This window comes from Sminthopsis crassicaudata, chromosome 1 (assembly GCF_048593235.1).
Source record: "Sminthopsis crassicaudata isolate SCR6 chromosome 1, ASM4859323v1, whole genome shotgun sequence".
Lineage (NCBI taxonomy): Eukaryota > Metazoa > Chordata > Mammalia > Dasyuromorphia > Dasyuridae > Sminthopsis > Sminthopsis crassicaudata.
The window spans coordinates 384518123-384590211 of NC_133617.1; the positions used below are offsets into that span (position 1 = coordinate 384518123).

The 72089-nt window shown below is 35.8% G+C and overlaps 1 protein-coding gene across 1 annotated transcript; it reads left to right on the forward strand.

The window, feature by feature from the left end:
• The first annotated feature begins 30372 nt into the window (after positions 1-30372).
• Positions 30373-50247, forward strand: GRP (gastrin releasing peptide). The gene is made up of 3 exons (XM_074286230.1): positions 30373-30666; positions 43907-44160; positions 49876-50247. Exons 1-3 carry the CDS (start codon positions 30525-30527, stop codon positions 49927-49929), a joined length of 450 nt encoding a protein of 149 aa, XP_074142331.1. The 5' UTR covers positions 30373-30524; the 3' UTR covers positions 49930-50247.
• Positions 50248-72089: the final 21842 nt, after the last annotated feature.

The window sequence follows — 72089 nt, forward strand, 5'->3', positions numbered from 1 at the left end:
GCAATCATGTAAAACTTATTTTCACATTAGTCATGTTGTGAAAAAAGAAAGAGACCAAAAGAAAAAAAAATTGAAAAAAAGTTAAAATAGTATGCTTGAGTCTATATTCACTCTTCATCAGTTCTCTCTCTGGAGATGGATAGCATTTTTCATCATGAGTCCTTTGAAATTGTCTTGGATCATTGTATTGCTGAGAATGCTAAATTATTCACAGTTGATCATTGAACAATGTTGCTGTTTCTACATACCATAGTCTTCTGCTTCTGTTCACTTCATTTTTCACCAGTTCAAGTCTTTCCAATTTTTTTTTTCTTGCCGAAATCTTCCTGCCCAAACTTTTTTTTTAGTATTCCATTACATTCATATACTACAACTTGTTAAACCATTTTCCAACTGATGAGTTTGAGAGTTAATGGATTCCTGAATTGAATACTGGATGACCAATGGGAGAAGGGAAGGAAGAAGGAAAAGGAAAGGAAAAAAAAAAGGAGATGGAGGAGAGAGAGCCGATTTCTCCCTGCTCTCCATCTTAGGACTCACACCTGAGTCCATGTAAGCCCAGAGCAGAAGTCCTTGTGTGATAAGTTGATCTTTGGACTGTGGGTCACATTAGGAAAATTTTCCTTACATCAAGCCTTGCAATTTCTACCCATTACTGATCTGATCTTAAGGCTAAACAGAATAGGTCTAATCCTTTTTTTTTTAGGTGACAGACTTCATCTATCTAAGAGACTGTTTTGTTATGAGCCCCTACCTAAGTTCTTCTCCAAGTTAAAGCTCTCAAGTTTTTATATATAATTTTTCTATGCCATGTTTTTGAGGTCCTTCTTCAGCCTAGTTGCTCTCCCCGGTTACTCTCTAAATATCCATATTAAAATACAGTGGATCTAGGGTCAAAGACAGCTAAGGTATATACCATGAGAAAAAGGGAGTGAGGTGGTGAACAGTGAAGAACAATATACAAGTGAAGTGGTTAACCATAGACAGTGATATGTTGGCAAATATTTAACAACAGGCTCTTCCCAAAAAAGTTTACTTATACTTCTAAACTTAATCTGAACTACCAGCAATTTTTTCATCACTTTCTTAAGTCTAGACAATCAACAATATGATAAATCAAGCCTTAATTTACAGCAGTTGCTGATTTCTGAGATTAAAAATGCTCGCACTAAAAATTTAACAATCAGCTTCATCATACTCAAGAACAGGGTTAAGATTACAATGGGAGGAAAGTGAGACCAGAGTAGAGATGATAACTTGAGATCACAGAGAAGGAGATAACTGGAAGTTTCAGTAGATGAATAAAAGTTTTCAGAGGAGTGAGAAAAATAGAAAGATGGTAGTACAGGAGTTTGTTATACTCAAACATGGGGATTTCAGGATCTGAGATCATGGAGGTAGGTTACAACTAATAGTGCAATCTTGGGCCATGAGCATAACCGTGCACAGAGTGCCCATACATTGTAGAAGGAGCATTCCCACTGGATCTCTTTCTGCTAAGAACTAAGGCTAATGGGAATGTTCCCTCCAGTTGGAGTGGGACCCAGAACATGCTATTATACACATGACTATGGATATAACCAATCATCAAGCTATTTTACTTCATTCACTATTATATTTGGCATGTACAGACATATCCAGATTGCCATTTAGCAACTGTTTCTAATATGTTCAAACTTTTTCAAGGCTGTGTTTTTGAAACAGATGCAGTTACTATGTCATGATCCAGTCATAAACTAAATGATGACAAAGACTGAACATTTAAATCTTTTGTTCTTGTTATGTCTATATATACTACTTTAATGACAAAACAACAAGATTACAGGAATTAAAACCTTTAATGTCTTCCTGCTCCTTGACTCATTCTTGATTCATTTTGCCTGAGGTTGAAGATAAAGAGTAAGAAGTATTATATCTCAAATAAATCAGAATGTGTATTTGAAAAAAAGAAAAAAGAAAAAGATTTGTTTTACCTAGACTCTTAAAGACAGAGATTATTAAAGTAATGCTATTTCATCAATATAAAATTAAGTATTTCCTTTTGATAAATTGAATGATTAATGCAATATGATTGGTATTGGTTTGTTTACTTGTACTTAGGCCACTGAATTCAAATCAGAGCTGTAACTAGGGTGAGCCATCGGGAGTTTGCCTCAGGACATCAAAATTTAGAGGGCCCTGACAACATGGAGCCTAGAAATAACAGATCTAAAAATAATTAGTTAAAATAGTAAATTACCAAATAGCAACTTATTCTACTACTGGCTCTTACCCCAAAGAACTCTTCCCCAGATATCCAAGCACAAAAATTATTAGTCATGGATGTTCTTCTAACTACTAAACCTTAGAAAATTAATTAATATTTAGGCTTAATTAAGGGTGGCTTATGGGCTTAAAATCAAGATTATAATTGAACGTCAGTTTTAAAAACATAGAATGTCCTTAATAGAAATGAGTTTACATTCAGAACCAGTTCAGTCAGATTATGTTCATGGAGTTGAAAAAGACCTTAGAGGTCATCCAGTTCAACCTCTTCCTTTTATACAGGCTTATAAAAGCTAACAGTCTTGTCCCAGGTCATATACGTGACGAGTAGCAAAGCCGGCTTTTGAACCTGTTTTCTGACTTAAAATCCAACACTCTTTTCACTGACTAATGCTGACTTAAATATCAAAATAAAATAAAACTGAGACACTTTGAACCAATCTATATGCAATAATGGTTTTGTCCACTGAATTCAATTGATCAGGTGCTAGCTGATTGTTAGCTTGATATGAGAAATTGATGACTAGGAATGATTAGCTATTTCAGTCAAAAAACTAGAGTGTTTGGATTTTCATTTCCAGAAATTCATTATAAAGTATATCTTTTGAACCAAAGGCCAGCTGTTTATTTTATGTCTGGACTTATTATTTCATGAGTATAACAGGCAATGCTGAATTCCTTCCAGCAAGATACACCAGCAGCTCCTCTCTCGCCTACAATTTAAAAGGGTTGCCTTAGGGCAGAGAAAGGTTTCAAGGTAGTACTTGAATCTGGGTCTTCCTGTCTTCAAATCCAGTCCTGGATTATGTTACCATGTTGCTTCTCCTTTTGCTAAAAGGTGATAATTCTTGCTATAGTAGTAGGATGATGGTGATCATAAACAAGATATTCTATCTGAAGCTACCAAAAAAAAAAGATAGTCAATAATTGTCTTTATATAGCTGTTTCAGGTTTCTTCAGGTTTCTGGGACACCACAGTGGTTTTCCCTTCACTGTAAGAGAAAAATTGACTTCAGTTGATTTATTGCAAAATGTTGGCCAAAATGTTGGTTTTGTGAAGCTGGTGATAATGTCCTCTTTGGTCAAGTGGACTCAGGAGGAGAGATCGCTAGTTCATATTCCCATATTGGGTAGAGATGGGGAGCTCCTTGATCTTGGAATACATAAGCAATATTTCTTGTGCTTGTACACTTAACATTCCCTATGTAAAATCAGCAGGAGAGGGATGATACAAACAAATAAAATTGATAGAAATTTAACCTGAAATTTGAAATAACTTGTTCAAGTTAACATGGTAAATTAGTAGCAGAGCACATGTTTCTTACTTTTTTGATTGGTGGTGTTTCTATTGTAACATATTGACTTTTATTATTTTCTTTAGGAATCTGGATGTGGGAGGGGTTGTAGAAAGTGATATCCTTGGGAATAATAAATGATAAATGGAGCCAGCAGGTTGAAATTAAATGCAGCTTGCTGGCTTTGGAATCTGAACACGTGTTAGAATCTCAACTTTGCCCCCCTCCTCCTTACTGCCTGGGTCACCTGGATAAGTTATAGACCTATCTGGATTTTAATTTCCTCATCTGTAAAAAGAGAGGCTTATATTAGACAACCTCAAGTTTTAAATCTATGATTCTGTTGACTGACATTAAAAAACAATATTCCAAGTCTAATCCTCAAGCCAAAATTGGGGTTTTGTTGGGAATTCAGAAGGAAGAAATGGATAAATCTTTGGAATCTTAGAAACTGGCAGGGTCCCAAATTTCAGAAGCAAAGGAATATTCATCAAGCTGATGATTCAGGAAATGAATGTTCTGTTGTTCTGTCATCCCAGGTAAGAGTCTAAGAATTTTAATAAGAAAATTGATCTCTATGCACATGGTGTAGAAAAATCTAATGAACACCAAGCAGCCTAGATTCACAAAGCACAAATTATGCTTCCAAATCCCAGATGAAACATTTTTGAACATAATTATGGACTAGAGACCCACAGGGGAATGTAAGGAAAAGAATGTATACATTGATATGATGTGAAATCTCTGACCTAAGTAGCATGGTCTGTATGATGTGACGGGGGAATGGATTTGGGCTTTGCTGACAAATGGCCAATACAGGTAATAATTAATGTTATTTTAAATTAAATCTGGATGAGGAGAAGATTCAAATGGGATCCCATAAGGCTCAATACAGGAAACTGAATTATTCAATATACAGAATTCATTAATGACCTGAAGGATAAAGTAAATTTGACACAGATTCAATTTATGGATGATACAGAATGAGTAGGAAATGACCAACGCCAAAGATAGATTAAAATGAAAATTGCCAAAGGATCTGGACATTTGAGAATCCTAGTCAGAACCAAATAAATTGAAAAGGGAAATATTAACATAGTTAGAGACAAAGACAGATACAAATGAAGACATTGCTCTTCAGCTAACCCAGACAAAAAAGAGATAACAAAGTGAAATTGAGCTTTCTTTGCAGCATGGTAGGATAAAAGATAACAAGGTATGGACTGCATGGTTCACTTTGGCAGATTGGCTTGTGAACCTGTCAACTATGCTGGCGTATGGCATACTTTATGGCAGGGTGCAGGAGTTGGGCTCCATGTCGGCTGCCCTGCTACTATATAGACAAATGAGGTGATGTCACCTTCCTCCCAGGACATAGCATTCAGAAGTGCAGAACTCAGTGCAAATGTACTATGCTGCCAAGAGATTTGCTGACATCCATACTTTGGTATCTTATGAAAAAAAAATACAAAGTAAACAGCCCAGAGTAAGGAAGTTTTCAAAGAATCCAGAAGAATTCTAGAAAAGGTGAAGGGATTGGGGAAGGAATCTTTTTGTAAAACATGGTAGCAAATCATTTAACTTGTTTTCTTCAGTTGCCTCAACTGCAAAATGTGGATGATAATACCTGCCTCAAAGGATTGTTGTTAATGCCGGTTTTATAACTACTATTATTGCTTCTGAGCAGGCACACCAACCACCTTGACAATGAATTAAGTGACACTACTCCCAAGTGAATAGATATGTATTTTTGAGACTGATCCTTTCATTCTATTGTTAAACTTTTTTGGTCAAATATTAGATGATTTATGAATGTTTCATTTTACTCTAATCCTTTTTAAAATGTTTCACTAACATAATTAAACTTTATTTCCTATTTATTAATGGGATTATTTTTGATGCTGAATACATATTAAGATTGCTTTAACATATGATTTAAGAAAAGCATTACTTTTCTCCACTGGATGGGTTGAGAAGGGATGTAAAACTTAAAAAAAAAAACAGAACACATTTTATTCTAATCCTAAATCAGGATTCTAACCTGCCTGAATCATGTCTGACCCAGAGCACAGTCCTATCCTTTGGTTGCTAAATATTACCATTGTTGCCCATACAGGATCTCTCACATCTGGCCCTATCCATCCTTTCAATCCTGCCATTTCCACTGCATCCAAAATGATCTTTCCTTCTAATGCACTCATATAACATACAGCATAGGAGAGAACCAGAATATAACTTCTCTATTCAAAATCTTCTGTGACTTCCAATCACCTGGGATGAAATTGGACTTAGGAATTTGTTGAAAAACTTCCTTTACTAACCAAGATCAGTACCTGCTATGTAATTTACAATCTTATTAGAACTCTGGGAAGTTAGGTGACTTCCCTGGGGTCACAAAGCCAATAAGCCAAAGGTGGAACTTGAGTTCAGGTCTTCCTGACTTAAGGCTGATTATCTTTCTTCTGTATCACACTCCCCCAAAATCTTTTGAATAATAGTATAGCTCCTGAGCCTTTGCATTCAAGACATTTCACTGCAATATGGCTCTATCCAGTGTACTTCTTCATCCACAAAGTGTACTACTCTCTTTTCCATACCCCACATTTTAGCCAAAATGAACTATTCATTAATTGCTCTTGTCCTGTCCTCTACATGCCTCATCTATCTCTAATTGTTGAGGTCCCTCTCTAAGACCCAACTTAGGTGCCATTTTTTCCAACAAATATTCCTTACCTCCTTTCCACACCTTAGGTAGTGTTGCTGCTCTTAATTTATTCATCTGTCCATCCATCCATCCATCCATTCATTAAATCATTCACATTATCTTTGTACTCTCCTTTGTTTCAGGGTCATTTCTATACAAGTCTTTTTTTCTCAAACCTACACAATGCCTTGTATGAAGCAGGCTTTTCATAAAGGGTTATTGATTTTTTTTGTTAAAAATGAAAATGGTACTAGAAATCTGAATATTTTTTCCCAATGGACAAATAAAATTTTAATTTTTCTTTAACAAGTATATTGTTTCTGCAAAGGTTTTATGGAGATTATCTAAATAGTTTGCCACTTTCTACTAGGTAATGGAATGGTTAGATGACCTAGAGGAAACCTGACAGTGCAAAAAAAAAAAAAAAAAAAAGACTCAGGCTTCAATCCAAGTTCTAATAATAACTAGCTGTGTGAACTTGGTCAAGTCATTTAACTTCTCTAGGCCCATTTTTTTTTTTATTTTGCAGAGCTCTGCAAAATTATGGTATTAGACTGTATCATTTCCCACATGTATATGGAATGCTGTTGTTCTGTGCCAGCAGGGAATCTATGAGAAAATTTTAATATCACTAGTATTTTCCTTCCTAAAATATTAAATATGAAGTTATAAATATATAAAAGTTGCCTATGATGTATTGCAATATTTTGATATGAAAATTATCTTGATTTCTTTTATTTCCTCTAAAAAAATTTAATTCCAAGGGTATCGTATATCTATAAAGCAAGAGACCAGCAATACATTTCAAGCCCAGTTGTGTTGTTTGACTTAGCTAGTTTGAGACACAGTGTCCCAAATAATCTCAGCTCCATCAATCAACCAAGCAACAAATATTTATTAAGTATCTACTATGTTCAGGCACAATTTGTGGTTACTAGCAATGTGAGCTCCTTGGAGGTAATGACTATATATTTGCCTTTTTTTCTTTTGTATGTTAAGCACTTAGCACAGTTTTTTTTAAGTACATCTATTGTTGTCATTCAGTCGTTTCACCCCTTTTGGGGGTTTTCTTGGCAAAAATACTGGAATGATTTGAAATTTCTTTCTCCAGTTCATTTTACAAGTGAGGAAACTGAGACAAACAGAGTTAAATCATTTATCTAGAGTCACACAACTAATAGGACCTTAGACTGGTTTGAATTCAGGTCTTTCTGACTGCGGACCTGGCACTTTAGAGATCAAAGACAAAATCAAAAGAATTCTTGTCTTCAAGAGACTTTCATTTTTAACATTTGTTTTCAAAATTAATTTTTAATGAGCAAGTTAATTGTTTAACAAGTTCATCCTTGAACTCCTCACTTGCATACTTGTCATATTTAATCAACCAGTAAATCTGGTTGCTCTCTCCACAATATTTCTCCAAGCAGTTATCCTTCTATTTCAGGCCCTCATCAGCTCTCACTGGCACTGTTGCAATAGCCTTCTAATTGGTCTCCCTGCCTCAAATCTTCCCACATCCCAATACATTCCCTACTTAGCTACCAAAATGATTTTTTTATTGTACAGGTTTGACTATATCCTCCCTCTCCCACCACATTGTTCAATGATCTCCAATGACTCTATTATTTTTAATTGTTTTATTTTATTTTTAAATTATAAAACAAGCATTTTCACAATGTAATATAATTTTAAATGGATAGGAAACTACGAATCTATTGTGTACAACTTGCTATTCCTTTAAATATATAACAAATTTATTGTGTAAATTTTCCCCTTTTTTTCTTCTTCCTCCTCCCCCCCAGACATGGCTATCTTTATCTTTATCTTTATATACATATACATATATATATATATATATATATATATATATATATTTCTGTTAATCAGTTCTTTTTCTAGATGCAGATAGCATCTTCTTTCACATGTCATTTGCAATTAATTTAGATAGCTATAAGAGTCAAAATGACACTCCCTCAAAGTTGTTCTTAGAACCATATCATGTTACTGTATGCAATATTCTCTTGGTTCTGGTCATTTCACTTTCATTATTTTCAAGATCAAATATAAACCCCTCTGCTAAACCGTGGAAGCTCTTTATAACCTTGACTCATCCTAATTTCTAGTCTTCTGTACACTTTATTATTCTCCACACACTCCATGGTTCAGTGCCTGGGGCCTAACTATAATCCCACAAACATGACACTCCATCTCTGAATGCCTTGGAAGTGGTTTGCCTCCTTGACTGGAATATTTTTCCCCTTTCTGCCTCCTAGCTTTCCTGACTTTCTTTAAGACTCAGCTCAATTCCATCTTTTATAGAAGACATTACCAGGTCTCCTCCTGATGCTAACGCCTTCCTTTTGAGATTACCTCCCATTTCTTCTGTATATTTATGTATTTATATACACCTTGTATAAATAAGTCCATAGAATTAAGCTTTATTTGATTGTAAGCTCCTTGAAGACCCTGTCTGTTTTTGACTCTTTGTTTATTAGCCTAGTGCTTGACAGCACATAACAAGAGCTTAATAAATGCCTTTTGATTGACTTATTGAAAGTTCCATATGTGAATATAATTATCATTATTACCATTATTTTCTTTTTTCCTTGTTGCCACCATAGTTGTTGGATCCCTACTAATTGGACTGGGAAGTAAACACTATTAAATAGTTAACTCTAAAGAGACTTCCCAACAGGATAAATGGATTTTTATTTCATTTGTCAGTGTGAGGTCAATAAACAACAATAAATTCTTATTGAAAAGACTAACAGTCTCACCATGCTCCACAGGCAGAATACAACTCTTATCTCTCTATCTCTCTCTGTCTAGATCTCAGTTTCTCTCTCCCTTCTTATCTTTCTCTCCTCTCTGTCTCTCTTTCCTTTCTCTCTCCTTCATTCCTTCTTTTTCCTCTTCCCTCTCTCGCTTTCTCCCTCCCTCCTCCTTCTTTCTCTGTCTCTTCCAAATCTTCTTAGGGTCTTAGAGGAAAACTCCACCTCTACCTGACCTTCCCAGATACCTCTTTTCCGCTCTAATTTAATATACTGGTCTGAATGCTGAGGTGCTACAGTGATAGGCGCCATTAAAATGAGTAGAGAGCAATGGAGAGATGTATCTTTATTTGATAAGTCAAATCAGATTAAGCTAATGACATTCAGAGATTTTCTGAATATATATTTTTTTTCTCTAGAAGACTTTTATAATAAGATTGATTGCCACTTGCCAGGATAGAATAAGGAACCTCTGACCAGCAAAGCCTGGTGTCCAAGAGATGATATTATTGTTGTTGTTATCATTATTAGTAATAATACTATATATTACTTTCATAAATTTACATGATATGTAACATAAAAGCAGTGGCTCTGAAATCAGAGGACCTAGGTTCAAATTCTGATGCTGATACATAGTACCTATCTGACCCTGAGCATTGTCTGTCAGACAATCAACAAATATTTATTGAGCAAATCACTTTACCTTCCTGGGTATTTTTTTTAATCTGTAAAATGATGGTCTTTGACTAGACGAGAGGGTTTCTGAGAGCCCTTTCAAATCAAAATGTATGAAAACCTGGGGGAAAGGTGGGAAAGCCCCAAGTTATGAAGGGCTGTAAATGACAAATAAGTTTATATTTGACCCTGGAGGTAATGGGGAGCCACCAGCTTTCACTGGAGAGTAAGAGAAGAAGGGAATAAATGATTGTATTTCTTACTATGTACCAGACATTGTGCTAAACAATTTTTTTTACCAATATCTCATTTGACCCTTACAGCTGAGGAAATACAGAAATAAAGTGACTTACTAAAGGTTACGCAGATGGCAAGTATCTGAGGCTAGATTTAACTCAGTTCTTTTTTCTTGGGCCTATTTCTTTAGCCATTATACTACTTAATTGCCTCTACCTGGAGGGGTGACATGCTCAGATACATGCTTTAGGAAAATCATTTTGGCAGAACAATGAAAATGAAATGGAGTGAACTTGGAAAACATGAAACAAAGAGGATAAATAGTAAACTATATGTAAATTATTGCTTCAGGTATCCACATTCTAAGAAACTTCTTGTGGCAAAAACAAAATGACCCAAAATATCATAACCAAAAGAAATCTTTTTTCAAATATTACTGCAGCTTAATAGGAAACCTGAGGGTAGCAGAGATAAAGCATAAAAGTGCTTTTCTTTTTAAGAAAGGTAATGTCATAGAAAGGAACATATCAGGTGAATTGGAAAAAAAAAGATTTTCAGAAATTGAAGGAATAAAGGGCGAAGAGGAAGTGATTGAAGAAAAGGGGAAGAAATAGAGAGCTAAAATTATAGATTAATTTAGTAATCTCTTTTTGCTAATTTATTAATTTTTGGTTCTACCTTGTTAAGTGCTGAATGTTCTGTCAGATTTTATTTGTTAATTTTTGGTTTTTGTTATGTATGTATACATGCTACTATGTATATGTGTATATAGTATCTATAGATACTATACATGAATGTGACTATATATAGACACAAACAATTGTGTATGGAATTTGTATCTTTTAAAGAAGAGAATAAAGAATGAGAGAGATCTCAGGATAGGTGATAGACATTGGAGGGATTCCTTAGGTTGCTATGTGCCTAGAACAGATGGAGGCTAATTCAGAGAATTTTTGTAGGCTGACTCCCAGAAGACCCTAGTGAATTATGGTTAAAGTGTCTGGCAGAAGAACAGTTTTGATGTGAAATTAAGGGTTGAATAAGAGATACAAAAGAGACGTTACTTCCTGAGAGACCAATACACTGAAAAAAAATTAATTGTGGCCTTACTTTAGAGGGAGGAAGCAGGGTGAACTTGCTCCCAGAACAGTGATCTGCTTGCTGTGGGTTAGGGTTGGATTAGAAATTGGATTAGAATTGGAAAGAAAACAAAACAGAAAGACTGAAAGTGATAAATCAATGCTTTAAACTTCTACTTAGTTTTATGAGTAATGGGTGACTCATAATATTATATGTGTGTGTGTGTGAATATATATATGTATAATATTATAAGTGTGTGCATATTTATCCATTATTCATATGTGTGTATGTACTTTTTAAACAAGGTAACCTGGGTACAGCTTGTTTTCCCAAATTCTCTTGAGCTAGGCACTTTAAAACAACTTGATAGCAGGTGCTGTGCCATAATGGACACTGTCAGGAAAGGTATGAGAGAGAACAAGGAAAGATCAAGAAACCTAATCCCTAGAGGAAAGTTTCACTCCTTTCAGTAATGACAACACAAACAGAACAAAAGAGAAGCAATGGCAGCTATCCATTTCCTAGAGGAAATATCTTTGTCTAGGATAAGAGCTCATCTTTGACAATACCTATTCACTAATGCCATTGGGGTTTTTTTTCATTAATTTTTTTTGGTAATTTCTGTTTTGTATATTTATATATTAGTGTAATAAATAGAAAAATTAGAAGATATTATTCTTACTCCAATACTTTCTTTTTAAAACCTCTTTTACAAAGATAAATTTGCTTCAAAAATGCAGGAAGAATAAATGTCCAAACATTTTCCTCACAATCTCAGAAGCACAATCTCCCCTACAACATTTTTTCCCACTTAATGGTATTTAATTTTTTCCAATTACATATAAAGTTATCAACATTTACTTTTATAACATTTTGATTTCCATTTTTTTCTTCTCTGACTCCCTTCCCCCTTCCCCAAGCCAGCAAGGTTATACATGTTCAATAATATTAAAAATATTTCCACATTTCACTAATGCCATTCTTAACCATTCACTAAGACCTTTTGGACCCTGAAAATGCCTTCTTCTTCTGATTTTCCTGGACTTGGTCTTTTAACTGCCCTACCATTAAAAACTAAAAGATGTGACTAGCCAGCCTTGCCTTAACACTCAATAGCTACATAATACTAAAACAAGGATTAAGTTGTTGTTTTTTTTTTTTTAAACAGCTGGCTGAATATGGCTAGACGTTTTAGCACTAAGGAGGTTATGCTCAGACAGCTAGGTGGCATAGTAAATAGAGCACTAAATTTGAACTGGGAAGACTCATCTTCGGGAGTTCAATCCAGCCTCAGACACTTACTCAAAGTGACTCTGGGCAAGTCACTTAACCCTGTTTGCCTCAGTTCCCTCATCTATAAAATGAGCTAGAGAAGGAAATAGCAAACCACTTTAGTATCTTTGCCAAGAAAACTCCCAAATAAAGTCACAAAGTTGGACGTGGCTAAATGACAACAGCAGTAACAACAACAAAGCTAATGGTTTCCATGTAATCAATCAATACTTTTAAAAACAGATATGTATATCTCTGTGTGTGTGCTTATATACAACATAGTATAGTAGAGAAAGAGGTTTGGCTTTAGAATCAGAAAGAACTGGGCTTATATTTTGCCTCCAACATACAGTGGTTATGTGACTCTTGGCAAATCATTTAATTTCTCAATATTCTCTAAAGTGAAGAGCAGGTGCCAGCCTGCATTGCTAGAGAAGCTTCCTCATCTGGAAGATCTCCTTGCCAATGAACTTGTTTGTTAATCTCTCTAGATGTACAAATATATTTTAAATATTTCATAGATACTTTTCATTTTTAAACCACAGTCATTTTCTGATATATTTCATTCCTAATTAAACCTACAAAACCAATCAGCATAATCTCATCTGATAGCACAGTCAACTTTTACTACCTGTACAATCTCCCACCTACTTCTCTCTTTTCTATAGAGCCAGTTTATCCGCCACATTTATTGGGCATCTCCAATTCTGGGAAACAGCAACAAGACACGCATGAATCCAAAAAAAAAAAAAAAAAAAAGATAATTCACCTCTCTATCTCTTGGCTCCATTTTCTTCATCTGTAAAATGAAGAAGTCAGACTCTGATCTCAGAGATCTCTTTGTGCTCCAAATCTATGATTCTCTACATACTGATAAAACAATGTAGAGAGGTGTACAGATAAATAACATGAGGCAGGAAAACTTCCCTAAGTCAAGTATCCAAGTATCTCTCTGAAGATTCTGCTTAATAGTTATCTATATGTAGGTTTATTCATCTGATAAAATGTGTAACACAGGAATGGATGGTCTGAGTAAAACAGAGATTTATAGACAGATTTGAAATGCCCCTCTCCCCATCTCAAGAGACTAGCATTCATTTTTATGAGTGATCCTTCCTTTTATCCTGTGTAATTGGGGGTAGAATTATACTGATATACCAGACATTAAATTTTCAAGTCTAACTATATAATTGTTTTGGGGGGTTCCAGAGACAAAAAAAACCCAGGAGAATAGTTCCACCCCAGATCTAGAAGATAATATATTAATCTCAAGCAATTAAATTGTACCTAGACTAAAGGGAGCTGTGTGATCCAGGGTTGAGATGAAATCTCAACTTAACTGGAAAAAATGATTTCACTGGAATAATCCAATATTAGCTATCTCTGTAGGTGTAGGTACTGGGAATCAGTGAGCATGTTGGGGTACTGACTTTCTTTTATTTGTTCATGGCTTTGAGAGAAGTCAAATTCAACTCCATTCAAAGTCCATATTTCCCTTTCTCTTCTTGGCCATTGTTTCTTAGATTATCAGGAGTCATCTCTCCATAAACATGCACAGCATCCCAGGGCTGTTCAGGGAGCTGCCAAGCCTGCCTGAGTATAATGCTACATGTAGTACAAAGCCCCTACAATGGTGGTTTTCTGAGTATCTGTGTCCATGTGGCCCTTTAGTAGTCTCTCCCTTGGTAGGTAATATGTTATAGGTACAACTGGAATGAAACATTATTATCATAAATAATAAATATAAAAACTTTAGAGAAATGTGGTGAGATTTATATGAATTGATTAAGGTAAAATAAACAGAACCAAGAGAACTATATGAACAATAACTACAGTAATATAAAAGAAAAGAACATCAAAATGGAGTTGGATTTTGAGTAATGGAATAATCAATTAAAGATCCTGGAAAAGAGAAGTGAACAAATCATATCTTCTACTTCACAGCAGACAGGATGGGGGTGGAAGGGAAGTAAGGGGGTACTGCTAAGACAGACGATTACCTATGTTTTTAGACAAGGTTTCTGGATCAGATATTTTTGCCTACTTGATTTTCTTTGTCACAAAGGATAGCTCTCTTTTAGCAAGAGAGGAATGGAAAAGGTAATTACTATGTTAAAACAAAAAATACTGATAAAATGAGGATTTTCAAAACTGCATTTGAATAACATACACAAAGCAAAGTAAGCAAATCTTCATGACCACAGGCTACCAGGCAATTCCCAGGAACTCAGTCCCCACTTCTCCCCCTCTGTGCCTTGAAAAGTGTAAAATGACAGGTTAGCTCATAGGCCACTTAGACAAATGGCTTGTTGTTCCCTCAGGGGAATCCAGCCAAATTTGTTCCCTGCTGTATAATCTCTGACCTTTTGTCTAGTCTGTCTCAAATCTGTTTCTATGAAGAATGTTGCTCTGAATAATAAGAAATGCTCTGAATCTCTCTAATTCTAATAAGACTTATATGTGAGTTGACATCTTGTTCAGGCAACGTGGGCTCTGTTATGGGACTCTGGTCATCTCTGTTGCAGACCAAACTATGAGGCCTTTATTCTCCAGAAAGGCAAATTTAGGCATTCCCACCATTTCCACCCATTTTCATGCCCTGGCTGAGCCTACATATATGAGTTCAGAGTAGGTGTTTGGTGGAGGCTGAGAATAGGGAGACCAGATATGCTGAAAACAAGCCAACATGGTGCAAAGAGAGAGAGAGCTTTGTTTCATCTCTGATGTTAGGCACTTCCTTCTGTTCATTCTCTAGGTTAGTTGGCTTACTTAAGCCTCAGAAAACGTTTGAAATTCTATAACCATAAAAATAAAATCATTTTCACTAGACTCCTGTGTCTCAGATCTATATCACCATTATCTTCATTATTGTCATACATTTAGGATCACAGCATCTCACCATGATGCCATAAATCATGGACAGAGAACTGGTCATGGAATCAAGAAGAACGGAATTAATATCCCACCTCAGATCCTTGGCAAGTCACATCACTTTTGCTCTCTTTAGTTTTCTCAACTGAAGCATCATAATAACATCTATTTTCCAGAGTGGTTGTGAAGATCAAATGAGGTAATATTTGTAAAGCACTTAGCACATAATATGTCACTTCTCTTTTCTAGGCCTCAGTTTCTCTCTCTTTAAAATGAAGAGATGGAATTAGATGATTTATGAGGTCCTTTCTAACCCTAACTTGTTTGATAATAGTTTTTTTTAAATATATGCAAAGGTAGTTTTGAACATTCATCCTTGTAAAACCTTGTGTTCCAAATTTTTCTCTCTCTCTTTCTCCCATCCACTCCCCTAGACAGCAAGTAATCCAATATAGGTAAGACATGTGCAATTCTTCTAAACATATTTCCACAATTCTCATGGTGTATAAGAAAAATCAGATCAAAAAGGGGGGAAAAGAGAAAGAAAGAAAAGCAAGCAAACCAACAACAATAAAAAAATGAAAATACTACATTGTAATCCACATTCAGTCCCCACATTCATCTCTCTGAATGCAGATGATTCTCTCCATCACAAGTCTATTGGAATTGACCTGAATCACCTCATTGTTGAAAAGAGCTACGTCCATCACAATTGATCATCAAACAATCTTTTTGTTGCTGTATACAATATTCTCTTGCTAACCCATATTCTACAATATACAACTCAAATTCTAAAGTCCATGGATCTTCTCATGGTTTAGATGAAGGCCCAACTCTTTATATAGTGAAGGGCAGAATTTACAAAAGCTTCAGTTCTCAGCTTGTCCTGTGAGAGTCTTTTTCAAGTCTTTTTTGGGACTACCCAAGCTCAGCTTTCAGCTTCAAGAGAAAAAAATAGAAGAAACAAATCATCCTTCAGGTTGCTGAAGGACATTAATCTAGGAAGTCATGAAAAGAGGGGTAGTCTTCATCACAACCCTAGTCCCAGCTTGCTGCCCTAAGACTTTTGGCGGGTTTCCTTTTGAGTCACTTGAAATCTAGGACACTTCATCTTTTTAAAATATTTTAATAGTTTTTATTTACCAGATATATGCATGGGTAATTTTACAACATTGACAATTGCCAAACCCTTTGTTCTAATTTTTCCCCTCTTTCCCCCCCCCTGCAGATGGCAGGTTGACCAATACATGTTAAATATGTTAGAGTATAAATTAAATACAATATATATATACATATATATATATTTATATACATGTAAGACACTTTATCTTGAGCTGAGTTATCTCTTTCCTAATGGGAGAGCTTCTTCATTCTGTATTGTCTAGCATATTCTTCAGTATATGTATATCTTCTTTCATTTATAGGTTATGTTTTGGATAAATGGGTTTATTTGCTATTGATGAGTTATGTTCATTGTGTAATTGTTATTAGTTGAGAGAGTGCAAGCTTTAGATATAGAGCCTGATGTCCCTCTTCCTCCCAGAAACAACAAGTGATCAAAAGTTAGATGAAACCTGATTATAACTCCTAGACTAATGATATTTAAAGGAGCAGATAGATATACTTCTGCCTCAGTTACTCCTCTCTCTGAGATAAAGTGTTGGCCTGAAGGAGCATATTCCTGTTTTCCCTTCTAATATAAATGAAAGTTTTCCACTTGCCACAAAAATAAAGTCAGATTTAAATAATTGGAAAGACATTCAGTGCTCTTGGATAGGCCGAGTGAATATAATAAAGATGACAATACTCCCCAAACTAATCTATTTATTTAATGCTATACCAATCAGACTCCCAAGAAACTACTTTAATGACCTAGAAAAAATAACAACAAAATTCATATGGAAGAATAAAAGGTCGAGAATTGCAAGGGAACTAATGAAAAAAAAGTCAGATGAAGGTGGTCTAAGTGTACCTGATCTAAAGCTATATTATAAAGCAGCAGTCACCAAAACCATTTAGTATTGGCTAAGAAATAGACCAGTCGATCAGTGGAACAGATTAGGTACAAAGAACAAAAAAAGGGTACATCTATAGCAACCTAATCTTTGACAAACCCAAAGATACCAACATTTGGGATAAAAATTTATTATTTGAAAAAAACTGTTGGGAAAACTGGAAATTAGTATGGCAGAAATTAAATATGGATCCACACTTAACACCATATACCAAGATAAGATCAAAATGGGTCCATGATTTAGGCATAAAGAATGAGATCATAGATTAGAGGAACAGAGGATAGTCTACCTCTCAGACCTGTGGAGGAGGAAGGAATTTATGACCAGAGGAGAATTAGAGATCATTATTGATCACAAAATAGAAGATTTTGATTACATCAAACTAAAAAGTTTCTGTACAAACAATACTAATGCAAACGAGATTAGAAGGGAAGTAACAAATTGGGAAAATATTTTTACAGTTAAAGGTTATGATAAAGGTCTCATTTCCAAAATGTATAGAGAACTGACCTTAATTTATAAGAAATCAAACCTTTCTCAATTGATAAATGGTCAAAGGATATGAACAGACAATTCTCAGATGATGAAATTGAAACTATGTCCACTCATATGAAAGAGTGTTCCAAATCACTATTGATCAGAGAAATGCAAATTAAGACAACTCTGAGATACCACTATACACCTGTCAGATTGGCTAAGATGACAGGAACAAATAATGATGAATGTTGGAGGGGATGTGGGAAAACTGGGACACTGATGCATTGTTTGTGGAGTTGTGAAAGAATCCAGCCATTCTGGAGAGCAATTTGGAACTATGCCCAAAAGGTTATCAAACTGTGCATACCCTTTGACTCAGCCATACTACTACTGGGCTTATATCCCAAAGAAATACTAAAGAGGGGAAAGGGACCTGTATGTGCCAAAATGTTTGTGGCAGCTCTTTTTGTTGTAGCTAGAAACTGGAAGATGAATGGATGTCCATCAATTGGAGAATGGTTGGGTAAATTATGGTATATGAAGGTTATGGAATACTAATGACCAGCAGGATGAATACAGAAAGGTTTGGAGAGACTTACATGAACTGATGCTGAGTGAAATGAATAGAAGCAGAAGATCACTATACACTTCAACAACAATGCTGTATGAAGATGTATTCTGATGGAAGTGGATATCTTCAACATAAAGAAGGGGATCAATGATGGACAGAAACAACTACACCCAGAGAAGGAACACTGGGAATTGAATGTAAACTGTTAGCACTAATGTCTGTCTGCCCAGGTTACATGTACCTTCGGAATCTAATGCTTAATGTGCAACAAGAAAATTGGATTTTCACACATGTATTGTATCTAGGTTATATTGTAACACATGTAAAATGTATGGGATTGCCTGTCATTGAGGGGAGGGAATGTAGGGAGAGGGGGGATAATTTGGAAAAATGAATATGAGGGATAATGTTATAAAAAAAATTACTCATGCATATATACTGTCAAAAAAATTTTATAATTATAAAATTAATTTTTAAAAGGGTAGGTTCTAAATACAACTATTAATAATATATAATAGTTTATTATATATTATAATTAATATATCATTATTAGACATGCATTTATAATATAATAATATATTGACTATTTTGTAATGATATATTGCTATTAATTATGACTATTAGAATCATAATAATACAATATAACATTACTATTAATAACATTAATTTATTGATGTTTGTATATAATATGTTGACTATTGTATAATATATAAACAGTGTACTAATATATTGTAACATATTGTAATATATGTATTATATAATAAATATAGCCTATACTATGTTGCTATTAAGAATATATTTACTATTATATAATATATTTCATATATAATAATCATATAATATATGCAATAATATAGCAATATGTTATATGATATATAATACTTTATAATAATATATGGCTAGGAATAATATTGACTGTTACATGTAATATATGATATATGATGATACATGATCATTACTAATATATTAACATGATATATGATTGTTAATAATATATTGGCTTTTAAATATATTATAATAATATAACATCACTATTAATAACATTAATTTATCGATGATTACATATAATATATCATATAAACAGTATATTCTATATAATATAACATGGTATATATTACATAATAAAAATAGTATATAATATATTAAGGTATATTGGTTGTTATACATAATAATATTGACTATTATATAATATATAGTACATATGATATAATGCCTACAGTAATACAATACAATGTTATGTTATATATTATGCAATGATATATAATATATGGCTAGTAATAATACTGTTATATGCATGACCATTAATATATGATTATTAATAATATATTGACTATGATATATCATGCATAACTATTAATACACTCACTATTACATAATATATCTGTTGTTGTTTAATTGCTTTTGAACCATGTCCAATACTTTGTGACCCTATTCAAGATTTTCTTGGCAAACATTTTAGAGTGATTTGCCAATTTCTTCCCCAGCTCATTTTGCAGAAGAATTAACTGAGACAAGCAGGGTTACACAGCTAGTTAGGATGATCAGTGTTCCTGATTCCAAGCTCAGTGCTCTAACTATTGTGCCCTCTAGCTGCCATATGTGATTATTAACAATATAATAATAATGACCAATAATAAAATAAATAATATTCTAACCTCTTTCTAGTCCCTTTATCTAGGCTCTTCCTTCTCCAATTCCTCTTCCTCATATCTGCCAAAATGATAGCAATTCCTGAAGCTTAGGCTGGTCAGATTCTTAATGAAGGATTCCCTCTCACATCCAGGATAAAATATAAACTCCTTTGTTTAAAACCTTTCCAACTGGACTCCAGCCATTCCTTCCAGTCTGGTGGCATCTTCCCCTCACACACACTCCATTTTGACCAAACTGACATGCTTGCCATTAATCATATACTCTTTTCCTCTTGCCACGTCTTTGCATAGTCCTTACTTTGCCTGGAACGTTCCCTTTTTTTCATTTCTTCTTGGAACCCTTAATTCCTTCCAGGCTAAGTTCTAGTGTTCTCTGCTATAAGAGGCCTTTCCTGGTTTCTCCAGTTTTTGATGCTTTCCCTCTCCCCCAATTAAATTAATTTGTATTGCTCCTGTATATGGTGTTTATTTAATTATGAACATGTTCTCTCCCTATGAGAATTTAAGTTATTTAAGGGAAATGCCTTCCATTTTTGATTTTTAATCCTCAATGCCTTGGCAGAGTGCCTTGCACATAGGAGGTTACTCAAAAATTAATTCTTATAAGTGCAATAATAGTCAATAATATGATAGATTTGATTGACCCAAGGAAAGCCCCCTACAACCAACCTCCTTCCTCCACATACTACAGTGTCTGAAATTTAATGAACCACTTCCTTAGCCCTTTTTTCCTACTCCCCATTATTAGAAAGCAATTTTCCTCTGGAAGCAGCAACATAGTCACCTCTCTATGAATTATTTTGTTACTTGACTTTCTTCAGTGACTGTATTGGAAAAAAAAAAGAGCAATGAATGTGTGTGTGTGTTGGGGGGGGGTATGGGTGTTTGGGTAAATGTGTTGTACTAGGAGATACCTAAGGGCTGGGGAGAAGGGATAACAATAAGGAAGGGGAGCGTGGATCACAAACTAATTGTGAGTTGTCCACTCATAACTTTGCCTAGATTGACCCTTAATTTATACATAAGTAAGGAACATTTTGATCAGATTCATAATTTAGTTTAGCATTTTCACATTCATTTCAACAAACATTGATTAAGTGGTCCACTAATGCCATGACTCATCTAGATTTTCAAAACCTTTCCTGTGAGCAAGCCCATTTATGAATAATACTTGGACTTTAAATGACAGGTTATGTGTGCATGTGTGTGTGTGTTCTTGGGCATCAGTGGACTAGCTGCATATGGATTTTAGAAAACCCTTGGTCCCTAAGTAGCACCTGACTATGATTACTCCTCATTTTTGTCTCTTTTCATGACAGGACTTCCTATGAGATGTAAGTGATCCCCCAACGCTGCCTGCTGTCTGTGCTGAACTCACAGCCAGGCTGGTGATTGGGAAGTGCAAAAATATGCTGGAGAGGATGCCCAATGCCTGAGCAATGCACTTCCTTCCTTTCTCTTCCTGGTCTTCCGACTCCAGATTTAGAAGGGCTTTAGGATCTCTTAACTAGATAGCAAAAAGTAACAGTGATGATTTTGGGGGTCAGAGAAGGAGGGGAAAGGGAGAATAATCAGTGAAGCAGGGTTCTGATTGGGGTTAGCATTAAAAGTAGAGGATATTTACTTTATATCTAAGACAGATTTTTCCCTCCTCCTGAACTTAAAGGGAAGGAAGAAAGTGTCAGTAAAGATGGAGAGAAATCCTGAGGTTTTAAGAAAGGGAAGTTGAAGCAAGGTCATTCAGGCCAGTTCCAATGGATTTGTGATGAGAGAGCAATCTGCACCCAGAAAGAACTGTGGGGACAGAGTATGGATCACAACATAGTATTTTCATTTTTTTGTTGTTGTTAGCTTGTTTTTGTTTTCTTTCTCATTTTTTTTTTCCTTTTTGATCTGCTTTTTCTTGTATAGCATGGTAACTGTGGAAACAGGTATAGAAGAATTGCACATATTTAACATATATTGGATTGCTTGTTGTCTAAGGAAGAGGATGGGGGGAAGACAGGGAGAAAAAAATTGTAACAAGGTTTTGCAAGAGTGAATGTTAAAAATGATGCTTATATTTTGAAAATAAAATGTTTAAAAAAGAAAAAGAAATGTTAGCTTTAGCAATAGAAGAAGAAAAATATAAAGGAATTAGAGTAAGTAATAAATAAAAAAGGGAAGTTGAAGATAGGAATGTATTTCTAATATATCAGATGGAGGCCATAGGTCTTGAGCTTGAATAGACCTCAGAAGCCATCTAATATGATCCCTTTATTTTACAGGGAAATTTAGTGATGTTTCCAAGGTCATAGAGGTAGCAAGTAAGATTTGAAAACAGGTTCTTAGACTCTACTGTAGTATCATGATACCCTTGATGCTAATATCAGACCACACAATTGTTATAAGACAAGAGAAGAAAAATATCTTCAAGAAGCTGTAAGTCTTTAAACGGTTGAGAAAGCAATGAGGAAAACTACCATTCTGACTATGATTCTGACCCATAACTAGAAATAGGTTGCTGAAATGGAAAACATGGAGAATATGTGATCTTGTCATCATAGAATTCATATTAGTCAAAGCAGGAAAAGCTGAGAATGGTCTGACATATAGTCTAGGTCCAAGGAGAGTACATTTCATAAAATGCTGAGATTCCTTGTCTAAAATTCTACTGGAGACAGATAACTCTCAGGAATGAAATTCTCATGCACAAAAAGTCAAATCATCAAGTATTTATTAAGCACTTACTATGTGCCAAATACTCTGCTAAGTACTGAAAATATAAAGAAAGGAAAAAAAAACCAAGGTTTCTGCCCTCAAGGAGCTCTCATTTTAATAAGGAAAATGGCATCTAAATAATTAAGTACATGTAGATTTGTACAGAATAGATTGAAGGGAACAGAAGGTATTAGTAGCTGGAGGAATGATGAAAAAATTCTTGTAGAAAGTAGGAAAGAAGGGATGGAACAAGAATTTTTATTATTTTTTACAAATACTTATTTTTATCAATTACATATAAATATTTAGAAATTTTTCATCTTTAAAAATTTTGAGTTCTGGGCAGTTAATTAGTATAGTGGATAGAGCACCAGCCCTGAAGTTAGGAGGACCTGAGTTCAAATCTGGCCTCAGACACTTAACATTTCCTGGCTGTGTGACCCTAGGCAAGTCACTTAACTCCAATTGCCTCAGCAAAAAAAAAAAATTGAGTTCTAAATTACCCTCCTCCTCCCATTTGTCTTCTCCTTGAGAAAGTAAGCAATTTGATATAGATTATATATGTGCAGTCATGAAAAACATGTTCACATTAGCCTTGTTGGTAAACACACACACACACACACACACACACACACACACACACACACACACACACACTGAAAAATAGTATCCTTTGATCTGCACTTAGATTCCTTCCATTAGTTATTTCTCTGGAGATGGATAACACTTTTCATTATAAATCCTTCAGAACTGTCTAGGATTATTGTTTTGTTGAGAATAATAATGAGAATAATTGATAATCACACATTATTGCTGTAACTTGTATATAGTTTTCTTGGTTCTGCTCATTTAATTTTGCATCAGTTCATGTAAGTCTTTAAAGGTTTTTATGAAACTATTTTCTTCCTTATTTCTTATTGCATAATGGTATTCCATCATGTACCACATTTTGGAACAAGCATTTATTAAGCCTCTGTAATTTATCTCATTCAATCTACTTAACAACATTGTATTTTTATTATCTCCATTAAGCTGAGAAAACTGAGGCATAGTTTAAGTGACTTGTCCAAGGTTACACAGTTAAGATCTGTGGCCAGCTGTTCCAAGGATCTTGTGATAAAGAGAGCCATCTACTCCCACAGAGAGGACTGTGGGAACTGAAGGTGAATCAAAACATAGCGTTTTCTCTCTTTTTATTGTTTTTTGCCTGCATTTTATTTTCTTTCTCACTTTGCATCTGATTTTTCTTATGAAGCAAGATAATTGTATAATATATATGCATATGTTGGATTTAACATATGTTTTAACATGTTTAACATATATTGGATTACTTGCCATCTAGAGAAAGGGATGGGAAGAAGGGGGGGTTGGAATACAAGTTTTGCAAGGGTTAAAATTGAAAAATAATCCATCATATGTTTTAAAAATAAAAAGCTTTAATAAAAAAAAAAAAGATCTGGGGCCAGATTTGAAGTCAAGTATTTCTGACATCAGTTCTAGCACGCTAATAAAGTAGGAAAACTAAGAATCAGAGATGAAGAAGGGAAAATATTTTAGATAAAGTGAAAGACTATGCAAAGGCATGAAGATGGAAAATAGAATGTCATGTGCAAGTAAACCAATATGATTATATAGCAGAGTATGGGGAAGAATATAAAGTACAAGAAACCTGGAAAGATAGCATAACGCTAGGTTTTAAAGAGCTTTAAATGCAAAATAGAGTTGAAGCCCAAGTAGAATGGGGATATTTTAAGACAGGGTGTAGCAGGCTTCTCAATAAGCTCAAGACTTTCATGTATACATATATTGTATTTAATTATCCTCTAACATATTTAACATGTATTGGTCAACCTGCCATCTGGGGTGGGGGGAAGGAGGGGAAAAATTAGAACAAAAGGTTTAGCAATTGTCAATGTGTAAAATTACCCATGCATATATCTGGTAAATAAAAACTATTAAAATAATAAAAAAATAAGCTCAAGACTTAAACCACTCTGTACAGAAAATGTAGATTACTAGTGTGTCAGAGCTCTACAAGAAATAGAGGGTATGATTATTGAGCCATTGTTGGTAATATAAAAAAAAAAATCATGGTGAATGAGAAAAGCTTTGTAGGATTAACTAGATGTTGTCCCATTGGATAAAAAAGGAAAGTTTTAGAGTCTTCTAATGATAGGTCAAAAGCAGAGTCAGATTTGAAGTCAATAAGAATCATCTTTCTGAGTTTAAATCTGGCTTTAGACACATTGGCTGTATGACTCTGGGCAAGTCACTTTATTCTGTTTGCTTCAGTTTCCTCATCTGTAAAATGAGCTGGAGAAGGAAATGGCAAACTACTCCAATGTCTTTGCCAAGAAAACCCCAAATGGAGTCACAGAAAGTTGGGCATGATTGAAATGTTTGAAGTCTCAAAGAGCTCACAGTTGAATGGAGCAGAGTATATGCAAACAACTATATACAAACAAGACAAATGAAAGATAAATTGGAAATAACCAGAGAGAAGACAGTTAGCATTATGGAAGAACAGGAAAGGCTTCTTGTAAAATGTTGGATTTTACCTGGAAACTTAAAGGAATCTAAGGAAGTAGAGGAAGGGAATCAGAATTTATATAGCACCTATATTGTTCCAGGCACTGTGCTAAGGGCTTTATTAGTTTTTATTTCATTTAATCTTCACAACACTCTGGAAAGTAGATGCTGCTATTATTTCTATCTTACAGTTAAGGAAACTGAGGCAAGCAGAGGTTAAGGGTCACATAGCTATTAAGTGTCTGAAAGCTGATCTTCTTGATTTCACACCCACTACTCTATTCATTGCATCACTGACTGCCTATAGGTAGCCAGGAGAAGGAGGGAAATTGAGAAATTTCCAAATAGGAGGGACAGATAGTGAAAATGTCTGATGTTGGGACATAGGATGTTATGTGTGAAGAACAAGGAGGTTATTGATAATAGAAGAAAGAATACATGGAGTGAGGTGTGAGTAAACTGGAAAATGAGGAAGGAACCAGGTTATGAAAAGCTTTAAAAACAAACAAAAAAGGAAAGTATATAATGTAAGGAAAGAATTATAGGTAAGGAGAACAAGTGTGGTAAGAAGTGGTCCTCATGTGGCTTGAAGGAAGGCAGAGTAGACTGTTTTATTTTTTGTTCTCCTCCCTTCTCTAAATGAGACTTTCATTCCTGCCAAGAGGAGAAGCAGGAGGTTAGGTTTGAAGGCCATCACTCTGACCTCCTAAGAGAAAGGGACTAGTGGGCTAGAAGTATAGTGCAAGCAAAGAGATCCCTGTAATCTTCTTCTGATTTAGCTGTTCAATCCCCTTCCTCTCTGTGGGCTAAGATCTCTGAAGATAATGGCAACTGATTCAGAGGCTCCCAAGACCTGCTTCTGATTTGCTGGGGCGCAAAATGTGCTGGCTTGGCCTGCCCTAGACTTTTTTATCCCCCTCTCCCTACAACCTTTCTTGCTAATCTTCTATGTTATTTTTGGTGTCACTGGATTGAGAGGTTTGGAAACCACCATTGTTGCCACTAATTCAGAGGTCCCAAGGACTTCTGGTTTGTGGGGGTAGTCATTGTACTCCACTTTACCCTAGTACAGTAGGCCCTTCCTACTGATCTATGTTGTCTTCAGCTGGCAAATTGCTTCACACCATCCTTTTGTGGGATCTGATGTGCTACAATTTGTTTAGTCATTATTTAGAGGCATTTGGATGAGTTTGGGGAAGAGTTCAGACAAGTTCCTACCTTTACTCCACCATCTTGGCTTCATGTGCTTTTTTTAGATCTTCTGAAAGGGTTTCAGAAACCCCCAGAATTCTTTGAACTGCACTTTGAGAACTATTGTTTTAGGGAATATAATTGGATTCCATCTAACTTCTGATTGTTTTGTTACTTTGGGCAGAAAGGGGGACTCCAGGTTGATCACTTCCTCACCTAATACCAGTTCCATAGTAAACATACATAGAGAAGAGTAAAGAAGTCCATTTATCCAAATCATAGCAGAACAGAAATCAAAGAAAGCATACATAAAATAATATATGCTCAGGAAAATAGAAGGAAGAAGCTCTTCCATTGGGAGTGGATGACTTCAATGTCAACCAAGACAAAATGTCATGAATCTCACCCCAGGGGAAACTCCCTAAACTCTCCAATTTAGCAAAATGGGAATAAGGACATGATGCAGACTACCAACTTTAACCATGTCTTACCAGAGACTTTTCCTTCAACAATATGATATAGAATCAGCTCTTCCATCTACTCTCTTGAAGTTAGAAGCTGACAACATTTAAAGAAAACTTGAAGATTAATCAGCCTGAAAGGCGACACTGTTAAGAAATGAATACCTCCCTCACTAACTCCAACTTACTCCTCATATGAGGCAGGGCCTTCATATCCACTAAAAAAAAAAAAAAAAGAAAGAAAGAAAGAAAGAGTTCTATAATAACTGCTGTCAAGGGTTTTTATAATAATTGTTTGCTTATGGAAATCAGAACTTGAAGCAATGTGTTCAAACTGTAACAAGGCAGATTTTAATTTGACTTAAGAAAAAATTCTTCAAAATTATCCCAATATGGAATGGATTGCTTTAGGAAAATTTTTTTCATCATATAATAATAATAATAATAATTAGAAGCTATTGGGCAAATACTTATTATAGAGATAATAGGGGGTTACTGTTCTGATTTGAGTTGGACTAGATGTTCACTAGGTCATGAATGAAATTTTGTGGTTCTTTTTGAATGTTGTTCTATGTAGAATAATAGTCCTTTCTTTTTATTTCACAAGAAGGAACATGGTCCCAGTTAAGCATGTAGGAACTCAAAAGATTTGGCCAGAGTGACACTTCCATATGGTTATATATATTGTGGATTTTTATTTTTTCCTCTGGCTCAAAACAGCCAATTATATTATTGTGCTAAGGGCTATTAGCGAAGTTTTTTATTCAAGTGTTTCCAAGAGAAGGAAGTTGACCAAAAGGAGAATTTGGGAGAAATAAACACATAGGAGCTAAAACTAAGACTTTGAGTCAGGGTTCCCTAAGAAAGACTGAATCAAAAAAAAAAAGGAAAATAGGACCTAAGTGTTCCCTAAGGTAGGCCAATATATCAAAACTATGTCATTTAGAATCAGTTTAGTGTCCTGGATTCTATTTGTAATTTTTTAAATCTTAGTTTCTTAATAAAGGTATTTTAAAAGAAAAATCACACACACACACACACACACACACACACACACACACAATCCTCCATCTCTTCTCTCAGGTAAATTCAGAAAAAAAGAACTCTCCTCTATTTTAGAGAGTAGGTAGAAGAACCCATTCATCAGATCTGGGTCAAGGGATTATGGGTAGGAAGATGTTAGCTAGACTTGTCTTAAAACCTGAAGCAGGCCTTCCCAAATTTAAGACAATAACAATGAAAGTTAGAACACAGGAAAAAAAAGTCAAAGCCCATTGTGATTGACAAAGAATGTGATTTATGTGAAAACAATTTGAGGGACCCAGTTTCCATTACCAGTTCTACCATTTACAAAATGTGTGATATTAGGAAAGTCCCTTCATTTTTCTTGGGCCTCAGTTTCCCCATCTGTAAAATATGGATTAGGAAAAAATTGAGGTCTTTTTCAACCTAACACAAATGACCATGTGACATTACCTGTTTCTTTTCTAGAACAGAGAATCATAAATGTAGAGCTGGGAAGAAAGTCTAAATACTGTGTAGTTCAAGCTCCTTCTGTTACAAATGAGTTCATCATTTTTTAGGTTCACCAAGATGAAGTGACTTCCCCAGAGTCACAATCTAGTAAATAGTAGAGAAGAAGAGCAGGAATTTGAATTCAAGGACTCTCACTACAAAACTAGGGATCTTTTCACATTCCATTTCTAATGTTCCATTCTCATTTCCAAATGTTAATGATGATGCAAACTGATCATTTTTCTCTTTTGTACTAATTCCCATATCCTGAAATGTGCTGTTAAATAGGTGTCAAATAGTGGATAGAGCATTGGATCTATAGTTAAGAAGACAAAGTCAAGAGTTCAAATTCTGCCTCAGATACTAGCTGGGAAAGTCACTTAGCCCCTATATGTCTCAGTTTCCTCAACTGTAAAATGGAAATAACAGTAATAACTACTTCCAAGATTGTTGTGAGGATAAAATGAGATAAAATGCCTGGCACACAGTAGGTACTTTTAAATGCTTGTTCCCTTTCCCCTACTCCTCAGTCCAAGAATATTCAGACATTCAGAAGGTTCACTTGTCCAGTGCATACAAAGAATGGAATGCCCAAGCTCAAAGTGCTAGATAAATACAAAGAAACACATCCAGGTAGCAGGTTATCTTTAAGAATACCAATCATTTCTTTAGTCTACTATGAGACCCAACATAGACAGAGTCAACTTTCAGGAAAAAACAGTTCCACAGTGAGAAGCATGCCCATCTAAGTATTCAAATACAATTACTGGCTCTTTCAGCCAACACGTAGGCAATAGAAGCCTACCTATTTCTATTTATTCATGCATTTCTATGGTGCCTATCACCATAGTATCTATGGCACTTAGAACCTCAGGACTCAGGCAGGTGACCAGTCTGATTGTCCTTGGTTTACAGATTTTAAAAAGTATGAGAATGAGGTTAAGTGGCAACCTAGATAACATGGGAATAGCAGAGCTGGGGTCCTACCCTCCTGCTCCCACTTTCTTTGTCCATGTGCCTTCTGTTTGATAGCACCTTAATAGACAAAGTTTAGGATAATAGAGAGATGTAAACTCATACACTGTAGCTAAATGCCTTTCCATAAAAATAGTCTATTCATGTATTGTCTAGAATCCATATATGTATGAAAAGGATGGTGTGTACAATGAAACTAGTATTAGCAGATGTATTATCAGAACACAGTTCTCCTTTTCTAGTCAGTATTATTTAGCCATACAGAAACACAGGGACACACCTGAGAAGTGAAAAGATGTGTGTATGTTCTGTGTTCAGTACTGAGAATAGACTATCAGGATGATTCAAAAAACCTGGCTGGGATTTATCAAGCAAATAGACTGTACTTCAACTCAACAAGCACTTATTACGCACCTACTATGTGCCTATGTTTTACTGAATTAGGAATAAAGAATGCAAGGATGGAAATGAAGGTAGTTCTTACCCACCTGTGAATTGTGACCCATGGGAAAGACTGGCTGTATTTGCCACTGGATCACATCCCTCTCTGGCTTAAGGAACAGGGGACCATGGCTTGGAAATTGGGAAGAAAGGTGGGACAGTGTTGGAGAGTTAGAAAAGTCGCTCAGAGGTAGACAGCTCTAGTTACCAAACCCCAGCTAACAAAGCTTCTAGGTTTTTCTTTACTGGGGAATCTTGGAGGTTGGAGATGGGGATTAGGAGAACCCCCGGGGGTAGAGGGATGAGGATTGCTTTGTGAAGGGCCAAGAAGAGGAGTGGGATGAACCGAAATGAAAGTGAAGGGTCTGAGTACCCGATCTAACCCAAACTCAAGGGGAATAGGGGGAAGGAACAATGAGAAGAGGACTGGGGCGGGGTACAGGGGGCTGACAGGCGGGTGTGCGTCGTGGGTAATGAATCGCATACACAGTCTCATCATTGAATTGGTGATGTTCGGAGATCATAGCGGTAGCCCCCGCCTACACTACAGAGAGACGTCAGTCTGCTGAAGTTGGTAGTATAATAGCACCCCCACCCATTTCACGCCCCCCCCCTCCCCGATTTCCATATAAATTCAGGTTACTAGCAGCCAGAGCAGCTAGCGGCAGAGGCTGTAGTAGCAGCTCCTCCTCCTCTAGTCATCCTCCTTTTCTCCTACCCCAGCCTCTGGAGGTAACCGAGTACAGAATTCGAACTTGGCACCCGGACTCACCGCATCGAACAGGTTCCAGATCTCTCCATCCCGGGGACCAGACAGAGGCGCTATCATGCGAGGCTGCGAGATCTCCCTGGTCCTTTTGGTCCTGGTCCTCTGCGAGACGCCCTGGGGGACCGCGGCTCCCTTGCAATCAGTTAGCGTGGAGAACCTGATGGCCAAGTTATACCCGAGGGGGAACCACTGGGCCGTAGGTAAGTGTCCCAGCGCTGCACCAGCTCTCTTTTCCTCCGGGGGACTTCCACACTAGATCTGTTTTACTTAGCTTGCCCTGTGAGTCCTCTCTCTCTCTCTCTCTCTCTCTCTCTCTCTCTCTCTCTCTCTCTCTCTCTCTCTCTCTCTCTCTCTCTCTCTCTCTCTCTCTCTCTCTCTCTCTCTCTCTCTCTCTCTCTCTCTCTCTCTCTCTCTCTCTCTCTCTCTCTCTCTCTCTCTCCCTTATTCCGCGTTCACTGTTGGACCAAGGCTGGGGGCTTCTCTAGCCGTACAGGTACTAGCCCTTCCATTTAGACACATACTTCATTCATCCCAATCCCCCGAACATCCCTTCTTGCCTATCCCTCCCAGCCTTTCTGGGATATCAACTGGTTCCTAGCGGTTCGCACACGTGTCTTCCTCGAAAACTCGTAGGATCCGCTCATCACCTGCCAGTCACTCAGGACTGGCAACCTCTGAGCCTCTATCTTCACCTACGCCATCAGAGTTGGTAAACCAAGTAAAGTCTCCTTGGAGTCTTCCCTCAAAATGGCTTTCCGCTTATAGACCCACTTTTAGATTTGTGTATATGCGCTCCATTCCCTACCCCCCAGGACAACTTTAGAGTTTGGCTCGGTCCGTCGGGGGGTCGGTCTGCCAGCTCCCAGCCCCACATTAGGCGGCGGCTCAGACTTCGCTCCGGGCTCCATAGAGAGATGCTGCTCTTCAGCGGTGCGCCAAATCTTTGTGGGGTAAGCAAGAACCCGTACGAAGAGTTCTGGAGCCCCGGCAGAGGGATTTGCTATCTGTGCTTCCGTTTCTGAGTTTGGTTCTGTTAGTTGCTGCTGTTCCGCGACGTTTTCCGTTTTCCTTCCTTTCCCCCCAGTTTACAAAGAGTTTCTTTCTCAGGAAGATATGGCTCATCTTTTCCTCACCTACTAGAAGACGTCCATCGGGATCTGGGAATGGGGAGGGGGAGCTGCTTCCTCTGCCTTCGGAGAACTCCTGACTGGCCTTCCCTCTTTTTCTTCCTTCCCAGCCTTTTCCTTTCCTTTTTTTCATGCGAGGTTTCCTTTCCCTTGCTCTTTTACTGCTATTCTCCAGCAAACAGTTGCGGGGAACTGGGGTTCTTGTCTCCCTCCGTATCTGGGAATTGGAGGAGAGAGGGAACCTGCGGGATCCGCGACAGAAGGCAGCGAGGCTTTAGAGGCTTTGTCTAAGTTCGCTCACTTTCCGCCCCAACCTGAGACCAAGTAACGTTCTTCCCTCAGTATTGCCCTCACTCTGTCTCCTGGCTCCCCTGGAAGGAAGCAGCTTCTTCAGAGGTATCATTGTCCATTGTCTTCAGCCAGCAAATCTCCCTTACCTGTAGACCTGACCGCTACCAACTTAACAGAGAGGAGCGAAAGCAGTGGGAGAGCAGACACAAATGTCACAGAGCCGAAGGCATCTGTGTTTCTTCCTACTTTTTTTTTTTTATTCATTTTTCCAAATTTTCCCCTCCCTCCCTCCACTCCCTCCCCCCGATGGCAGGTAATCCCATACATTTTACATGTGTTACAATATAACCTAGATACAATATATATGTGTAAATACCATTTTCTTGTTGCACATTAATTATTAGCTTCCGAAGGTATAAGTAACCTGGGTAGATAGACAGTAGTGCTAACAATTTACATTCGCTTCCCAGTGTTTCTTCCTACTTTGAAACAGTTACTGAGAAGATGGGAAGCTGTTGTTTTATTGGACAGTTCCCGGTGAATTCCAGGAGAAATAAAGCAAACACATCCCCCAGCTTCAGGTGCTTCAACACCATCCCCTTGCTTCCAGCACTTACCTCTAGTTAGAAATTGGATCATGACATCTTAGGTATCATGTTACCTGTTAACATCCTTACCCCCAAGGGACCTTACAGGTGGTAGGTTTGGGAATGGTCAGTCAACAAATATTAAATATCTACTGTATGCCAGGCATTGTGTTAAGGTCTATTAACAAAAAAAAGTCCCTGCTCTTAAGAAACTCACAATCTATGGAGAAGACAATATACAATAACTTATGTTACATACAGCTTAAAGTGGAAGTAATCAACAGAAGGAAAGCACTAGAATTAAAGGGGGTGGAGAAAGACCTTCTATTAAAGACGAGGTTTTAGTTGAGACTTGAAGGAAGCCAACAGACAGTGATGAGGAAGAAGAGATTATCATGCATGGGCGACAGCCAGTGCAAATGCCCAATGGGGAGATGGAGTGTTTTGTATGAAGCACAGCAGGAAGAATATTCAGGAGGATGATATAAGGTACAGGAACCCCAGAAAGAAGGTGGGAAGTTAAGCAAGTTTTATAGAGCTTTGAACTAGAGGATTTTATATTTGATCCCTGGAGATTACAGAAAGAGAGCTGATGGAGTTTATTGAGTAGTAACAAGATATGGTCAGACCTGCATTTTAGGAAGATCTTTTTGGCAGCTGAGTTGAGGATGGACTCATGTGGGGAGAGGTTTGTGACAGAAAGACCCATCAGGGGACTGTACTAATAGTCCAGGTATGAGGACCTGTACCAAGTGAATTCAGTGTCAAAGGAAAATGAGAACCTATAGGAGAGAAAGATTGGAGATAATAGGGAAGGGAAAGAGTTCTTGAAAAAGCTTAGTCAATAGCAGGTAGTTGTGTAATGCTTGTATTTTTGGAGAATATATTTGTTTGAATTTGTTTGAGTAGATGTTGACCTTTTGCTATAAAATTCCATCTCCACAACAAGTCTATGGTGATCTTGAGATTCAGCAGCAAAAACATTTTTTGGTAAATCTGTAATTTTGTCAGTCCAGAGAACTCCTGGGAAGAACTGAAAAGTTTTAAAGTGAATACTGAATACTGGGAATACTGAACAGTTAAGCCCCCAGGCCACAGTAGATTATTGTGTCAGAGGATGGACTGAATCCATGTCTTCCTAACTCTAAAGTTGGCCCTTTACATCACATTGCCTCTGGGCAATAGTGATGGGTCACAGTTGAGCAGCCCTTTACAACTGTAGGAAGCATTTTGTAAAATAGGAATAATAATTGTAACTGCCTCACAGGATTATTGTGAGGACTGCATGAAATAACATATGCCTTTTAGTCAGTTATCTTTTATTAAGCACCTACTATGTGCCAAGCACTGTGCTATGTTCTGGGATTACAAAGAAAATTAAAAACCAAAGCAGTCCCTGCTCCCAAAGAGCTCACAGTACAATGGGGACACAACCTGCAAATTATTATGTATAAATAAGATATGTAGAGGATATACTGGGAGGGTATGGAGGAGGTCTAGTGAGAACCTTGAGTCCGGAGATGAAAGTGTTATAGTTGAGGAATGACAAGGCCATTGTTTCTGTATCGCAGAAGATGGATGGAATCACCTCCAAAAGAGACTGGTGGTTATATAAAGTGCCTCCTTTCCATAGAAAAGAGACATGTATTATAATAACAATAGGTGATATTTACATAGAATTTTAAAGTATACAAAGTACTTTACATGCAGAGTACTTGAGGAGGGGCTGGGAGAGGTAGTAAAGCATTACAAGACTGGAAAGATAGGAATGCCTGGGTTATAGAGGCTTTAAAAGCCAAACAGTAAATTTTATATTTGATCCTGGAACAAGATGGAATTCCAGCACTTTTCAAACCTTAAAGTGCTATATGTATAAATGCCTGTTATTATTGTTGTTGTTACTGTTATCATTATTATTGGGGAAAATGCATTGAAGTTGGAATTAGAAGACCTGGGATCTAAGTTCCTGGTGTTACTTACCAGCTTTGTGAGTCTAGACTGTCACTTTCCCTTTTTAGGTCTGTTTACTCATCTGTAAAAATAAAAGGTTCTGAAGAGGTGAACCAGCTCTAAAACTCTATACATTAGATTTGTTCTATGTAGCCCTAAAAAGGCAAAATTAAGACCAATCGGTAGAAAGAACTAAAGTCAGATTTATCCAGTAAATGGAAAATTTTATCATTTAAAACTTCCAAACAAAATGCAGTGGTCTGCCTCCAAGTATAATATGTCCTCTGTCACTAGAGAGTGGTTAAGTAGATGTAAGCCTGATCCCTCAAGAATGATGTTCTAAGGTTTCACATGATTCTAAGATCATTACTGAGAATGAAATTACTTCACAACCAAGGGAATGCCATCCTTTTAATCGATCCACTTCTGTGTCAGACCTATAGTTCAAGGTTTATTTGGGCTTGCAAAGAGTCATTATTAGGGTCTTTAAAGACATCCCCAGAGTCTCTAAAATAATACCAAAAAAGCTTTCTTGGACTTTCTCATGGAGGAACTCTTGAAAATGTAGCTCTCAAAGGCTTCATTGAAGGCTATCATATTTGGTGCTGAAAGCTTCTCTGTTTTTCCTTTCCTGACATATGTAAACAAAAAAGATTGAGAGCAAAACTAGGGGAGAAGAAACACTTTTTTAATCCTGTAGGGACTGGGAAAAGCATGGTTTGTGTAGACTAGGCCTATGCTGAATTATTTGAGGATACTGATGAGGAAGAAAAATAGTGGTAGAATTTTAAATTTAGGCCCCCAGATAAAACAAGCAAATGCCACATCCTTTTTCATCTCTGAAGACACATAATTTAGTTTTAATTACATCAAACTGTAGTTATATATTGGTGTCCAGGAGGAAGTTGTCAGCATATATTTGTAGATTTGTAAGTGAATTACTCCTTCAATCAGAAAGAAACACGATAGTGCAATCTAAACTGTTAATGGAGAACAAGTTTCTAAATTGACAACTTAATACAGCCTCATTTGGCTTGATATTTATAGGAATGTTTTGCTTCTGAATTGAAAATGTACATCTGAGTTTGAAATTGGAGAAATACAGCAGAGATTCCTTCTGACGCTCCTTGTCGATAGACTAGCACAGGACAAAGAAGCATTGGAGCCAGTTCAAAAAGACTTATTTCCAAAGGATCCAAAGGATTTTGTTATGGTACTGTTTTTATCAGTAACATAGTCTCATAACATAGATTTTACAGGGTCAGACTTGTCCCCAGTACTGGGACTGGATGGTAGTTATTACCAACTTGTTGATTGTAGAAATGTTCATTCTCTAATAGTTCCTCCAAATTGCGCAGGCAAGGATTGAAAAAAAAGTTTATTAAGTGTTTACTATCTACAAAGAACTAGGAATACAAATAGAGAAGCAAAGACAGCCCCTGCTTTCAAAGAGCTTAAGTTTTAATAGGAAGTTTCAACTGCAAGTCCAATGGAAAGGGTCCCATGATCTTTTAAATACATTGGCAAAACACATAGTAATGCATCATCTTAATGCTATTTCCACTGACAAAACTATATTCTTTTATGATGTTGTCAAGGACTTTTGTGAATGATTCCTCCCTCACCCCCGTAGCTGTGGCTCAGATAGGGTAGCACCTATAGAGAAGGATAACAGGTTACATCACCCCAACAGCTGCTTTTGTAAATGATGGCTGTTGGACAGGGCTGGTGGTTTAGAGAGAGGAAAGGCACTACAACTAATAGGGTTCTGAGCTCAGGCTTCTAAGTTGTCTCTACCTTAATTAGAAAGGAAGTGATGGCCAAGATGGTAGCAGTAATTGGATTAGCTTTGCAATTCCATCTCTTGTCTCTTCTACAGGGTAAGTTGCTGCTATATCCAACTAAGCTGGTTTGCTTACCCTGTGGGCAGGCAATTGGTAAACATGGTAGGTCCCTTCTTCGTGAGATTGTCCCCTCTAATGATGGCAAGAGTGGCTGATTCATAATCAGTGCCAGTGGTCTATTATATAGCACTGCTATTCCTGGGTTCATCAACTGGCTTATATTAACATCATTCCATGATACAAAGTGAAGATGGTAAATGAAAGCTTTGTTGGAAATAAAGTTTCTTTTCTAATGCTGAGTTCTTCATATGTATAAAGTGGAATCATCTAAGAAATGGCTTTTGGTGGGAAATGAAGCATATATTATTAATGCTATAGAGACAATTGAATTTTTTGACACTAATAAAACCCAAAGGCACAAAAATAAGAAACCACAGTGGATTCTATTCACATTCTTGAATTTTTATAATGTAAACATTATAAATGTTTATAATATAAACAAAGCTGGGAAAAGTCCAGAAGGGATTCAAATATTTGTGCACACTCATAAGGAACTAATATGACATGAATTTTCATATAGAGTGCTTTTTAAACTATCAGACTTATGGATAGATAAAGAATTTATGAATAAACAAGAGAGAGAGCATTGCAAGATGTAAAATATATAATTTTTATTACATTAAATTAAAGAGGTTTTGTCCAAATAAAACCTATTATGAAGTCAAGATTAGAAGGAAAACAGAAAATTGTGGGAAGAGTGAATTTTAAAGACAGTTTCTAGGTAAAGCTGCGAATCTCAAATATAGAGAGAACTTTATCAAATTTATAAGGATATGAGTCATCCTCCAATTGATAAATAGTCAAAAAATATGAACAGGCAGTTTTTGTTTGTATAAATCAAAGCTGTATGTAGACATAAAACAAAATCCTCTAAATCATTATTGGTTAGAGAATTTTAAATTAAAACAACTTTGAGATATACCTATCAGATTGGCTAAAATGAAAGAAGGGGGAAATGACAAATATTGAAGAAGATATGAAAAGCCTGGTACTGTGAATTGATTCATCCATTTTAGAGAGAAATCTGGGACCATGCCCAAAGAGTGTAACACTTTAAATATATATCCTTTGACCCAGAAATATCACTAATTAGGTCTACTTCTTTTTTTTTTTTTTTTTTTTTTTTTTTTTTAAGCCCTTTCTTTTTTTTTTTTTTTATTTATTTATTTATTTATTTTTTTTTTATTATATATATATATATATATATATTTTATAATATTATCCCTTGTATTCATTTTTCCAGTTTACCCCCCCTCCCTCTATTCCCTCCCCCCGACGACAGGCAATACCATACATTTTACATGTGTTACAATATAGTCTAGGTACAATACATGTGTGCGAATATCACTTTCTTTTTGCACAATAAACATTAGAATCCGAAGGTACATGCAACCTGGGCAGACAGATATTAGTGCTAACAATTTTCATTCCCCTCCCAGTGTTTCTTCTCTGGGTGCAGCTACCTCTGTCCATCATTGATCAACTGGAAGTGAGTTGGATCTTCTTTATGTTGAAGATTTCCACTTCCATCAGAATACATCCTCATACAGTATTGTTGTTGAAGTGTACAGTGATCTTCTGGTTCTGCTCATTTCACTCAGCATCAGTTGATTTAAGTCTCTCCAGGCCTCTCTGTATTCCTCCTGCTGGTCATTTCTTACCGAGCAATAATATTCCATAACCTTCATATACCACAATTTACCCAACCATTCTCCAACTGATGGACATCCATTCATCCTCCAGTTTCTAGCTACAACAAAAAGAGCTGCCACAAACATTTTGGCACATATATGTCTCTTTCCACTCTTTAGTATTTCTTTGGGATATAATCCCAGTAGTAGCGCTGCTGGGTCAAAGGGTATGCACAGTTTGATAACTTTTTGGGCATAATTCCAGATTGCTCTCCAGAATGGCTGGATTCTTTCACAACTCCACCAGCAATGTATTAGTGTCCCAGTTTCCCCACATCCCCTCCAACATTTGTCATTATTTGTTCCTGTCATCTTAGCCAATCTGACAGGTGTGTAGTGGTATCTCAGAGTGGTCTTAATTTGCATTTCTCTGATCAGTAGTGATTTGGAACACTCTTTCATGTGAGTGGATATAGTTTCAATTTCTTCCTCTGAGAATTGTCTGTTCATATCCTTTGACCATTTATCAATTGGAGAATGGTTCGGTTTCTTATAAATTTGGGTCAGTTCTCTATATATTTTGGAAATGAGACCTTTGTCAGAACCTTTGTTTTTAAAAATATTTTCCCAATTTGTTACTTCCCTTCTAATCTTGTTTGCATTAGTATTATTTGTACAGAAACTTTTTAGTTTGATGTAATCAAAATCTTCTATTTTATGATCAATAATGATCTCTAGTTCTCCTCTGGTCATAAATTCCTTCCTCCTCCACAAGTCTGAGAGGTAGATTATCCTCTGTTCCTCTAATCTATTTATTATCTCCCTCTTTATGCCTAAATCATGGACCCATTTTGATCTTATCTTGGTATATGGTGTTAAGTGTGGATCCATATCTAATTTCTGCCATACTAATTTCCAGTTTTCCCAACAGTTTTTTCCGAATAATGAATTTTTATCCCTAATGTTGGGATCTTTGGGTTTGTCAAAGATTAGATTGCTATAGATGTACCCTTTTTTGTCCTTTGTATCTAATCTGTTCCACTGATCTACCGGTCTATTTCGTAGCCAATACCAAATGGTTTTGGTGACTGCTGCTAATAATATAGCTTTAGATCAGGTACACTTAGACCACCTTCCTCTGAGTTTTTTTTCATTAGTTCCCTTGCAATTCTTGTTAGGTCTACTTCTTAAGGTGATTAGGGAAAGAAAGGAAAAGAACCTATGTGTTCTAAAAAAATTATAGTGATGGCAAAATTTGTTCTAGCAAATAACTAGAAATTGAGAAGATGCCCATCAGTTGGGGAATTATTAAACAAGTTGGAGTATGTGATTGTAATGGAATACTGTTATGTTTAAGAAATGGTGAATAGCAAGCCATTCTCCAATTGGTAAATGGTCAAAGGATATGAACAGACAATTTTCAGATGAAGAAATTGAAACCATTTCTAGTCATATGGAAAGATGCTCTAAATCACTATTGATTAGACAGATGCAAATTAAGACAACTGAGATACTACTACACACCTCTCAGATTGGCTAAGATGCCAGGAAAAGATAATGACAAATGTTAGAGGGGATGTGGGAAAACTAGGACACTGATATAGTGTTGGTGGACCTACTAATGGACCTAACCATTCTGGAGAACAATTTGGAACTATGCCCAAAGGGTTATCAAAATGTGCATACCCTTTGATCCAGCAGTGTTTTGACAGGGCTTCTATCCCAAAGAGATCTTAAAGGAGGGAAAGGGACCCACATGTGCAAAAATGTATGTAGCAGCCCTTTTTGCAGTGGCAAGAAACTGGAAACTGAGTGGATGCCCATTAGTTGGAGAATGGCTGAATAAGTTATGTATATGAATGCTATGGAATATCATTGCTCTATGATAATCAGTAAAATTAGCAGGATGATTTCAGAGAGGCCTGGAGAGACTTGCATCAGTTCATCTAAGTCTATGTAAGATTATAAGAAGATAAATTCTAATGGACATGGTTCTTTTCAACAATGAGATGATTGAGGCTAGTTCCAATGATCCTGTGATGGAGAGAGCTATCTACAACCCAGAGAGAGGACTGTGGGAACTGACTGTGGATCACAACATAGTATTTTCACTCTTCTTGTTGTTTGCTTGCAATTAATTTTCTTTCTCATTATTTTCCCTTTTTGATGTGATTTTTCTTTTGCAGCATTATAAATATGTATACATCTATTGAATTTAACATATATATTTTAACATGTTTAATATATATTGGATTACTTGCCATCTAGGGGAGATGGTAAAGGGAAGGAGGAGAAAAATTTGATACAAGGTTTTGTAAGAGTTACTGTTGAAAAACATTCATGCATATGTTTTGAAAATAAAAAGCCTTAATAATAATTTAAAAAGGAATGATGAATAGGCTGATTTTAGTAAAACATGGAAAGACTTGCATGAAATAACAAAGAATTAAATGAGCAGAAAAAAGAGAATATTAGTGATAGTAACAACAATATTATTCAAAGAATAACTGTGAATGGCTAATCTAATCTGAGTGTTAACATTTAAATCAACTCTAAAGGATTTATGGAGGAAGGTGCTACATATTTTCAAAGAAAGAAATGACAAGTAAAAGTATAAATAGTATGATTTTATATATCTATCTGTTTATATTTGGCTATCTATGTCAAATGACGGTCTTCTCAAATGGTGGGGAGAGAGACAATTCAGAAGTTAGCAAAAATAAATAAAATTAATTTTTAATAAGGGTCCTTTGTAAATCTTAAGGCACTATATAAATGAGTCATTATTTACTTTTAGATTGGATTTGCAGATTTTTAAGTTAATTCAGTCTGAAAGAAGCATGATAGCAAGTTAAAGTGGTATTTTTCTGTGGTTTTTTAAATGTGTATAGAGAATTAGCAATGAGGATGATTCCTTTAGCAATGCAAATTTGCAATTTCTTTGCAATTTATTGGTCTAGAGAGTTACTTGGGGCATTGAGAAGAAGAAAAGTAGCTTGTCAAAGCTGTGTCAGAAGTAAGTCATGAACCTCTGATGCCCATATATGGCATCTTTATCCCATATATGACATGGCTCATATTTGTTGCTGATAGCAATTATTATTATCATTATTAAGCCATCGAATCTATTATACTTCTAGGAATAATTGCCACAACTATTCAGATTGAAGAAAATCTCTTCTTTATAAAGATCTTTAGAGAAGATAAGATGTTCCAAGTTTCTTCTAAAACATTTCGGGTTCCTTTAGTTTTCATTGTTATGAAGCCTTTCTTATAAACACTATTTTTATGTTGACTTGGATTGTTTTTAAAGAGAGGACAAAATATACTTTCTGTCTTTCTGATGCCAGGAAGGCAAAGATTCTTGTGTTTTGACCAACTACCTGCATCTTCTGTGGATGGTATTGGACTCTAGAAAGCAAAAATTGTATTGGAACCCCCACTTACTCCCTAAAGCTGAAAGCTCTGATATAGTTTTAAATTCATAGTGATCCCCAGCTCCTTAAATCTGCATAAAGTTAAATGATACTCTGCATTCTGAAAAGTCATATGGGTTAATCCCTTCTATGGATATCTTAACAATATTAAAAAGAAGATATCTAAAGAGCTTTTCTAGTCCAGAATTTTCATTTTATGAATGAGGAGACTTGAGGCTTCACATGATGGAATCCAAATTTATCTAGTTCCTCATGCCATTAGCTAGACCCATTGCCTTGGAATTCTGACTCAGGCCAATATTCTGGTCTTTAAAACATGTTGTTGATACAAATTACAGGAAGAGCTTTGAGATTTAGAATTTGTGGATTCAAATTTGAATCCTAGTTTTGTTGTTCAATCGTGTGCAAAGTTAAGTGACCTGATTTAATTTACAGTTTGTTTAGTTATGCTAGAAATCTATATGCCATAAACTACTTAATGAAGGACTAAACCTTACCTTAGTGGTCCTTAATATTCCACAGACTCAATCATAATATGACAAATTGTGCCTAACTTATAGATACAATGTGCAGATGTCACCTTCCCCATTGTACTGCAGAAGGTTGATAACAGTCATTATCCTTTCTCAGACACTGCAATTTCTGACATTTTTTAGGAAAAAAAAACTTATTGGAATTTCATTTTGATGATCATTTGGAAGTGATGGAAATTCCCTTGTAAAAGAAGTCATTGCTTTTTAGCTAGGAGTGGGTGGATCAGTAGGGATAGAAGTTTTTTTCTACTTATAGTGGAGAAAGACTTCTAAAACACTCACTATTGGTAGTGTTTTCTCCCTCCTTAAGTGAGGCTGACTGTGAAGCAATTCAAAACTGAGAGCTCTTCACTTGTGAGTCCTAAATCAAAAGCATATTACATTTCTAAATATTACCAGTCTGGCTGTGCTGCAGAACCATCCCTGTATATCTAGAGCTTCAGCAAGTCCATTTAAGAAAGGAAATGACTTAATGCAAACATATGTAGTAGCTCAATCTATCAACAATCTGAACCTTGAAATGAGACTGAACATGATATAATTATATTGACCGAACTTCTTCTTGAAGAAAAGATGACAAAATGTATTCTCTTCCTTTTTTGCACATGTGGTGAAGAGGGGGAACAGGTGGGGAACTGACTATGGGTTTAAATTTAGCATACACTGTCAGACCCAGTTAATGGTTTGGGTATTATGATGGTTAGTTTTTATGAATTTTTTTTCACTTTTTTCAAGCATTGATTAGGTACTATGCTAAACTTTTCACAAAAACTCTCTCATTTGATTTTTACATTATTCCTGGCAGGTAACTGCCATTTTATCTTACATGTCATTTACCAGTATTTTATAGTTGAAGAAACTGAGGCAGACAAGGATTAAATGATTTATTCAAGATCACATAGCTAGTAAGTATTTGAAGTTGGATTTGAACTCTGGTCTTCCTGAAACCAGCTCTATTCTTCTATTCAACTGTCACCCAGCTGACTCTTTTTTTTTTTTTTTTTTTTTTTGCTTTTTGTATAAAGGATGGCTTGCTGCACAAGGCAGGAGACATGAATTTATGTAGAAATGAAAGCATCAGATGAAAAAAAAATGCCAATGAGAATGTTAAAAATTGAATAATCTGAATCTCAAATTCAATATCCTTGTCTGAGACTGTATGAGCTGCAACAAATCTCACTCCTCATGCTTGGTAAATTTCCATCCATTCAGTGAATTTATCCACTTCATAGAAGCCTATCTCTCCATCAGACATATGCTGTTAGTTTGAAACTGGGTCTGAAATAGATTGTGTCAGGAGTAATCACGAATGCTTTGTGTGAGGGAAGCTTTGGCCAGTTTTTCCCCTCCACTCATTACTTCCTTAAAAACTGTCAATTCTGGATGAAATTTTCCAAATTCAGTCTCAGCTAAAGTCTCAATATACTTTAAAGGAAAAAAATTCCTGTGACAAATTGGATTACAGAAAAATAGAAACACAAGGAAACACAACTTTTCTTTCTCAAAGAAAAGCTTTGAGTCTTATTATCAGCAGTAATTCAAAAAACAGCAAGGGAAAACATTCAGACAATGGCATTCTCAGTTGGGAATAGAACTTATTACACAAAGAATTGAACAGAGGATGCTATAGTTAGACGGGATCTTGGGGATTGTATAAAATCCACACACTTCAGTTTTTACCAAGAAGGAAACTAAGAATTTGAGAGGAAGAATGACTTGGCCAAGAGCCTACAGATACAGAAAGGACCTCAGAGGTCATATGGTATAATGGAAAAAAGATTGAGTTTGGAGTCAGAGGACCTGGTACTACTGTCTATGTGACCATCAGTCAATAAAGAAGCAACTCAGCATATTTTAAAATTGGCTTTATTTTCTGGTTAATAAAAAATAACCCTACATAATCCAGTTACTTTTCTTTTTCATTTCTACTAACACTTTGGTTAAGTAAGTGGTTTTCTAATGTTTTTTTCCCCCTCCTAGGACATTTAATGGGAAAAAAGAGCACTGGAGATTTCCCATATGCTCATGAAGGAGGAAACAAGGCACCATTTTCACCCATGGTACCTGATATTTCCAAGCCGCTAAGTGAATACCTGCAGTGGGAAAAAATGGAGAAGAATTTATTGCCCTTATTAGAAGGAAAGGATAGTAGAAGCAGTCAACTACTTCGGCACAGTCTCCTGGGCTACCCTCAGTCCACTGGGGACTTAGACAGTGATGGCAGCACTAAAGATGTAAGTAGAAAATGTAAAGGTAAAGTAGGTTTGAAAGGGGAGGTTGGACAGGAAGGAAGTGGAGAGGGGTTGAATTGTTTGCTTGCTTTTTCAGTTTGGTACTGCATAGTAATTTTAAGATTGAAGAACCATTGGTGGTTCACAGAATTTGAAGTATTATACCCATTTCCTGTACTGTATTGTACTGGATTTAATCTGGGAAGGGCTAGGTTCCCTTTACTCACAGTTTCAGCTCCTTATTCCACTCCCTCAATCTGAGCACCATGGGAATAAATTTGCTTAAGGTTTCTCCAGAAAGGGAAGTTAAAAAGATATTCGGTATGAATCAATTATGGAACACTTATTCCTAACACAAAATAAAAGCTAAACCAACATAAGACTCACTAAATGCATTAACAAAATGACTTAAAAACAGTTATTGAATTTGTAGCTACTCATAATCTTCTGGGAAGTTAATGCTTAAACCTCATCAAATACATAAAGCAATTAGAACTGCTGAGATATTTGATATTTCACCTTAGTCCTGCACTATTCAAACAACTTCTAGTACATGTCTTCTGGTTACAAATAGCCAGGCTTGGGACAATCCTCTACTGGTCTCTCTTTCTAAGAGCTTTGGAATAAGTTGCCAGGGTCTTCTTCCTTTCAGCTCTGAATCAATGGGAGCCAGAATCCCTGAACTTACCAAACTCAAGTTTTCCAAGTCAAGATATATTCATCTTGATATAAATACTCCACCACACCACCAGTTTAGCAATAAACGAATCAGCACAAATGAGATTTGTTTTCACTGTCATCTGGAATAATCCACAATATTTTGATGTAATCACAGTTTCTAATGAGAACAAAAAACATTAAGATCCTTACAGAAACCTCAATTCAGACATTATCTTCTATTTTTCTGACTGGGGATAGATGTGAACTAACAATGGACATAGCCATTCCTGTAGATTTATCCTTTAAACTGAAAAAGAAACTTCTAAAGGATTTAGAACTAATTACAATGTATCTGTTTAAAGTAATGAGATTCAGTGTATCAGTTCATCCACTTTCAAGTGATTATTGCCTCCCACAAATGTCATGTTTGAGAAGGTATATTCATATTCAATTCAAAAGTTCAAATTCAACAGTGTCCCTCTGTGCTAAGCATTAGGAAGACAAACATGAAATAAAGAGCTTCTACTCATCATTTGTGGGCTGCTGCTCTTGCTCATGGGAATGCCCACTGAGAATTCCTTTGAGAATGGAGTAGGAAAGATAAGAAAAATGCACAGACAAGCATGATGAAAATTAGAATATGTAACAACATTACAAATTAAACTAGAGGAACACATTAGAAGCAAGAAAAGTACTGACTTTATAATTGCAAATTGTATTTTTCTTTTTTTAGACAAAAGCAATATTCCCCAGCTTGATCACACTCTCTTTGGAATAAGTTGGCTCAGCTCTGAACCAATGGGATCCAGAAACTCTGGCCTTAGCAAACTCAAGTCCTCCAAGCCTAGATAAATCACATTTATATAAATCACATTTATAGACTCGGATCTACATAGTTTTTCGGCCAGTCCCTAAGGTCAAAACTGTCCCCAAGGGCAAACATTTGCCAGCACCAAAACCATTCTAAATATATTACTGGTTCTGAAACCGATTCTAAAAGAGAAGTCCCAGAAGTGCATTCAGCAATTAGCAGATTAGCCACTCGATCCCCTCAGGGGATGACTTTAAAAGATACAAAACTCATATGAATATCAACTTTTCATAAAGCACATTCAAGAACTAATCTAATGGGAATATAAGCAAACTTCATCATTTTTTTCTACTAAAGCAAGAAGAAAAAAAATTATTTTTTAAATTGGAAAGCTCATTCCCTTTATTCTACTATATGACAAAAACTTGTTCCTGGTTATATAAATATCAAGTCTTTTTTTTTCTTAAAGAGAATTTTGCTATATTTTAACTCAGCCAAAAAAATTTGTCGTTTCCTTTATGTAGATAATTTTCTGCCTATTATGACAATGTGCTTGTCAAAAACTGGCTCCATGTAAAGTTCTTCTATTCATGTAGAGGGCATACTCTGAACATAGTTCACAGGCCTTCCCGTACGAGTTAACAGTGGCATAGTAGATCAAATTGGGATCAAGAAGATTGGCTTCTTGTTTGACCCATACTGGTTGTATGATCCAGGAAAAGTCACACCTCCAAGCAGCTCTCTATTCAAATGAGTCATTATAGACAAGATACCCATCTCATTGGTTGAAAGAATGTCCAGTATAATAGTTCTTTATAGCAAAGGAATCATAAATCTGATTTCCCCAAAAATTGTCTCTTATTGATTCCAGATGATGGTATAAAGAGACTATAAAGTCACTGAGCATTTCTAAAAGGCATAGTTTGCTGATTGATCTACACAGAAATATTCAAGAGAGAATGAACTTCAAATTTAAAATTATCTTCATTTTTACATCAAAGAAAATTGTTCTCTCTTCCATGGCAGGCTTAAAGCAACATGCCCTAGTGCTGGCTGTCCCTGAGCTGCAGTGCATATTTGGAGCCTCTCCTTGGTTTTGATTACATACATATTTCCTCAGCTCCAGGAGAAAGAGTCACTCATATTGTGCCCTGAGACTATAAAGCAATGAGTGTGTCATTGAGAACAAGGCTCAAGGGCCTTGGCAGGCTTCTGCCAAGTCAATGTTGCAGTAATAGACCCCAATCCTCTCGTTTTACAGTTGAAGAAACTGAGACCCGAGAAGGTAAAGTGAGGAAGTAGCAAACCTGTGATTCGAATCTTCAAATATATACTCCATCTAAGATTTCTGGAACAGCTTTACAGAAATCTCAGGAATGTATAACTGAGTTCAACTTTATTCTAGGGCTTCATTTGTAATCTGAGATAATTTGAATTTTCCTTTGCATGTAGGTATGTCCCCAGAGGAATACCTCAAACTTTTGTCTCTGGTGGCCATGGATAGAAGAGGCTGGGCAGCTCTCTGGAAAAGAATCAAGAGAAAGAGAACTGAGTTTTGTAGATTCATATCTCAATAGGCCCCTGTAGATGACTCACTAAGTGACTTTGATTTATTTCTTTCAGTTGTTTGAAACCAGAAGAGTTTTAATGATTAGAAAACTCAAAAGCAGCTAAGAATCATTCACCTGCATTTTAAGTGGTCTGGTCATTCTTGTAAAAAAAAGCAGAATCAATTCTCCCAATTGAGAGCATGTTCACTTTTTTAAAATAGAAATTTAATTAAAAATTTTGTAATAATACTTTATTTCCCCCCCAGTACATGTAAAAGCAATTTTTAACATTCACTTTAAAAAAATTTTAGTTCCAAATTTTCTCTCCTTCCTTCACCTACCCTCTAAGAGCATACTCACTTGTAATAGCCACCATGCACATATTTATGAAAACCTGTGACTTCCTCCCACTCAGAATCAGAGATCCGGAGCCAGAAGAGACTTTGGAGATTATTTCATTGGACCTCCTCATTTTGTATATGAGAGAGTCCAAAGAAAGAAGTTGAGAGACAGGTAGTAACCAGTCAAGCTGAGATTTGAACTCACATTCTCTAACATCAAAGCCAACTCTCTTTTTCACAGCATCATACTCAACAAGAAGCTTCTTTTCAAGAAGAATTCTGGCTCAGAGGCCTTTGACTTTGACCACCCTCTCTATGTAGGGTTCATGAATAGTATGATTTCCTTTTTCTTCTCTTCTTTAATCCACTTAGGCCAGACATGAATTCAACAGCAGGACGTTCATTTCAAGTCAGTGATGGATTTCTATTGATTCCCTCTCAAATTGTTCCTCTTTATAACCAATGGCCCACATTTGCAAGATGGATGATACTGATATTGGAATATGGCTGGCAGAGTTTAGTAATACAAGTTGTGGTGATGGAAGAGAGGGGAATTTAATTGGTCAATGTGGGGATTGAACTCAGGACTTTGTCACCCTAAGCAAAACAGTCAAGCTATAGACTATATAATAACATCACTTGGGATAGCAGTCCTTTATTTATTTGCTAGCAAGATATTAATTGCAAGTCAGGAAATTTGAATTGCCTGAGTATCTTAGGAAGATTAATGAGAGCATGGCTAGCAGGTGCTTTTTCATCTAAATGGATGAAGTATTCTTTAGGAACAAAGTAGTATCTTCCCATCATAACTAACTATCCTTTCTTCAGTATAGTTAATCTTTGCCAGCTAAAACTGAAACATAAAAACCTAAGTGAATTCCTGTTTCCAATTGTCTTAGCTACAATAGTCTGCAGTAATAAGTAAAAGAATACTTGCAGCCCTCTCACAGTCAAAAATATGGTATGGTGAAAAGAGTGTGTTGGCCCTAGATCAGGAGCTCCAGATTCTAAGCATGGCTTTGTCAGAACATGATCCTGAATCAGTCAGTTTATCTTTATTGTCCTCAGTTTTCTCGCATGAATAGAGGGAGTTGGCAGGTAAATATAGTGGATAGAGCTCCAGATTTGGATTCAGAATAGAATAGTTCAAATCCTGTCTCAGACACTTACTAGCTTTGTGACAATGGGCAAATCATTTAATATCTCTTAGTCTCACTTTTCTCATTTGTAAAATGAGAATAATAATAGCACTCCCAGGGTTGCTATGAATTTCAAGAGATTATACAGTAAAGTTCTTTGTCAGCCTTAAAGTGTTCTATAAATGATAGCTGGTCACTATTATTGTTATTGTTGTCAACATTAATAGATGATCTCCAAGAACCATATTATTGGAAGAGAATCTGCAAATGATTTGTTCTAGAACAATGTTTATTTTTTTATATTTTATAATTCTATAGACAAGGAAACTGAAGTCTACAGAGGTCAAGGTTTCTTTTAAGAGCACACAAGGAGTAAGCAATTGTCAAGTTTAGATCTTGGATCCTTTTGATTTCAGAGCCAGTGGTCTGTGGACCACAATGTACAACTTTGTTCCTTAGTGAAACTGAATCAAGTGGAAACAGATGACATCTTCCTTCTGGCACAAACCTTGTCCCCCAAATGTGCTAAAAATGACCCTACTTCTGAAGTCAGAAGACTTAGATTCAAATTCTTCCCATGCTACTCTGCTGAGATCTCATACACTGTGACTGTAGGCAAGTCATTTATCCACAGAGGGCCTGGGATTCCTTTTGGTAAAACATGGAAGAGAATTTGAACAAGATGATCTCTGAAGTCTCCTTGATTGGAGATCATCCAGTTGAACCCACTCTTTTTAAGTATAAGGAATCTGAAGCCCTGGGAGAGGAACCATCTGCACAAGATCACAAAAGTGGAATGTAGCAGAGGAAAGATTTGAATCTAGGACTTCTGGCTCCAAGTCCAGAATTCCCATTGTACCGCAATTCCTATGAACTTATGAAGAAAAAAGATTTTGTCCTTCATTGAAGACACTGATGTTGACTTGGTTACATTTATGAGTAATTAGAAATTCTCTTTGTAGCTGTGAAGATGCCAGGGTTTAAATCCCATATACCTTAGGGTTCTTAACACTTTTATCAACTATGGAGATTGTATATATGTATGTGTAGTTTGTTTTCTGAGAGGCTATTAGGAATGAGTGAGTTGCCCAAGGTTACACAGCTAGTAAATGTTTGAAGTAGTTCTTCCTTACTCTAGAGCACTGACAATTGACAATAACGACAGTATGTCATTAAACATTTCTTTCTTTTCCTTCTTTTCTTTTCTCTCCTTCAAGGTGATGGAATCCTTACTTCAGGTTCTTGACATGAAGGAAAGCATCCTAAGCTGAACTGGAGACGGTCTCTTTCAAAGGAACAATATTCTTATGCGACTATGATCTATGAGCACTGATTGTGTCAGATGACAATGTTCTTTGCTTTGCATAAAAAAGATTTCTTTTGAGCAAATTATGTCACTATTGTTGTATCTTTTCACCTTGGCTAAATCCATGAGTTTTTTAAGCAGCATTTTGTTTGAACTGCTTTACTGTCAATAATTGTCAAGGAAGGATCTGCTGATCTTTACATTTTCCCAATCCGTTTAGTCTATTTGCTCTTTCTTTTTAAGACTTCTGATATGTCAATAATCAATAAAAATTAAAATTCTTTTGAAAAGGCAAGTTAATGCTATTGCTTTAGTTAAGAAATGGTTGGTTGTCAGTTTCATGCTAATCCTCAGTATTTTCAGTTTATACAGCCTGGAGAAAGCCAGTTACTTAACACTTAAAAAAAAAATTATCCTTTATTACAGTTGCTACTCAGCTTCATTTCCTCTTCTGCTTCAGACCAACCCAACATACTTAATGGGGACATACTAAAGTTGGATAGGCTGACTATTAGTTGCTAAATATTGACTCACAATTTACTTCCTAAGTTCTATATGATTGCTGTAATCAAGTATCTGAAAATCCTCCATATGGAGGAGGGAGCCGATTTGTTCTCTTGGGGTTCAGACAGTAAAATCTGAAGTAATGACTATAACTTGAAAAGGGATGAATTTTATCTTTGTGTCAAAAAACATTCCCTAATGAGTGGAAAAATGGAAAGGAATATCCACGTATTGAGTATATTGTAGCAGGAATTCCCTTTTAGGGAGAGGTTGCAACTGGAAAGATTGGGAGATAGTTAAATATAGGAAGGCTATAGTCTAGGGTTATGAAGAGTTGAATGTGATTGAATGATGTAACAACAAGAACAAATCTTCTCCACTAAGGTATTAGCTAATAACTTAAATTGTTAGGCCTTTCCAGAATACATAAAAACCAAAAGAATTTGAAGATGGAAAGGCCAAAGACAAACATCATTAATAGTGTAATTACAGATACCATGACAAATCAGAGAGATATTAAGGGTCACAAGGTCTTATCATCATCTATCACATTATATTCTGACATCTAAGGTTATTCTTTAATCTTGTGTTCTAGCAGCTATCACTCATTTTTCATTTGTTATTCAATTGTGTCCAACTCTTCATGACTCCATTTGGGGTTTTCTTGGCAAAGATAGTGGTTTGTAATTTCCCTTTCCATCATTTTTAATAGTTGCTCCCCAAAATACGAATTGCTTATGCAAATCTTCTAACCAAACATTAGTGACAGGAAGTTAGTTAGTTTGCTCAAGTGCCAAATTGAGGTTTCTATCTATGAAAGTGAAGTTTACAATTCTACTACCTAAAAAAGCCATCCCAGAACCTCACTTTCAAGTAGAACCAGAATTGCATTTGCCTTGTTTCTGGAACCTAGGATGCTTCTAGGATGCTCATGTCAACTCCAGAGAATCATTTGGGGTTACATAATAACCAAGCATCAAATTCTGTGAGAAGTCAAGCCCATTCGGCAGATTCAAGATAGCTGTGGCCCACAGGAGGATATGCAGTGAGAAAAGAAGGATGTATTAAAAAGAAAGGGTGAGGCAGGTTAGAAATCCTTTTAGCCGAGCAGGGTAATAAAGAAGAAAAACACTATAGGGAGGCAATAAATGTTTTTCAAATATGTTCTCTGAGCAAAGCCTTGTATTGTGAGGGACGGAGCTGACGACTGTGGGTAATTCAGCCCGTGGTTATGATCAGAGGTACAGCAACAAACACTTTAGGCAGCCCATTACAATTTTCTAGCCCCACAAAGCCCACCTTGGATTTTCCTCTGGGGGTATTTAATCATCAGAAAACACTTTAACCCAGCCCAGACACACATAGTATAATCATCAGTGAAATGCAGAAAAATATACTAATCCCTTTTTTAACCATAGATGATCTTAATCAGGAACCAGGAGTGCTTTGTGGAATAATTCTTGAAGGAAAATAACAAAATCACTCATTCTGAAGGCACTTCTGGTAACTAATTATTTTGGATGAGAGGAGTAATCATGCTTACTAAATGCAACAAATGCCTGGAGCTGTGTATATTTTTTCAGTTCCTAATTCTTTTCTATCTTTTAGTTTGTTCCCTTATCCCTAAACAAAACTATAGAAACAGAATACTTCCTTAATTTTTCTTATCCACGTCCAGTTTTAGAACTTTTTTTTTAAAGAAACTTATCTACAGATTTGAAAATATCAATTTAGAGTCAAGACAATCAATCAACAAGCATTTATTAGGCATTGGGATACAAAAAATAAACATCTCTTACCTTCAAAGAAAGAACATGTACACAGATAAACAGCCATTAGTGTCCTTGTCCATAAAATAAAGGGGGAAAACTACATATCTCTAAGATCCTTTATAATGTTAGATGCTCTGATCTTATGGATCCTGAGGAAAGGTGTCCATTTAAAATATCTGATAGATAAGATCAAATCTTGATGCTGGTTTTGTTGGGCTAAGAGAATCATTTCAATGGCATACATGGAATCACCACATTATCACGGTCTCTGCAAAACATCTTGCAAAGCTAATGGGAAAGCCTCCTGGTCTCCAAGGAAAGAAGTGAGGGGGTTGCTGCTAACTCTTCACTTCTTACTGAAAGACTTCATACAAAGCGTTTCTCCTTTCTGCATCAATGAAACCTGAATGGCATGATCCTTCCCTGGAAGTGCCTGGCAAAGAAGCTTTTGTACAATACAGCCACGAGATAAAGGTCATTTGTGGCTGCCAGTCATGCCTCCATCAGGCCAACCACATTTCACAACTAAGAAGATAGCCTTGATTCTGAAGCTCTAGATGACATGCAGAGAAGTTAGTTCAATTTTTTGTCTTTTTGTTTGCTTTTCCCTTGCCCTAAATTCCTTACTTCCTTTGTCCTGGGTGATAAGGGCAGAGTTGGTATGGATAAATGGCCCATGACAGTTCATAATACTGAAATTGGCAGAGAGGGTGAGGTAGATATGAATGAAAATCATTTTATTTTTTAAAAGGGGGAGATTATTAAGGGACTTGTTGTCCTAGACTTGACTGACCAATAAGGAAGAACTTGTTAGACAAGTGCAACATACATGAGTCCCTGGCAAAGTATCTCAAGTTCAAGGTATTCTTTGGGGCTTGTACCCACTCAAAAACCATAGCTCAGGAACCTTTACCAATTGGTTAATGTTAATTGGCCAAACAGAGCACACAATTTAAAAGAATTTAATGCTCTACTGAACTAAGAAGAATACTGAAAACACATTCTTCCACATAAACTCAGTATCCAATCTGCCATAAATATATACACTATTGTTAGGAATACTATATATGAATACGGATCATGGAGGAGTGTGGGTGACACATAGAATATTTGTGACTAAGTCATACCTAAAGTTACAAATAAATAGGGAGCATTTGTGGCTAGCTCAGATGAAAGGGAAAATGATTTTAAATCCTTCCTCACCCACTAACTGTGTGATTCTGAGCAAGTATCCTAATTTCTGTTTGCCTCAATTCCTCATATGTAAAATGGGGTTGACAATAGCATCTTTCTCCCAAGGTTGTAAGGATAAAGGAAGTGAAGTGTAAAGTAGTTTCACAAGTCATCTCTAATACTGCAAGACCATTGGTACCTTCTGGTAATGTCTCTTCTTCCCCTCCTTTTTTGCTCACACTTAACCTCCCAATACACTCCCATTGTGCTAGGTCTTCTGACCCACTGGGTGTGCACTATATAGTCTCCATTTCTGTCTCTCTGTCTCTGTTTCTGTCTGTTTGGATATCTGTCTAGGATCAAAAAACAGTCCAACAAGTCAACTAATTAGACTAAGTCATTTAGTGTCTTTTGAAGTTACTTTTCCCTGCTGGCAGTAGCAATGTCCCTGTCCTGAGACTTTCTCTTACTAATGTTAAGTCTCTTTTACCCCCAGACATTTCCTAATCATCATCGTACACTACCCCACTTTAAAAGGGGTGCAGTGGGGCACTGCAGTCCCACAAACTGTAAGGGATTTTCTAGGTTTTTACAACTTCTCTTCATTTCCAAGAGTCACTCTGAGTCAGCTATGCAGGAAGGTACTTCTAAACCTCTGTGGGAACAGATGACAGAATAAGAAAGTTGATAATTCATCTCTTACTAGAAGGAGTATAACACATTTCTTCTTTTCAATTTCATTTCAAATTAGGTTCAAATGAGTTAAATTCTATTATAATAATTGAATTTAGTCTCTATGGAAAGGTAATGAGTTCTTTGGTGCTATTTTGAGAAGAGAAGCAAAATTGGAATCCAAGTGAGTGCGAATACTGTGAGCCACTGAGATAACAAATGCTTTATTTGGGAGATATTATGGAGTACTGGCCAACTCAGCACTAGGGAAATGTCTGTTTGCATTTGTACATGATCAGTTGAAAGAACTGCTGTGACTCTAGCTTAGGTTGCCACCTTCTGGCCTTCATAGATATAACAAGCTGCTATAGATGCTTTAAACTACCTCTCTTTGGCTCAGAAATACCATTCACATGGGACCCCAACAGAGCTTAAATCATTAAATTTAGAGTTTACAGTTTCAGTCTAGCAATAACCTAGCAAACACACAGTGAAAATATTAAGATTGATTCTTGTCCTGAAATTTCCTTTACAAAACACTTTAAAGTTTATAAAACATTTTCCTTACAACTTTGTACAGTAGATAGTAAAAAGCGTCATTCCTCTCATTTTACTGATGTGAAAACTTGGCTGAGTGTAATTGTGTTACTCATTATCACACAGATAGTAAGTGACACTCAAATCTTCCTGATTCCAATGAGGCAAGCTATCCACACAGGATTCTACTGTCTTCACACCTGCTTCTATTCCTCCTCTTTATTCATTCCACTACACTTCAGTATGTTGGACTTGAAGTCAGGAAGACCTGATTCAAACATTGTGACTCTCATTAGCTACATGAATGTATCACTAACATACTGGAATCTTCATTTTCTCATTTGCAAAAAGGGATTAATATCAAATCACTATTGATCAGAGAAATGCAAATTAAGACAACTCTGAGGTATCATTACACACCTGTCAGATTGGCTAAGATGACAGGAACAAATAATGATGAATGTTGGAGGGGCTGTGGGAAAACTGGGACACTGATGCATTGTTGGTGGAGTTGTGAAAGAATCCAACCATTCTGGAGAGCAATCTGGAATTATGCCCAAAAAGTTATCAAAATGTGCATACCCTTTGACCCAGCCATACTACTACTGGGCTTATACCCCAAGGAACTACTAGAGAAGGGAAAGGGTCCTGTATGTGCCAAAATGTTTGTGGCAGCCCTTTTCATAGTGGCTAGAAGCTGGAAGATGAATGGATGTCCATCAATTGGAGAATGGTTGGGTAAACTATGGTATATGAATGTTATGGAATATTATTGTTCTATAAGAAATGACCAACAGGAGAAATACAGAGAGGCTTGGAGAGACTTACATCAACTGATGCTGAGTGAAACGAGCAGAACCAGAAGATCATTATACACTTCAACAATGATACTGTACCAGGATGTATGCTGATGGAAGTGGATTTCTTCAACATAGAGAAGAGCTAATCCAATTCCAATTGATTAATGATGGACAGAACCAGCTACACCCAGAAAAGGAACACTGGGAAATGAATGTAAACTGTGATTTTTACCTTCTGAATCCAATTCTTCCTGTGCAACAAAAAATTCGGTTCTACACACATATATTGTATCTACATTATACTGTAATATATTTAACATATATAAGACTGCTTGCCATCTGGGGGAGGGGGTTGGGGGAGGAAGGGAAAAAATCTGAATAGAAGTAAGTGCAAGGGATAATGTTGTAAAAAATTACCCATGCATATGTACTGTCAAAAATGTTATAATTATAAAATAAAATAAAAAATTAAAAAAAAAAAAAAAAAAAAAAAAAAAAAGGGATTAATATTATCTATTTTATCTATCCCTGCTGGCTTGCTCTAAGTTCCAAAGAGAAAGCACTTTATATATCTTAGAACAATGATAATTATTTTTATTAACTCTAACTTAGACTAATATATTAGCCTCATAACATTACCAGTTTTCTCTTTCTTTCCCCTGCAATCAGTCCACTCTACTTCTGCCAGAATAATCTTCTCAACACACAGATATAGCCATGGTACATCTCTGCTATAAAAGCTTCAGTAGCTCCTATTGTCTGCCAAGTAAAGTTCAAACTCCTTTTTGGGATTCAAGATTTTCTGTAATCTAGTCCCACTTTCCCCCTTACTTTCCTAGACTTTTCTCCTATTGCTTTCCTCCTTGCACAACTCTACGTGCAAGTCAAACAACTCACAGACCCCTGAAAATACCCTGTTCTCTTCTATCATCATGTCTTTTCTCATTCTATTCCAAATGTCTAGAATGTTTTCCTTCCTTTCCATTCTTTGTTCAATTCCTATACAATCTTTAAAGATGATTGGAAATGGGCTGATGCATTCTGGGAAGATGACAGAGTAGGTCAGAAATTTGTAGTCTCTCCAAATTCACCACCTCCTCCAAGAAGGCTCCCTGTTGATCTTCTTGAGTACTGAAGACTTGGGATTGGTGCCAAAAGCCTGTTTCTAAATCCTGGTTCTCCTCCTTATGCCTCATATAAACTTAGATAAGTCTTTTCACCACATCTCCTAATTCACCTAAAATAATAATATCTAGCATTTACATACCATTTTTAGATTTGCAAAGAACTTTATATACACTATTTCAGTTGATGCTCACAACGCCCTCTGAGAGAGATAGTGTTATTATCCTTAATTTGCAGCTAATGAAACTGAGTTTTATTGAACTTAAGTAACTTGATTACACAGCTTGTAAGTATATGCGGCAGGATCTGAACTCAGGTCTTCTTGAGTGCAGGGCTATGTTTCTATCCATTTGCCTCTATGTATAGTGCCCTATCTCCCATGACTGTCAATTCTTCAAGAAATCTAGATAGATCATCTACCAATTGACAATGTCTCAAGCTTTCCTGGAGATGAAATGTGAGGTGATGTAGAGTTAAATGACTTCAGTTTTGATTGAATGACTGATTCACAGAGTAGATAAATTGAAGACTCGATGAAAACCTGAAAGGAGGTTCTAGTTTATTGCCACAGGGAACTAATTACTCTTAAGTCTGAGCTGCTCAATCAGCACTTTTAGCAATGACTTGTATTGAAGGCAGCACATTTTCAAATACTCCAAAGCCAGGAGGGATAACTTATAGTTGGATGACACTTAGTATCCAAGGAGATCTCAATTGGATTTTCTAAAAAATGGACTGAATGTTACAAAATGAAGTGTAATACAGATATGTGTGTGTGTGTGTGTGTATATATATACATATATATATGTATATATGTATATATATATATATATATATATATAAAGTCTAAGTATCTGGCATAATAAATAATAAATAACATGAATAAATAAATCTAAGCTAGTCAAGCCAATCTGTCTAGAAGATTTTTAGTTATCTTAACCTGATGATGTGAAGAAAATCAAAAAGAAGACAGATCACAGTATAGTTTTGAAAGATACAGGTTAAATTTATTAAATAAGAAAATCCAAAAGAAAACAGATCACAATATAGTTTTGAAAGATATAGATTAAACTTATTAAATACTTCAGAAGAAAATCAACTTGTATATAATAGAGAATTTAAATTTTATGCAAAATCTTTTTCTATTCTACTATGTATAGCAAATGTCCATTCTATTGGGTATGTAAGTTCAAAATAAAAATTAATTTTAAAAATTTTCTTGTGAAAAATATATAAGGTTTTAATGGATATAAGGAAAATAGGAGTCAATGGTAGGGATTGTGAAGATTAATAAAATCCCACTTACAATAAAAGAGATTGAGGAGAGCTCTGAACCAAAGGATAGTCCATGATTCCCTCTAATGAGGAGGACCTCAGATCTTCCTCATGATCTGAGATACCTCCTTCTTCCAGAATTCTTTTTTTATAGGGCTCGATGTTCAGATATTCAAGAACAGTGTTAGCAAACACAGACTAATTCCATCAATTAACATGGGTCACATAAGCTAAAATAAGCAAAATAGTATGTCAGCAGAGTCACAAGTTGGTGAAATAAGGAATATCTCCACACACAATGGACAGCCTTCTCCTTTGGTTAAGCAGGAGGAAAGAGTTTAAAATTATTACAGTTGGTGACCTAATTAGTCATAAGATGGCCACCTGCTCCCATTGAACAAGTAATTTATCCCAGAGGTACAAAAACTGTTTTGGGGGCTTTTATGTAGTCAAATCACCTCTGCTACACTGGACTTGATCACTTGATCAAGGAAAAATAAGAGTGATGGAGCTCTAGTTAACTTTCTATAATTGAGCAAGCAAACTTAGAATTTGAAGCTCATAGCTCTGGGGTCTAATATACAGAACTTGATATGATTCTATCAGATTTATTAATGGTAATTGGAATAGAGTAGGGGTCCGGATAAATTATTTCTCACACACCCTACTGCAAATAGTTTGAGATACACTCAAAGAACTTGGAGCTGCAAGGGACACTTCAAGATCAGCCAGTTCAACCTATTCACTGAACTGGGAAACTGAGAAAGTTAAGAGACTTGCCTGAGATCACAAAGTAATTAGAAGAGATAATATTCAAACATAGGTTCTTTATTGACAAATTAAGTCTTTTAAGTACACTATTCTGTCTTCTTGAGATTCCTAGATCTGTGCTCTGTGCATTTATGTCAAGTTCTGGGGGCCATGATCTAGGGAATACTTTGACAAATATAAATATGCCAGGAGGAGGATAAGCAACACTGTGAAGCTATTGAAAAACGTACCATAGGGGATCAGTTGAAAAAAAAAAATAGGGATGTTAAGCTTGACAAAGAGAAGATGTGTGTGTGTGTGTGTGTGTGTGTGTGTGTGTGTGTGTGTGTGTGTGTGTGTTGGAGGAGGAGATGTACAGAGTGACATCTTTAAATACTAGATATGCTTGCAATAAAGAGAAGGGGTAGAAAAGCAGATTTTGACTCCACATAAAGAAAAACTTAATATTAATAACTATAGCTATAATTTATACAGGGAATTCAAAGAGTTTCAGTGTATTTAAAATATATAATTTATATTATATAATATATAAAATATATTGTATTAAAGCTTTTGGGGACACCCAATATAACACTTAAAAGTTTGCAAAGCTTTTTGTATATTTCATCTCATCAGAATCTTATGGCCACCTTGTAAAGCTAGATGTTATTGTTATTCCTATTTAACAGTTGATAAAACAGAGATTGAGAGAGATTATGTAATTTATCTGGTTAGAATTTGAATTCAGGTCCTTCTGACTTTGAGTTCAGAACTTTGCCCACTGCATCATTTAACTTCCTTATCAATTAGAGCTTTCTAAAAAATGGAACAGAGTCCTCTTGTTGTTGTTGTTGTTAATGTTGATGTTGATGATGATGGTGATGGTGAGGATGACTTGGGCTAGACCTCTGACTTTAATGATATTGAATGAAGAAAGTATACCTATCAATGCAGCTCAGCATTTGTATATGGACTTTCAATTTCAGAGCTTGGAATTAATGAAAAATTAAGTGACTGACAAGTCACTGACAAGTTACTGGTCACAAAGCCAGTAAGTGACAATGGCAGGACTTGAATGCAGATCTTCTTTATTAAAAACTTGCATTCTACCCATTGTGTGTCTCTCATATCCATTTTACAAATGAGAAAATTACCTGAACATAATCGCAAGGCTTAATAAGGCAGAATTTAAACCCATGTCTTCTGACACCAAGTCTAGAACTCTCTCCATAGCACCATGAAACTAGGGACCAAACTATGCTTCTCAACAATGATATTAGTATATGCCAAGATAAACTTCCAGTGGATAAATTGCAAGCATAAAAGGTGATATTTTAAGCAAATTATGGGGACAAAGAAGAAATTACTCTTCAGATCTATGGATAAGGAAAGTGTTTATGACTAAAGAATAGAGAATATCACAAAAGAGAAGATGAACAATTTAGTTCACATAAAATTAAAATGCTTTTGCATAAACAAAACCAGCATAGCTAAAATTAGAAGGAAAACATGTAATTGGGGAAATTCTTTGTATCAGATTTCTCTGATAGAGGTTTTGTATCCAAAATATATAAAGAACTGCTTCAAATTTATGAGAACAAGAGCAATTCTCTGATGCATAAATAAATGATCAAAGTATATAAAGAGGCCGTTTTCAAAGGAAAGAATCCAAATCGTCAACAACTGTATTTTATTTTTTTTATTTAGATTTTTTTTCACAGTATATATGCATGAGTAAATTTTTTTATACTATTATCCCTTGTATTCATTTTTCCAAATTATCCCCCCCTCCCTCCATTCCCTCCTCCCGATGACAGGCAATCCCATACATTTTACATGTGTTACAATATAACCTAGATACAATATATGTGTGTAAATACCATTTTCTTGTTGCACATTAAGTATTAGATTCCGAAGGTATAAGTAACCTGGGTAGATAGACAGTAGTGCTAACAATTTACATTCACTTCCCAGTGTTCCTTCTCTGGGTGTAGTTGTTTCTGTCCATCATTGATCAACTGGAAGTGAAACAATTGTATTTTTAAAAAACCTCCAAATCACCAATAATTTGAGAAATGCAAGTTAAACTAAAGGTAACTCTGAGTTTCTACTTCATTTCCATCAGATTAAAAAAGATGACAGAAAAGAAAAATGTCAATTGTTAGAAGAACAGAGGAAAGACCAGATACAATAATGCACTCTTGTTGGAGTAATGAATTGGTTCCAGTTTTCTGGAAACAATTTGGTAATATGCCCCAATCACTAAATTTTTCAAACCTTTGACTCACTTTAACAAAAGGTCTATACACTAAGCCTATACACAAAAGTGATAAAAAAAAAAAAAAAAAAGGAAAATGATTCATTTGTACAAACATTGTGTGTGGCTAAGAAACTAAAGGAATGCCCATCAACTGGTAAAGGATTTTTTTTTTTGCATAAGAAATGATGAAAGAAATGGTGAAAGAGATGGTTTCAGAGAAAGTTGGGAAAATATATATAAACAGAGGGAGAGTGAAGTGAACAGAATAAAGGAAATTGTTTATACAATAACAACATTATAAAAAAACAACTTTGAAACACTCAAGACCTCAATGACCAACCACAATTTCAGAGAAAAGATAACATAATGCTATCCATGTCTTGATGAAGTCTCAGTCCATGAGGATGCACTTTTTTGAATATGGATATTGTGAGAATTTGTTTTGCTTGACTACATGTATTTGTTACAAGACTTTATTTGTCCTTTCTCTCTCTGTTTCTTTCTCTCACAAATGTGTGTGTGTGTATATATGCACACACACATATATACATATATACATATGTATATATATATATATACACACGTACATATATGTATGTATATACACAAATATATGTATGTATATATGTGTGTATGTATTTGCAAAATATAGAAAAGTGTAGAAACATTTTAAGAGCCCCCCAACTCTTTCTTTTAGAAATATTAAGAAATAAATATATATTTTGGAGGAAATCTTTCTGATTTCTGATCAAATATGTCACTTGAATTAAGAAAAACTTAGCACTTAATTAAGCTTCTGGGAAAATAGTCTTTTTTTACATCATTCTTATCAAAAATCTAACCATTTTGTAAGAAGAGAATTCAGGATAGGCCAGGAAAGATTAGGAATGATTAGGGAGAGAAGAAAGAATTCTAATTGATTTAGCTAACAGAAAAATCTCTTGACTTCACATTTGACCTGGCTGAGAAAAGAAATTGTAAAAGGAGTGGTGAAAATGATTTAGAAAAATGATTCTCTAGGAATAGCTAGGATTTTATATCAACTATTGTTCCGTTTTAGAAATGAATACTATTAATTGTATGTTTAACTAGTCTCTATCACTTAGTTTTATTTTATTGTGGAAATTTTCTTTGTTTAGTAATGTTGTAAATTCCCAAAGGTAATTTAGATTTCTGTCTATTTGGACTCTTTCTAAAAGCAGAGATGTTTAATTTGGAATAACCTAATTAATAAATTGTTCTTGGCAGACTTATGCCTAAAACACAAAGTACAATATTTTTCTTTGATAACAATTTTGTCTAGTTTGATCCTCCCAAGCAACTCTATGAAGAAGGTGCTATTGTTACCCTCATTCTCACAATTCGGAATTTGGAGTTGAGAAAGGTTCATGCCTTGCCTGGGATCACAAAGCTAATATTTGTGTGAGATAGATTAAAACCCAGTTCTGATACTGTCTAATTCCAGTGCTTTCTCTACTATGTCATCATTGGAAATCATCATATAGTAGAAGCTGGATGGTTATTTTTCAAGAATTTTGTAAATGGGATTCCTGGTCATTATAAGTAGAATTTGGTGACTCTCTGAAGTTTCTTCCAATTTTGAGGGGCTCTGATTTGTGATTTTTGACTCCTTCTGCCCTGCCTCCATTTTTGTTAGATCCATGGCTTGAGTTCCTTAAAATGATATACTCTTTAAAACACAGGCAAAGAATTCAGATTTCCCTTTCATGTAACTTTGATAAAATTTAATACAATTTAGTATACTTCTTCACATCTCTTTTAAAGGTATTGTCAGGATAGATTGTTTTATGTCTGGTGTTATTTCAATACTAAAATTTCTCTAAAGTGACTATTTTTAGACCAGACCTTAAAAATTAATTCACTTTTAGTGAAGTTTAAAAAAATCATACTTTAATATATTTTTAACTTTCAAATTCTTTAAAAATCAATCCAGACATTAAGTAGTATTATTCCATTTCCAAATAAATGATGGTTTTTATTATGTTTTATATCTTAAAAAATATGCTGGATTTGATTTGTCTTAGATTTCAACTGTGCTATTTATTATCTTTGTCACATTGGGTAATTCACTTGACCTCTATGGGCCTTGGTTTCCTCAATTTTAAAGCAAGGAGGCTGGACTAAAGAACTAAAGTCCCTCGTTGCTCTAAATTTTTGATCTATTGATATCACTGTGTTTTTGGAAAATGTGGCATTTTTAGCAACTTCAGCTATTGACAGTCTCACAGAAGAAAAAGACTTTGGTTTGCTTAACGTGACTGAAGAATTTCACAAAATACAAATCTTCAGCATCTAGGATGTCACTATTGAATGTAAAAGCATACCCACAGGATCTTTTCTGAACATGATGAATTTTTTTAAAGCATTGCTCCAGTTGGTATATTTTCTCCATGTCCTCTATTCTCCTTCAGCTAAAAGGATTCATTTAGCAGATGAATAACAGGAATTTATCATGGTCCTAAGAGAAAATTCAGCTTTCCTCTTCTTTGGGAAATTTATTCAATATTACTAAATCAAAACCATAAGATTCTCTTTCGTTTGGAAAGAGCCTGGTACTTTGGACTAGAGTTTGAATCCCTTTTGTGTTGTCTTTGTATACCACTTTGATAAGCCCTCTGCTTCCCAGAAAAAAAAACACACTAATAAAAAGCAGTTATGGTCAGTCATAACTGCTTATCTAAAGTAAGCTGGTTTTAAAGTACTAATTAAGTAAGTAATCTTTTTTTTTTTTTTTTTTTTTTTACAGCTAGGTGATTCAGTGGATGGAGCATGGGACTTGGAGTCAATAAGAAATGAGTACAAAACTGGCCTCAGATACTTAATAGCTGTGGGACTTCTGAGCAAGTCAAAGGTTAACCTTTTTTGCCTCATTTTCTTCATCTTCCAAATGAGCTGGAGAAGGAACTGGCAAACTACCCCAGCATCTTTGCCAAGAAAACCTCAAATGGGGTCACAAAGAGTCAGACATAATTCAAACAGCAGAACAACAAAAAAATAAGAAATTATGAACATATTTAAAGAACAGAGAAACTTGGAAGCAAATCTCTGCTGTCTCAGGCAGAGGGAGCAAAGGTGAGGAGAATGAAAGCACATCCTTAGCTTACTCATTCCTCCCAGAGAGAAACAGTTTGACAAGCCTTGCTATATCCCAGTCACAGCTCTCTTGAGCATCCTGCAACAACCTGTTGTTGTTGCTATTGCTGTTGTTTATCCTTCCTTCTCAAAGAGGACTATGCCCATCCAAGTGAATTGGATTTGAGTGAGGGAGGACTGAGCAAGGTCACCTATCTCACTTTCTCCTCCAGAGCCATCTGGATCCAGTAGCAATACATAGATCAGGATCCCTTCCTGAAAGATATAATTAGAGGAAGTGGCAAGAAAAGACAGTTCACCTCCATATCCAGCTTCCTTGGTCCCATTCTCTCAATTGATCAGTCAATAAACAACTGAAAACATCTAGTATGTGCATCATACTAAACATTGGAGACTTCATTGGAGAGTAACAACATTTGGAAATCCTGGAGTATGAGGAGAAAAGAAATTCCAGAAAGCCTAAAGTCAGAATCATCACTGATAAATAGTTGGGGCAATTTGAGCAGAGTCTTTTACACACACCCCCTTTAAAAAAAAAACTATATTTTACTTCTTTTTGTATCATCAATGTTAAGTATAGTGCCTTCAAGCTTTTCAAGCCCTGTTTGCCTTAAATTGTCTTCAAACTCCTCCCTATAACCTCACTTTGAGTGCCTACAGATTTCTGGCCAGCTTTTTGTAAAGTCTTATACTGAATGGAACTTACTAATGTTTCCCTTTATTTTACTGATCATTGCTTAATCTTGTGCCCTTTTTAAAAATCTCTGATGGCATACATAACTTAAATCAGATTGCTTGACATTTTGGGGAAGGAGAAGGGAAAGGAGAAAGGGAGAAAAATTTGAAACTCAAAATCTTATTAAAATGAATGTTGATGCTTGAATATGTATACATATATTGTATTTAACTTATACTTCAATATATTTAACATGTATTGGTCAACCTGCCATCTAGGGGAAGGGAGGGAGAAGGAGGGGAAAAGTTGGAACAAAAGGTTTTGCAATTGTCAATGCTGAAGAATTACCTATGCATATATAAAATTTTAAAAATTGAATGTTGAAAATTATCTTTGTATGTAATTGGGGAAAAATACTATTTAGAAAAAAATCTGTTGGGTTATTTTTTAGAGGAGCTGGGCTGAACCAAAAATTTTCATTTTTTCATCTGAACTGGAAGGCTTTTCTACATGCATTTGAAAGGCTATCATATCCTTGAAGCATTTGCCTCATTCTTTAGGACCCCATATGGCAGAACTGGGAGCTGCAGAGAGATAAAAATTTGACTCCATGAGAGAAAAATAATTTTCTAACTATTTGAGTAATTCAAAAGTGGAATGGGCAACCTAGTGAGGTGAGATAGCAAACTATTTTTTTTTTTTTAGTAGAGGTCTTCAAGCAGAGGTTAGTTAACCTTCAGAATGCTGTAAAGATTTTGATTGAGGTACGATTTGAAATATATGGCCTTTGAGGTTGATTCCTACTCTGGAATTTTTTTGTCTCTGTCATTCTGTAATTATATTATTTTCTACATTTCTGTGCACTGGTATATTGACCTCACAAAGCCCTGGCTGGTTCTCTCAGTAATCAGTACAGCAATTTCATAATTGCCGCAGTAATCATTATTAAGTATAATTATTCTGAGTCCAATTCTAACCTCAGATATATTCCTTTTTGATATTGTTTGAGTATAGCACTTAAAGGACATGAATCAGTCTATTTACCTTGTCCTAAAATTGTGGCTGTAGATAACAAACCCTTTTTTTTTTTTATTCTAGGTTTCTTTCTTCTCTTTGCCTGGCATAACAAGTGACCATCACTGTGACAGTTTTGTGGCTCCCATGGAAATACACATATAGGAGAAAATGAAGAATTTTCAAATTGTGCTTCCACCTGGACTTAGCCCAAAAACTCTGTTTGGGGACTAGTTGGAAAATTAAATAATGGAATAAAATTAAGAAATGAGGAACAATGTAATGGAATAATATAGCTTTTTGGCTGGAGCAAGACAGAATATAGTGATGATCTTGACAATTTAGGCTATATTCAAAAATCTCCACTCCAGTTTCTTCTGCCTTTCCCCATTCCCCACAAAAACAGTGGTTCCAATTTTAAAACATAGTGAAATTTATCTTTTCAGGATATGAAGTCAAAAGGTAGGGTGAGCGTTTGAGTGTAAACCTGCACTTGTTCTCCTGGACAATGTTTTCTTCCAGAAGAAAGATAGTATGGTTCAAAAGTGTCCCAGCTATGGGACAAAGCTAATTACCCCTTCTGGCCATTTGAGGCTTTTCCTTCAATGTGGCCAGGAGAGGAGAGGTTTCTGAGAGGCTAGAGACCTTGGAGGCCATGGTTGCCATACAACTGTTGACTGCTGTTGTTACTGGCACTATTGCCCTTCTGGGGAAGAGTTAAGGCAGAACTAATACTGATCCTGAAAGTTATGCTGAAAGTAGGCAGGGGATCCAAAGCTGGGGACAGGTCAAGGGGAGATAAACTAGTAGGAGGAAATAAAAGTGACAATTTGTGACCCACCTTCCCAACCTTGGGGAGAACAAGAAATAGATAACCTCTATTTTTCAAAGTACTTTCCAAGTAAGTCTTAGTAAATTTTGAACTATCAATCCCTTTCTTGATCCACTTTCTCATTTTCTGGCAGACAGAGAGTAGAGGGCAAGAGGATCAGAGGGAAATCTTTTTTTTTTTTTTTTTTTTTTTTGGATAAATTATATGGCCATTAAAAATTACACAACTCTGGGTTCAAACCTGGACCACTTGCATGTGACTCTTGTAATTGGTGGAGAGAAGATGACTCAGTGCTGTGTGCCTCTGTGAAGGGTAGAATTGGTACAAGTTGGGGAGAGAAAAAAGACTTTGTACATTTCTCAATGCATTGAGAGCATTCTTGAAAAACAGAAAAAAAGAGAACAGACTATAGAAGGCAAGAATATAGGGAAATCATGTATACAATATATCCCTCTTGAGACTTATCTGTTGTATTATAACCAATATCAACCAATCTGTCAATATCTATTCAATATCATCAAAATCAGTGACTACTCACTACCCAGAGATGAGTACTCATCTTCTAGGGTGTGCCTTAATAGCAGTATTCAAAAGAGTATCAAAGAGTATCATTTTTAATATCAATAATAGCTAATTAACACCAATTAACTTTTCCATAAATATTTATGGAGAGGATATTAATTCTTATGATATTGATGTCATATGAAATATGAAATAAAAATTTCCTTAATCAGGAGCCAATTCTCTTCTTCCACCTTTTTCTGTGGACAGTGAACTCAAACTTAAAGTTGTTGTTACAAAGCATTCCCTTTCACCAAGTTCAGAGTTATTCCTCAGGGCTGGCTCCTTACCAGGCCTGGCTGCTATGGCCATGGCAAACTTTACTATAGACTCCAGTTGTTAGACCTCTGTTGCTTTTTCTGACTTTCTAAATTCACAAAATTACTCTATCGCTGAGACTCATTCACCTGGGATCAGAGAACAATAAATACAATAGAAACATAAGGGAAAAGTTAGGTAGAACCGTGGATAGGGCCCTGGAGTTAGGAGGATCTGAATTCAAATCTAGCCTCAGCTACTTAACCTAGCTGTGTGACCTGGTCTACCTTAAAACTTGCACATATTTTTTTTTTTTTTTCACTCAATAGTTACCAGATGGAGATTAGTAGAGTTTATGCATGAAACATTTTATCTACATACACATTTTCAGCTTAGTAGCCAACTAAAGGGGGAACTAAGAAGCATAGTGGTTGGAGTACCAGACCTGAAGTCAGGAAAGCCTGATATCAAACTCAGCCTCAGATCCAGTGATCCTGGACAAATCACTTAATCCTATTTTCCTCAGTTTCCTCATCTGTAAAATAAACTAGAGAAGAAAATTACAATACCAAGAAAACAAAAAAATGGGTCATGAAGAGTTGGACTTGACTGAAATGATTGAACAAAAACAAAAAATCAATTAAAAGACTTTTTATCCCCATGAAATAACCCAATAGTAAGTGGTCATAAAAAATTATACATGCTGTGGGTCAACCTGCCATCATCTGGGGGAGGAGGGGGAAGGAAGGGAAAAATTGGAATAAAAGGTTTTGCAATTGTCATTGCTGAAAAATTACCCATGCATATATCTTGTAAATAAAAAGCTATAATAAAAAGTATACATGTTTTGATGTTGAGAAATCAAAGACCACCCCTCCCTCAAGTACTTCTGGAAGCCATTTTACCAAGTTTTCCCATGATAAGAAGCAAACACTGTATGCTCCAAGGACTGCTCCTTAGTGATCAGTCCCCTTTATTAGGTGTATATATGTGTAAACATATGTAGGTGTATGTATATATAGGTATATGTGTGTATGCATATATATATAATTTATATGTAATATGTATATATAAGAGGAAAAGCTATGTATGATGGGAGAAAATTGCAGAGAGGTAGAGTTAGGCTTTACTGTAAAGAAAATGTTCCCACATTATTCGTACAAGAATTTTTCCAGTTTAAAAGGGTACTTCTGGGCATTATAGTATAATACATTAGTAAGACTACTATTTGAGTGTCAGCTCTGACCCTCTGCAGGTTTAGGAAAGTCTGTTTGCTCTTCTAGATCCTAGTTTCCTCATCTCTACAATAAAACAGTTGGACCAGATGATTTCAACTAGTGTCTACCAACAATAAACTATGATCTTGTTATAGAGAAAGTCTTAACTCAATAGAATAAATTTCCACAGGTAGAATTTCAGGTGCTGAAGTAGATTAGTAGAAAATCTCCTTTTAGGGGAGAAAAAAAGGAGGACCTGAGTTTTTTGCCCCTTAGATCATATCTAGATGGAAGGGACATTAAAATATTGCCTTATTTGTAATTCTAGCTTCCAAAAAGGAAAAAAGAGAGAACTCTTTTTTTTTTTTTTTTTTTTTTTTTTAAATCCTGTGCCATTTGTTTTCAGGTTCTCTGGGATGAAGCAAATTAGGAAAGTCCTGTTGTCATCAGTGTGGATATCTCTTGAAGCTGTAAGGTATGACAGTTGCAGCTGGGGCTCTTTATGAATGAGAAGATTTGAATTTAGAGACAGAGCACTTAGACTAATTCTACAAGCCACATTATCATTGCACAGGTCCCCTGATGTATTCTGTGTCCTAATTCCAAAGCAGAGCAGGACCCTACCAAGTATCCACTTGCCAATAAACCACTCATGTGGAATATTTGTCTCTTACTGCTTCAGAAGGAAATAAAAAAGAATCTCAGGTCACCAGAATAAAAAAATTGGAAACTTCCCAAACTTTACTTAATTGTTCACTTTTTTACTTTCCCAAGTACTACACTTTGAAATTCATAAGAGATGGACTGGTTATTCAATTTTACATCAGCATCCAAGGTAGTTTGAAGCAATTTTAAATACATCATTTCCTTAATTCACATGTGGGTAGAAACTCAACTTGGTCTCAACTCTATTCTTCCATCCTAGCACCTATTGTTAGTGGGTCCCTATATCTCTGGGGTTCAGTATCCCAACTTGTACCCATGTTGGCAGATTGGTTCTCCTAAGGCATGGCTGCTACTACTTTAGAGGTTCTAGTAAAATCTTGTAAATGGTTATACTTACTAATGTAGCTCCTGAACTCACCCACCTTGAATGCCAGTGCTTTCCATGGGTAATTACTCTTAATTATCTATTGTTGTTGAGTCATTTATGGTTGTGTTCAACTCTTTGGGACCCATCTGGAGTTTTCTTGGCAAAGATACTGGAGTGATTTCCCTTTGTTTTTCAGCTCATTCTATAGATGAGGAACTGAGACAGACAGGGATGAAAAACTTGCCCAGTATCACACAGCTAGTAAATGTCTGAGACTGGATTTGAATTCAGGAAGATGAGTCTTCCTGCTTCCAATTTCAGTGCTTCATCCACTGTGCCTCCTAACTGCCCATTATTTATTTAAATGAATATTAAAATTATTAAAAATACATTTTATCAACAAATGAGAACAACAAAGACATATCAATGTGTGAATATAAATACCTGGTGATCTCCTTTCTCTGGGAAACTAGATCTATCAGTGTGAGTAGCCCACAGAAAGTAGGTGTCACACTGTATATGAAATGTGAGGCAGGCAATAGTTGGCCACTATCTGCATATGACATCTTGAAACTTTAACATTATTTAGTGTCACTCAAGATAGTAAATATACAAACCATTCTCCAATTGATAAATGGTCAAAGGATATGAACAGACAATTCTCAGATAATGAAATTGAAACTATTTCCACTCATATGAAAGTGTTCCAAATCACTACTGATCAGAGAAATGTAAATTAAGATAACTCTGAAATATCACTACACACCTGTCAGATTGGCTAAGATGAAAGGAACAAATAATGATGAATGTTGGAGGGGATGTGGGAAAACTGGGACACTGATACATTGTTGGTGGAGTTGTGAAAGAATCCGGCCATTCTGGAGAGCAATTTGGAACTATGCCCAAAAAGTTATCAAACGGTGCATACCCTTTGATCCAGTAGTGCTGCTACTAGGCTTATATCCCAAAGAAATACTAAAGAGGGGAAAGGGACCTGTATGTGCCAAAATGTTTGTGCAGCTCTTTTTGTTGTAGCTAGAAACTGGAAGATGAATGGATGTCCATCAAGTGGAGAATGGTTGGATAAATTATGGTATATGAAGGCTATGGAATGTTATTGTTCTGTAAGAAATGACCAGCAGGATGAATTCAGAAAGATTTGGAGAGACTTACATCAACTGATGCTGAGTGAAATGAGCAGAACCAGAAGATCACAATACACTTCAACAACAATACTGTATGAGGATGTATTCTGATGGAAGTGGAAATCTTCAACATAAAGAAGATCCAACTCACTTCCAGCTGATCAATGATGGACAGAGGTAGCTACACCCAGAGAAGGAACACTGGGAAGTGAATGTAAAGTGTTAGCACTACTGTCTATCTACCCAGGTTACCTACACCTTCAGAATCCAATACTTAACCGTGCAACAAGAAAATTGGATTTACACACATATATTATATCTAGATTATACTGTAACACATGTAAAATGTATGGGATTGCCTGTCATCTAGGGGAGGGAGTAGAGGGAGGGAGGGGAAAATTTGGAAAAATGAAAACAAGGGATAATGTTATAAAAAAATTACTCATGCAAATATACTGTCAAAAATTTATAATTATAAAATTAATTTAAAAAATAAAAATAATTTTTTAAAAAGATATTAAATATATCTTCTTTTCTTAAGGAAAGGACTGTTTTTACTTTTTCTTTATATTTCTAGTACTTAGGGCAGTGTCTCTCATATAGTAATAACTTAATAATTGTTAATTAATTAATTGGTTGAATTCTCTCCTTCATAAGTTGAAGTTGAAGGTAGACTACTTAGGCAAAACTCTTTATCTTGTCTTTTTCTTAGGCTAACATTTTAATAGACAAAAAGTAAAGAACAAAAATAGCTCCATATAGTCTCTCTACGACTCCAAATGAAAAGCATTTGGAGTATAAATATTACATAGATCTTCAGTGATCACAGATAAATAATACTCTTCCTAAATCCTTAGGGGAGGTTCATATCAAACCATTTCTCAGGTGTGTCTCCCAGCTATTAGAACCAATCATCATCACCCTCAGTTCTATCTAATAGTTACATTAATAATGGCTCAACTCCTGTTTGGTTCTTAAAGAGATAGTAATTTTAGAGACAAAGTGAATGGTTTTTAAATAGTCAGTCAATGTGAATTATTCAAAGAGAGGGTTTTACTAACATAACTAATGCTTATTACAAAATCTACCATGCTTTATAAACTTGTTTAATTTTTATGGAGTTGCTAACTTACCATCTGCTATCCATCTGCTGGAATCTTCTCTCTTGATATCTTGACAACCAATCCCTGACTGCTGTGAGAATTATAACTTCCAGTGTATAATCCACACTATGAATTACAGAACATCAGAATTGTAGAATCTCAGAGTTGGAAAGGATCTCAGAGAAAATCCCAGTCATGTGATCATAACTTTAGCGGTAGAAAGATCAAGCCTCCTCATTTTATAGATGAGGCCTAAAAAGGTCACCCATAGGTAAAAAGTGGCCAAACCAAAATTTTATACCAA

Excerpts from the sequence above, each read along its gene's own strand:
- GRP (XM_074286230.1), top strand. The coding sequence starts at position 30,525 with ATGCGAGGCTGCGAGATCTCCCTGGTCCTTTTGGTCCTGGTCCTCTGC. Across the intron at positions 30,667-43,906 it reads GGGGAACCACTGGGCCGTAG|GACATTTAATGGGAAAAAAG; the intron begins GTAAGTGTCCCA and ends TCCCCCTCCTAG. Across the intron at positions 44,161-49,875 it reads GTGATGGCAGCACTAAAGAT|GTGATGGAATCCTTACTTCA; the intron begins GTAAGTAGAAAA and ends CTCTCCTTCAAG.